This window comes from Chelonoidis abingdonii, chromosome 7, assembly GCF_003597395.2.
Source record: "Chelonoidis abingdonii isolate Lonesome George chromosome 7, CheloAbing_2.0, whole genome shotgun sequence".
NCBI classification, from domain to species: domain Eukaryota; kingdom Metazoa; phylum Chordata; order Testudines; family Testudinidae; genus Chelonoidis; species Chelonoidis abingdonii.
In genome coordinates, this window is record NC_133775.1 from 88,492,312 (window position 1) to 88,564,400 (window position 72,089).

Consider the following 72,089-nt stretch of genomic DNA (forward strand, 5'->3'; position numbering starts at 1 on the left):
ATTTGAATATAAAATACTCAATACACATCTAAGCCTGAGGTTCTCATATTGCTTTTAGGTTTCTGATTATACAGTTTAATTTGATTCTAACCAGTTCAAAATGTAACTTCTTAGCTATTAGGATCTGGGCATGGTGGGTAGCACATTAATAACTCTGGTTAACCACTACTTTTGTTTCATCTAATTTCCTTTGGACAATTCCCTTTTCTTCACTAGCTTTTTATGAGTCTTCTCTGTGATATGTTGCAGCAGTCACCGCTGTTGGAAGATCTTTTAAATAAAGGAGAAGTACGTATTTTGACATAAATAATGTTTTTGACATTTGAATTTCCCCAGAAAACCTCAGATACTACTTCAGGTTTAAAAGTCAGCATGATTTTTACCGTTTGACTGAAGGACGAAGAAATATGCCTGAAACTACACAGCAAGTGAGTGGAGTTGTGTTAATTTAAATGGAAGATATGGGCCAAAGGTGTTAACATAATTCTGTCACTGTCGAACATTAAACAGCGTTAAGCAGGGTTTGGCATACAGATACTTTAGCCTGCTAAGTACTATGGCAAATATATTATTAAAACTATTTTATTTTTTATTAAAGGTACAAGAAAGTAGAAAACAGTTAAAGTATTTGAAATATAAAATATTAAATAGAGCTTTCATTTTATTTTTTGTTCCCTATCCCTTTAGCTGGAGATAGTTTTAGAAGGAAAAAACCTCCGGGTTTGACAGTTTCTTAGAAGGTATAAAAGATGGTAATAACCGTCCTCTTGGGGACAAGAAAAAATTAATAGAGATGTGTTGGAACTGTTGTTGCTGCTGTCTGACCCTGTTTCTTGTCAGGTGGTGTTCAGGATTCAGCTGGAGCTGGAGGAGTGCAGTGGGGGCAATGTCATCTGGATCCCTGTCTCTGCTCTCGAGGATATGAGGCCATTCTTCAGGATTAAGACAAAGAAGGTCTGGCGTTCCAGGAGCAGGGGTGCCATTTCAGATTTAGGGGAGGGGAACTTTAACTGTGATTCCAGGGCACCTGAAAACCCTAAGGTTTTGGTTTTTTTCACCCTCCAGATAATAACTTAGAAAATAGCTGACAGGAGCTATGGGGAGGCCAAGGCAGATTTTGGAGTGGCTATCACCTCCACAACCTCCCTCTAGGAAATGGTGGGGGTGGCAACCACGATAGTGATGCTTGCTCCAGTTGCCTCTGCCTGTTCTTCCCTCTGTTCTTCCATTTTCCCTTCATCTCTTTCTTTAAGGTTCCAAAATGGAGTGGTGGGTGGAAAAGCCCATCCAGTCAATATTTTGTCCACAACCCAGACATAATATTCAGTAAACCAATTTTGGTCACGTAATTTCCAGACTCACTTTTTCTTGATTACCAAGCATGATCTCAACGCAGTTCTTGAGTTAAATCAGTAGGATTTTTTATTTAGAGTAATATTTTTTTTCTGTCTGGTTTCTTCCACCTGTTCCCCATTAATGGTTATTATTTTAGGTTATCGTGATATTTTATGAACTTGCACTCACTTTTTCAGTTGAACTCACAATGAAGATAAATTTGTAGGCTAATTATCACAACAGTAGTACCTAAGTAACTCAATTACCCTACTGGCTGGACCTCTGTTCCAACTAAGAGTACTATCATGTGGGCCATGTGATGATTTCGTAGATTTACTATCGTAGAGCAGTTAACAGTCAAACTTCTTAGAATAGGCTAGGGCTTAGAGAAGCCTGTATGTTGACACAAGACAATATAGGTTGTGTTTAGTTTAGCAAATGATGGAGAATGATAAGTTCTGTCTCTGTCCAGCAGCTTCAGTAAAGAATACTTTTTGTATTCATTATTACCGTGATCTATTACTTGTCAATGGGGATACGCGGACGTATGCCACAGATTTTCAATAGTCCAGACTGGTTTTGTTCTGATCAATAAGAAATGTACTAACAACAACCAAAAAGATGACAAAATGTAGAAAAAAATAATCTTCAGAAAAATATAGATAAGAGACCAGAGAAATAAACTCCACACACAACTTTGTAGATCAAAGCTCTAAAACAAATCAGTTACTGCTGTACTGAGTCCAAAAACTTGTGTTCAAATTAGGGTGACCAGATTTCCCAATATTATTGAGATCGTCCAGATATTAGGGGCTTTGTCTTATATATGCAACTGTACCCCCACCTCCCCCCAAAAAAGTGTCCCAATTTTTAACTCTTGCTATCTGGTGGTAAGACTAGTTAAGAGTTCATCAGACAGTCAGAATCACCAGCTGAGTAGCCCTTCATTTGCATGCATGGTGTATAAAGTATTAATTTATCGGGTGTGAGTAGAAGTGTAGGATTCTAGAACTGCGAGGCTCAAGAACAGAAACATTGGAGAACTGGAATGTTGAAGACACAGACACACTTAGGAGAAACATTATCTATATTATTCCAATACTGTTACAGCGAATAAGCTAATAACCATGTTTGGAGGTACTAAATGTAGGCTAAACAAAATGCTTTCTGTGAAAGTTTTAATGAAGGAAAGTTTAGTGGCTAGATATGTGGTTGTTGTGGTTAAGTATGAACGAGAACAATTTGCTCCAACTGCATGGTAGTTGGTAGATAACAGAAGATGCAACTGTGAACCAGAAAGACAATAAATAAATTAATTAACATTTGTTATGGTTCCTTCTTCTGTTTAATTACTTTGCTTTAACTTTACTGTGCTCTAGAGAGTTTTCATTAGTGGGAAAGAAGATGCCAAAAATACTGACTTGTATTTTTTTAACTAAGTTAGCTGTTAGATTTCGGGTGAGGGATACAAGCTCTGAGCTGGGGAGGAGGGTTGGGGTGTGGGATGGGATAAGAGGCACAGGCTCCAGCCAGGCAGTGCTCTCCTCGGGTGGCTCCGAAAGAGACCGACACATTCCTCTGGCAGTGGATCCTAGGCAAGTGGGTCAGGGGCTCCCCGTGCACTGCTCCCTCCTGCAGGCACCACCCCCACAGCTCTCATTGGCTGCAGTTCCCAGCCAATGGGAGCTGCAGAGTCAGCACTCAGAGCAGGGGTAGCACGCAGAGATCCCCTGCCCCCCCCCCACCAGGGGCCGCAGGGACATGCCAGTTGCCTCCAGGAGTGGCACGGAGCGAGAGCAAGTAGGGAGCCTGCCTTGGCCCTGCTGTGCTGCAGTACTTTTAACACCTAAAATCTGCCAATTTGGTTTCCGTGTCATCTGGGAGATAGAGGGAGGGGGAAGAGTTGAAGGAGGCAGTGGGAGGAGTTGATCTGCGGGTCCTATGGAATGCCTGGAGTACCTTTGGGGACCCTCAGGGGTTTGCGGACCCACTGGCAGCAGGTAGCACAGGCTAGGGGAGGCTTTGCCTACCCAAACAGCTAGGCATGACCCTGCCCCCTGTCATGACCGCTCCCTGTGGCAGCGTGTGGCTCCAGTCCTCCGGCTCCAGACCCCCAGTGCTCTGCTGGTGCTGGAGCCATGTGCCTTCCCGCACTTAGGAGTTGGGTTGCCAGGCCCCCCGGCTGGGGAGGCTGGAGCCGTGTGCTTCCTGCCTTCCTGGTGCTCAAGGGCTGGGGAGGTTGGGGCCAAGCGGTACCCACCCTACCACACTCCAGGGTTGGGGGCCTACCCGGGGGATTGAGTCGGTGGCCATGGTGGGGGGTGGTGGCTCTGGGCTCCGGCGGAGGGCAGGGATGGAAAGCAGGGCTCAGCTCTGGCAGGAGGGGGATGTGGCAGGTCCTTGGGCAGAAGGGGTGGGGCTGGGAGCTAGCTTCCCCCAGCTGATGGTTCACGCACCACCCATGCGTGGACCCCAATTTGAGAAACGTTGATCTAGACCATACCTGACAAGTGTTTGTCTAATCTGCTCATAAAAATCTCCAATGATGGAGATTTCACAACCTCCCTAGGCAATTTATGCCAATACTTAATAATCCTGACAGGAATTATTTCCTAATGTCCCACCTAAACCTCCCTTGCTGCAATTTAAGCCCATTGCTTATTGTCCTATCCTCAGAGGTTAATGAGAACAATTTACTTCAGAGGTTAATGAGAACCTTTTATGTACTTGAAAATAGTTATCATGCCCACTCTCAGTCTTCTCTTCTCCACGCTAAACAAACCCATTTTTTTCAATCTTCCTTCATAAGTCATGTTTTCCGGATCTTTAATCATTTTTGTTGCTCTTCTCTGGACTTTCTCTAATTTGTCCACATCTTTCCTGAAATCTTGCATCCAGAACTGGACACAATATTCCAGTTGAGGCCTAATAAGCACAGAGTAGAGTGGAAGTATTACTTTTCATGTCTTGCTAAAATATCCAAGAATGATGGTTGCTTTTTTTGCAGCTGTGTTACACTGCTGACTCATATTTAGCTTGTGGTCCACTATGACTCCCAGATCCCTTTCTGCAGTATTCCTACCTAGGTCGTCATTTCCCATTTTGTATATGTGCAACTGATTGTTCCTTTGCATTTGTCCTTATTGAATTTCATCCAGTTTGTCCAGATCATTTGGAATTTTAATCCTATCCTCCAAAGCACTTGTGACCCCTCCCAGCTTGGTATCATCTGCAAACTTTATAAATGTACTCTCAGTGCCAATATCATCAATGACAATATTGAACAGAAGCAAACCCAATCCCTGCAAGACCCCATTCAATATGACCTTCCAGCTTGACTGTGAACCGCCGCTCCGGCTGGCTGGGAGGGAAGGACGCGGGCTGCCCTGCTGAGTTTGCTGCAGGGCGCTCCCCTCCTCCACGCCGCCACTTCCTACAGGGCGGCAGGACCAGCAAACCAAAAAAACCCCCAAAACAAAAAAAACCCCATGGCCATGGCGCCGTAGGATTGAGTGGAATGCCACCGTGTAGAATCTGCCGCCCCAAGCACGAGCTTGCTCAGATGGTGGCTAGAGCCAGCCCTAGATATACCACATCTACAGCTTCCCCACTATCCACAAAGCTTGTTACCCTGTGAAAGAAAGTTATTAGGTTGGTTTGACGTGATTTATTCCTGAGAAATCCATGCTAACTGTTATTTATCACCTTATTATCTTCTAGGTGCTTGCAAATTAATTGCTTAATTATTTGCTCCATTATCTTTCTGAGTACTGAAGTTAAACTGACTGGTCTGTAATTCCCTGGGTTGTACTTATTTCTCTTTTTTTAAATGGGCACTCTCTTTGCCCTTTACCAGTCCTCTGGAATCTCGCCGAGCTTCTTTTTGAAGATAATCACTAATGGCTCAGATCTCTCTTCAGTCAGTTCTTTGAGTATTCTAGGATGTATTTCATCAGGCCCTATTGACTTGAAGGCATCTAACTCGTCTAAGTAATTTTTAATTTGTTCTTTCCCTGTTTTAGCCTCTGATCCTACCTCACTTTCACTGACATTTATTGTGTTAGACATTCAATCGCTACTAACCCTTTGGTTGAAAACTGAAACAAAAAAGTCATTTAGCACTTCTGCCATTTCCACACTTTCTGTTAATGTCCCCCCTGCCCCCCGGCCCATAGAGTAATGGGCCTGCCCTGTCCTTGGTCTTCCTCTTGCTCCTAATGTATTTGTATGTTTTCTTGTCACCTTTTATGTCTCTAGCTAGTTTAATCTCATCTTGTGCCTGGGCCTTTTTAATTTTGTCCACACATATGGTGTTATTTCATTTTGTTTATAAATAAATTGTGTTATTTGTTTATATTCATCCTTTGTAATTTGACCTGGGACTTTTTGTAGGACTCTTTTTTGAATTTCAAAAAGCCAGGGTGGTCTCTTGCCATAGTTCCTATCTTTCCTACGAATTGGATAGTTTGCTCTTATACCCTTAATAATATCTCTGAAAAACTGCCAACTTTCTTGAACTGTTTTTTCCCTTACACTTGTTTTCCATGGGATCTTACCTACCAACTTCCTGAGTTTGCTAAATCTGCCTTCTTGAAATCCATTATCTTGATTGTGCTGTTTTCCCTACTACCATTCCTTAGAATCATGAGTTCAACCATTTCATATTCACTTTCACCCAAGCTGTTGTCCACTTTTCTTCCCCTCCCAGGCCAGGCACTGGCTTCAGATATAACAGGGAACAGCTAACTGGGCCCAAAGCCTCTCTTTAACCTCTTCCGTGCTGGCAGGCAGTTTCTCCACTTCATCACAGCTCCAGTAAAGATAAGTGAAATAAAATTGAAAAACCTTATTTTTTTCCAAAATGGCTAATGGCATAAAAATGCACATGTTCAAGAACAGGGGACAAAACAGGAAGGAGGTGTGAAAATCTATCCAAAAACATATGATGAGTAAAGGTATAGATGTATAATTACTGTTCTTTTTCTTAAAGCCCCTGTGACAGTCAGGATCACGACATCCCAGGAGGAGAACAGTGTGACCGAATCCTAAAGAATAAGCAATTGAATCAGTTGATTATATACAATGTTATTGTACTATAAAAGTGTATTGAGTAAGGTCTTATGAAAGCCAGTGACACACTGGTGATTAATATCATTGTGTGCTCTATGAACAGACTGTATATAAAGAGGTATGTATATCTGGTGGTAATATGTATTTAAAAGATGTTGTGGAGGGAGCAAATCAACAGGTTTGCCCTATATAAAGGAACGTTGTTTTGCCTGTATCTCCATTGTGAAATGAGCAAGGTGATGACAGCGACAATGCAAGTTCATTTGCATCTAAGTTCACAGGAGCAACACATTTAGAGAAAGGTGAGGAAGACAGGATGGCATAAGCAGCAAGGGAGAAAAACCTTCATCTGGGGATTCACTTCAAATGAATACACGTCAAATAGGGACAGCAGGTTTGTATAATTTTTGGTGGTACCCAGAATGGGTCCAAGTTCCCTCACGCACACGCACACCTGCCTAACGTTTTGGGAGGGAGTTTGGGTGCAGGCTGTGGCCTGGGGCAGGGGTTTGGGGCATAGGATGGGGGGCAGGCTCTTGTTATGCTTATAAGAAGAACATGGGATCTTTTTCAGGGGAAAAGGCAATATGCCGCATTTAATGAAGATACAACAATTAGCATATGCATTCAGTCACACCACACACACACACACACTGTCCCGTGTGCTTGTCCCTACCTGTCACCGCAAAACCATTTGGCAAAAATACATCATTAAAAACATGTGTGTAAAGCAAACTAAAAAATGTAACACGTTTTGTACAACAAACAATGTGTATATGTTACACCCTAAAAAACAGTATTTTAAAAAATGCAACTATTAGCCAACCCCAGTAAATAAATGTAAATGTAATACCCGTGTATTATATACTAGCAATCACACATACTATTTACCAAAAATAAAAAAAGCACAAAGCACTATAACCACCACCCCGGTTAATTCCTCTGTTACCCTTAGCCTAAGTTGGGACAATCTAACCAATCACTTGTTGTCAAAAACAAAGATAACTCAGTTTTTACAACAAACACAAAGGAATTTAGGGAAGCATGTCATTCAAATATTACATGCAAATAAAAACATATGAAAGATCGCTATCTCTAGAAAAAAAACCTAATGGCCTGTCACTGGTACAACGTTTTTACAGGCTGGTCCCCGACCTCTAAGGGCATATTGTCTATGTTTCACCTATTACTAGTTGTGTTAATATTGTCCTGCGTTTGCTTGCTAAAAATATGTTGTATGTGCTGTTAAACAAAAAAAGTTTGTTAAATTACAACCACAAGCTCAAATTGCCTCTCAGTATATTGCTATAAAACAATTGTATAAAATATGACCCACTCAAGAACTGAAAGGGGAACATGTAACAATAAAATTTTATGTTTGTATTTTAAACAATTTAAAATTAAAAAAATAAAAAATAATAATCTAGCATGTATTAAATGTATTGGTGTATAAATTTATTTATATCCTGCCAGCCACCCTTTTTAAATAGCTAAAAGGAATGGCTTAATAGGCCATTGGTAAAAATATATCAGCCAAAACGTGTGTCTGTGCTAATTTCAAGGCAGTAACAAACCTTTAAGGGTCACCCATTTGTTATAGGTTTAGCATTTTAAAATAAGCAAAAAAATGCCATAATTGTTTTATTTTGCATTACAACTTAATGGTCCTATTCAAAATGTTCTGTGTAAATAAATTTTGTTGTGTGTGCAAATAAAAAATGAGTATGTTAAAAAATAAGTGTACAGGCCATTGCTAAACCAGGTGGTCTAGGGAGGAACTGGAGACAGATGAAAGGGCACCAGGAGGCTGCAAAATGCCCCTGTTGAAATGTCAGAGGAGGGCAGATTAACGACTCTAAAACTGAGACAGGCACCTATCAATGGGGACAAAATAACTGTAATTAAAAGCAGCACGTAATAACTCCCTAAAAAACTTAACTGAAAAAGAAAAGAAAAATGAGAAGAACAATTTTAAAAAACAAGCACTCGTCAAAGAACAATTGATTACAGCATGACAGTGCAAAACTCATTGGTCCCAATGAAGGAAAATCACTATATAAACATGATGCCTTGCCATGAAACTTTGGATTCATCCTGCCAAGACTTCCCCGAGGCATCATGTCACAACTGACAGAACCCATCTCTTCCCTACCTGTGATCAACCTAGCTGGCCACTAGGTTGATCCGGACTCTGGACTGGTAACTATAACATCAACTGGCAGGACAGTGTGTGTGTGTGTGTGTAATGTGATTGAATGCATATGCTAATTGTTGTATCTTCAATAAAAGCGGTGTGCCAGCTGCTTCCGAAAGTGGTGCAGAGTGAGTGTGGGCAGGAAGATGCCTTAGACTCACGGTGCTGCTGGTGGTGGCGGTGGCAGCCAGGGGCCTGGCAGGTAAGGCTGGGAGACACTCTGGAGGAGGTGCACAGAAACAGCAGGTGGGGCCGGGTAGAGATTTGGCCCCAAACATTGGTGGATCCGGGCCCCTGGGCCCTGAATATTCCTGGAGCACAGGCATCATGGGCCCATATAACTAGCTGCCCCTGACTTCAAAGGTTTACTGGCCTATAAAAATACTGGATACTCTTTCTTGCCTGGAAGGCTGGAGATGCTGGGAACTTGATGTAAATAAGTAGGCTGCTTAGACAAAGATTCCAACTTGCTAAAATTAAGTTTCAGTCACTAAGAAGTGTGTTACTTTTGTTTTATTTGTAACTATTTCTCTCTCTGTTACTCTTGCTTAGTATCACTTAAATCTATGTTCATTACTAGTAAACTTATTCTTAGTTTTACTATAAACCATCTCAGTGCTGTTATATTGAAGTAAAACATGAGTCCTCAGCCAAACTAACAGGCTGGTGTGTTCATTGTCTCTCTGGAGACAGCTAACTTAATTTCTGTGAGAGTCCAGTGACAGGGATTGGACACTGTAGAGAGATGGGAACTGGGGTTCACTAAATGTTATCTGCAAGGCAAGGTTAAGACTGACAGTTTTGAGGAATTTCCTGGTGAGGCGAATAGACTGGTGTTGCAAGCCTGACACACAGGTTAAGCTCCAGCAAAACTGTCTCTTGCTGAGACAGAGGGGTAGAACATTGGCTTACAGATCTGGATGCCCTTAGGAGAACATCACAGCTTATCTCCTAGATTCATAGAATTAAGTGTGAGTCTCAGCTTTCATTTTTAAAAAGTAAACTTTTAAGTCCTGATGGTTGCAGAGAAAAGATTAAAAATGTGACCCAAGTGCATCCTAAAGTCTAAAAACAAAACAGAAGACAAACAAAAGTGAGCTACTTTTAAAAAAAAACTTAGGATTTTTGGAGAAATCTCACAATTTTTAGGCCTGCCCCATGGGTTTCGACTACTTGGAGTTGGCAACACTCTGATCCTACTCATGACAACATCTTTAATAAATCAAACATTCAAAGCAATTGCACATGATAAAGTCATATCGTTACAGAAATTATAATCACTGGTATGTGCCAATGGTTTGCATGTAAAACATCTTGGCTTGCAAAATAAACTTTGCATCACCTCTTTCATTGTAATGTATCAAGGGTGTTAACATTTTTATTACACAGTAGAAAATGCCTTTAGCATTTTTAATGCTATTGGAATTTTCTGATTGCTTGTGAATGATGCAAAACAATGCCTAGATAGATCAGTAATATTTTCATGGCAGGAACTGTTGTCACAGTTCAGGGAAACTGCACTTCTATTCCTCCAGCTTCTTCCTTAAGGACACCCACTCTAGGCTCATCTATCATCTCTTTTGGGTAGAGACCCATGTCTCTTTCTCTCCTGACTGGGTGTTTTCCCAGGCTGCATAGTTCCCTGCCTAACACTATAATATCCCTGGCAAACCAGACTGCCTAAACCAGCTAGTGACTACACTTTGCTTTCTCTTCAAAGGTTATGAAAATGTAATAACCAACAGTTATAAATTACCACAAAGCTCTTTCTAAGCAAGCACATTTCTTATTAAGTTGAAAACTTTCCAGAGAAACCACATTAAACATAATAAAAGAACATACATGAATGCTGAAAGATTCACTCATCAATGTTATGGGGCCTCAGTAGGCCAAAGTCCTTCCAATATTCCCCAGGAAGAATTGGGGCCTCCTTGTACAGAAGGTCCTGTCTTTTGCTGGATCAGAAAGAAGACTTTGAGTCAGTTTAAACTCTGGCTATTTATCCAAAAGTCCTTTCTTTGTCTGTTGGTCTCCAGGGAATCCAGTTGAAACCAGTATATGCTAGGCTTTCCAGGTGGTGTTACATCTCTAAGGTGTTAGACCCTGAGTGAATTTCCCTAATCACTGTTCTTAACTTCTGGTGGACCTGTGGTCACCCTCCCCCATGGAATTATATACAGTCCTTGTCGCACAATGATTCTTGATACAATAAGATCTCACGAAGATAACTGCAAGAATTTGCCGAATCTGTCACACTTACTACAGATTTGTACAGCCCCTAGCACACTGAAGCTCTGATCTTGGTTAGGACTCTAGACACTACTGTAATACCAATACTACTACTAATAATAATAAGATTGCATTTCCCTCCCCCCATTCTCTCTCTTTTATCTCTGATTTTCTTATTTCTTATTTAGTTTCAAAATACCAATAAGACACGAAACAGATGTGCATTTCAGAGTGATTTGTGCCTTCCTCAGACTCAGTTTTGCACACCTGCATTATAACAACCCACCAGAAATAATCACTGTGCTTTGCATTGACAGCCATGCCTTACCAATGGGACTACCTGAAATCCATAAGCACCATGCTTGATTATGTTTTCAGGATAGTGCCCTTATTGCTTGGTCATAAGGTGGTATGATGAAATTGGCTTCCATCGAGATGAAATTATTATACAGTCGGTGCAAAACTACTGTACTCAAAGACTAGTTATCAATGTTTGTTGTCAAAACTGAGAGGGCCTGTCTTTGGTCTGGTTATTTTCATGAATGATTTGGATAATGGAGTAGACAGTATGCTTATAGTATTTATGAATGACACCAAACTGGGAGGGGATGCAAGCACTGTGGAGGACAGGATTAGAATTCAAAACAACATTGACTAACTGGACAGTTGGTCTGAAATCAACAAGATGATTTTCAGTAAAGACAAGTGCAAAGTACTGTACAAAGGAAGAAAAAAAATCAAATGCACAACTACAAAATAGGGAAAAAACAGGCAGGATCTGGGGGTTAGTGTGGATCACAAATTGAATGAGAGTCAACAATGTGATGCAGTTGTGAAAATGGCTAATATTCTGGGGTGTATTCATAGGCATTTCATATGTAAAACATGGGAGGTAATTGTCCCACTCTATTTGGCACTGGTGAGGCCTCAGCTGGAATTCTGCATGCAGGTCTGGGCAGCACACGTTAAGAAAGATGTGGGCAAATTGGAGAGGGGTGCAACAAAAATGATAGAAGGTTTAGAAAACCTGACCCATGAGGACAGCTTTAAAAAACTGGACATGTTTAGTCCTGAGAAAAGGTGACTGAGGAGCAGGTCGGTGCTTCCATTAGGCGACCCTCGGCAGTCACTGAGGGCGGCAGGATTTGTGGGGCAGCATTTTGCAGCCCTCGGCGGAACTTTGGCGACGGAGGAGGGCCCTTCATTTGCTCCGGGACCCGCCGCCCTGAAGTGCCCCAAAGATGCAGCGCGGAAGGACTCCTCCGCCGCTGAATGCTCAGAGGAGGAGCGCTGCCCCCTAGGGCGGCAAAAACCCTGGTGCTGCTTCTGCTGAGGGAACTGATAACAGACTTCTAATATGTTAAAGGCTATTACAAAGAAGACTGTGCTCCATGTCCACTGCCGGTAGAGGACAAGCAGTAATGGGGTTAATCTGAAGCAAGAGAGATTTAGGTTAGATATCAGGAAAATCTTTCTAACTATAAGGATAGTTAAGCTCTGGAATAGGTTTCCAAGGGAAGTTGTGGAATCCCCATCATTGGAGGTTTTTAAGGACAGGTTGGACAAACACTTGCCAGGAATCATCTAGCTTTATTTGATCCTTCCTCAGCTCGGAGAACTGGACTAAAAGGACTTCTCAAGGTCCTTTCATGCCCTACATTTTTATGACTCTATGTATTTTATCCTCTCCAACCTCTCTATTTCCTGTTTACAGAAGAGACAATTTTGGAGCAAATGAAGAGCAGTGTCTTTTTGAGCTCCTGCAACTGTACATTACCTGCAGACTATCTTGCTTGTGATAAAGTAGCTAGTGTGTAAAAAGCTACTTGACTGAAAAAGGAGGTTCTTAAAACAAGATTGTAGCTTCAGAAAAAAATGCAACAACCACATAAACAGAAAAAAAAACGAACTACTCTGTGGTGTGAAATGCATACAGCTAAGAATGAGTTAATTTCTCCCCCTTCTGTATTCGCATCGTCTAAAAAAATCCAACTTTTAAAAAAACACTATTTAAATACCATTTTCATAAATGAATGCTCTGCTGCATATAGGTCTAATGTGAACATTATAACTTCGACCTTAGCAACATGTCTAAGGAAGTCTGTGACTGAGCGAAGAACAGAACCCAGTCCAATACCTTAACTACAAAACCACCCTTCCCTTTTGTGCTTTCATAATGACTCCAATCCAAAAAAGCAATCAAACACATGCTTAATTTTTAGCATGCAAATATATCAATGGGACCTACTGTGCTTAAAATTGAGCACCAGTTTTTGTGTTTTCCTGGAGTGGGTTGATATTTCCAAAAGCAGAAACAGGCAAAACAAGAAATCTTGCGAGATTACCAGCTGAATTGTACAGATCCAAGACATCTGGAAAAGCAATGGATTTCTGCATGTTTCTTTGAAACTTTTAACATTTTCCCATCACCAGTTCTATGGCCTTTCTTGTAAATCTCAGGCAGTAACACACACTTGCTTGTGTACTACACTTGAAGAAGAAACTCCTCTTAAAAGTCCAAGGATCCACCTCTGCTTCTCAAGGTGAGGTTTTCCTTGAACCTGTAGACAACCCTGTCACTAAGAAATAAGAGAATTTGAGGCCGCTCATATAAATCATTTGTGGCCTTGGGTACTCCATTCATGGTGACAAATAAGATCCAACATGTGGAATAAATCAGGATTTACTCTGGGGAACTTGATGAAAGAAACCATGGAGGCTGAAGTAGTTGGCTTAACCTGCTTAGTTCTCGCCTACTGTGAGTTAAGGTTCTCTTTTGTCCATGATTAGAGGACAGATTGAATGTTAAGTTTTGCTAACTGTTAAATACTGACAGTGAAACAAACTATTACTCACAAAGCCAGAACTAATCTATTATTTATCGCCAGATAGCTATTGCAGTGATATCTACCCAAAAGTACAGAAATCTTATAAAGACACTTGAAGTTTTAGAAAGTTTGGTATTATGAGCTTAAAATGACTAATGTAGTGTCATCAAGCGAGTGTGATGGCCATTTTAAATTTCTCAAGAACTTTTTATTCTAACAGAAACCTCAGCAAATTGTCACAGCCAATCTGTTTTATTACATTCAAAGCTATTCTGCATTACCCCACTATTCCCATCCTAAAAGTTACCTTCTTTCTGCCAAGATGAGATGAGCTTGTCTTTCTTTACATCCTGCCAATGTAGCTTCTCAACTGGGTGAAGAATCACTGCACACCAATGAAACAGCATTGAAGGAATCCCCAGTCCATACAAATCACCCCATTTGTTTCTAATTAGTCCGTCTGTGAACTGTCTAAATTGAAATAACATCCATATTGAATAGCTCTGTTACATCATGGTCAATCAATAGTCTCATGCAGCAGCTGGTTTCTTGTAAAGATGTGCCTTTTTCAAATGACATTCTTGCATGGATCAAAATATTCTTAACCTTTTTGAATGACTGTATCTAGTAGTTTGCCCTTCCTTTTCTACTCTCATCTTATAGATTCCACATGCAGCAGTGTGGAGGACTGCACTGTCTTTTGTTTTCTACTTCACTCGCTCCCAGGAAGATCTGGAATATCCTTAACCATTTCTTCCAGTCCTCTATCACACGGCATAATTCAGGGCTATAAAAGGTTATGTGATTCCATTACGTATCAGTGGCTAAAACCCACTGATTCCAGGGGCTGCTATTACATATATCAGCTCTTAAATGAGCTTGAATTCCTATGATTCACAGAAAACTGTTTATACAACAAGTATTGCACTTGGTTCCCTGGATATAGGGCCAGCTGTTGAAGTTGTTCACCAAACTATTTGTTCCTGCATACTCCTATTCTACTGGTATCCACTTTTAAAAGAATTTGTACACACTGCTCTCAGGAAGTGAATAGAAATCAGGGGTCAGACAGTCTGATCCTAAAAAGCTTTCTGAGAAACAAGAAATTCCTGCTTGAACCATCAATTAAAAGGGTCAGTTCTGCGTTTTTCCCCGGTACTTTCAGTTTGATAAAGTTTTTCTTTTCTTTTTTGTTGTTTTTCTTCATATCCTGGTTTAAACCATTTTAACTGTTCATTTAGTTGGCTGTCATGTTATACCCTGGAAATTACTGCAGCCCACTGGTTGATGTAATTCCTACAGTAAGCAAGCCACATAAAGGTCTTAGAACTGAGAATCAAGGTAAATAGTGCAACATATCATATTTATCAAATGAAAACAGGGCTGTCCAGAGGATTCAGGGGGCCTGGAGTCTTCGGCAGCGGGGGGCCCCCGCCGCCGAATTGCTGCCAAAGACCCGGCACTTCAGCGGTGGGTCCCAGGGTGGAAGGACCCCCCCACTGCAGGTCTTCAGGGCACTTCGGCGGCGGGTCTCAGAGTAGAACAAGCTCCGGGGGCCTTGGCCCCTCAAGAGTTTTCCGGGCCCCTGGAGCAAATGAAGAACTCCGCTCCAGGGCCCCCGAAAAACTCTCATGGGGGCAAATTGCCCCACTTGACCCCCCCTCTAGGCGGCCCTGAATGAGAATGAAAATCACAGAAAGATATTGTAGAAAAAAATGCATTCCTTGTCCAGGAAGTTACTAACCTATGTTCAGATGAAAAAAAGCATACTATAGATGAGGCATTTTCATGCTTCATTCCAACACAAGAAGATTGGTGTCACTAAAACTCTTCACTTGGTCCCAGCAGATCTGGGTCCAATTCCCATCACTGCCACATATTGCTTGTGGGGCCTTGGACAAGTCACTTAAGGAAAAATTTCCAGAAGTGTTTAATTGACTTAGGAGCCTCAGTCTCATTTACTTTCAAAGAGATTTAGGTTCCCAAGTGCCTAGGTCGCTTTTGAAAATGGGACTTGGCTCCTAAGTCTCTTAAGAGACTTTGAAAATGGAACTCCCTTTTCCTTAGGTCCTATCCATAAAATCTGGCTAAAAATACTTCCTCTTTCCCATTATTGTCTGTTTACATGTAATTTATTTGGGATGGGGATTATTTCTTACTATATATAGACACATCATTTAGTTCAGGGGGGTCTTGGTTGGGCCCTCTGTGTTACCATAAAACTAATCAGCCTTCCTGTTAGAATACCTTAGCTTTTAATTTTGTCTTTATAAAGCACTTTGGGATCTTTTGGCAGGAAAAGGCCAACCTATATGTAGATGTATACTATTTTATTCTTTACTGTAATTAGATGTTTGTTTACTTTAATTAGATGTTTGTTTGAAGATTTGACCTTGGTTAAATAATGACATATTGCACGGAAGTTCAATGATACATTAAGGTAAGTCCTACTTCCTGGTGGAAGGGAGAAATTAGTGTTCAATAAAGTATATAAAAAGTACAAGAGTTCCTTTTTCCTCGTTGTTTTGAGAATAAAAGTGATATTATCTTATCTTTGGCTTATCTTAATCCCTGAGTTCCCTGCAGTGCACATCTAAACCAGGTATCGAAGGGAATTCCAGAAGAGGAACCCTAGTGATTCTACCATTTACACAAGCCTCTCAGCATGTGAATGTAGCAGGAGGAGACTGAGGTGACTAGGTACATGTTTGTATGCCATAACTGTGTGTGTGCATGTGGCATAGGTGTGCACCACAGTTGCCAACTTTCACACAGAAAATAAGCACCACGACTTTCACAATAAGCCCAAAATCAAGCTAATCCCATTTCAAAACAAGGCCAAAACATGCCAATCCCTAAGAACCCCGACACTGTATGTGACTAGATCCCCCCTGCATGCAGTCTGGGACTGCGGTGGGCCCGCTGTGCACCCCTGACTCTCTCCTCCTCGCTTGCACCTGATTGCCCCCCTCTTGCTGAGAGCCGATCAAAAATAAAAAGAAGCAACAAGCTACAACAAGCAACAAGCTACAAGCAACGAACTGCAAACCAAAAACTAGCCAACAAGCAACCCACAAGCCAATTAAGCCAAAAACAAGCCGAATTTCTGCATTTTTTTCACAGGTTTGGCATGTCTGGTGTGCACAGAGCTGCTCAGAAAACAGAATTTTCATCCTGAGGAAAGTTTTACTACACCTTTCTGTTCTGAATTGGATTTGTAAGTCCAAATATTCAAAAATATAGTGGAACAAAAATTCCAAAAAGTTTTTAATCAGAGAAGTTGAAACCAAATAATTGTGACTTTTTGAATAGAATGAAACGAAAATTGTTCTTTCAAAATGACATTACAACATTAACTGTTGCTTTGCTTAGTTCTTTTTAAACCAAAAATCTGGAATGAAATGACATTTTATGGCAAAACGAAAAGAAAACTGTTATTTCATTTCAAAATGCTGATTCAAAACATACATTTTGTTTTGACGTTTCTTGCTGGAAAACTGAAATTCATCAGAATTGAGATTTTCCTGTGAAAAGTTTCTGTTTTGATGAAGCCATATTTTTCAGTGAGTAAATTTTCTGTATGGAACATTTTAGCCAGCTTTATGTATGTGTCTGCGAGCACATACTGTGTGCAGATGATCCTCTTATTATGTAATACTGATGCCCCTGATATCCTACACAGGACTGATGTACCTCTTTTCTACAGGACGGATATCCTCTCTGCTTTATGAGCTATACTCCATTTGTCAATTATTGTTGCCATGTTAGGAGATGGCTAAAAGATTGAACAGATAAATTTGGAGCATTGTTTTGCTGTTTTTTTTTAAATCTATTATTTATTTATGCATCTAACAATTGTGACATCTTTGAAGAATCAGACAATGTGATCTGCTGAACAGTCAGACATTGGTGAACAGGGAAATCACATGTAAAAGAAGAATTTTAAAGCAATCTACTTGCGTCACTGAGGGAAACTTATCAGAAAGTAACCACACAGCACCTGTCTGATGACAACATAAACCCCTGACGAAGTGGGTATTCACCCACGAAAGCTCAAGCTCCAATATGTCTGTTAGTCTATAAGGTGCCACAGGACTCTTTGTTGCTTTTTATAGATCCAGACTAACATGGCTACTCTGAAACATAAACCCCTGTTCCCTTTCACATGGCTCTCTTTTTGGTGGGGTATTTAATCATCTTATTAATGTTAGGTAATTTTTTTTTCCTTTTGAGTCTTAGTAAAATACCTGCTTCACCCCATTAAGGATTAGACAAAGCAAAAGCCCTCCCTTGTAAAGGAAATAATTTTCCAATCAGTTGGTTATTTTTAATAGAAAGAGGTATGTCTGGAATATTCCTAATTGTGGAATGATCATATTTTATCGGGCTTTATTGGAAAGCAAAATAGACTAACTTACAGCTTCTACCTCCCTCTCTCTCTCTCTCTCTCTTTTTCAGTGTCATAGAGGAAGTGAATAAAATGGTGGGATCAAATGCTCTCCTCTAAATTCCCCTTAAGCATATATGAGATCATAATGGAAAAACAGACTGACATCAAGAGATATTTTCACAATAACTATGGTTTGATATTTAAAAATTCCACTCTGATGGATCACAGAAGACTATCTAGGCATGGAAGTTCCACATAGATGTATCTGTGCTTCATGACTGCGATCCAGGATTCTTGACACACTTTGGTCACTATATTTTACTATTTGTTCTGTGTTTGGAATTAACTTAAAGCATGAGTGTATTATACACATTTATGCACACATTGTACATTCTATAAACATGTACGTATTTACTGTTAATATTAATTATTATTATTATTAGGCTGGTGCCCAAAATCCAGAACCAGGCTAGGCTGCATTGTATTAGATGCTATATGTATAATATTTGATCATCTCTGCCCCTCAAAATGCTTACAATCTAAAAGAGAGAAGATATAACAAGTGGATGATACAATTAAGCAGACTGGGATGAGATGAGGTAGACAAGGTAAAAAATCAATATATGATGTGCAAATCTTTAGCGGGTCAGTGGCAGTGATCCCCTGCCCTGACATTATCAAGTTGCTGCATGCATTACAGCAGAAAAGGATGTTGAGGCAAGACCAGAATGAGTACAAAATGGTGCATTTACAGATTTTGATTGAGAGCTTTTTTTACTTGTCAGGGAAGGTCAGGGAGAACATGCTAAAATGCTTGTTGGAGAAGTGGAGAAATGGATGATGGAGGCTGGTGTCACCAGTAAAGTGAAGTTCGGAGTTGACTTTGCTCAAGATATAGGTTAGATAGATAGGGCTACTTTGCCACTTGACAAGCGTTGTTAAAAATTAATCCACAAAGCCAAGACATTATCCTCCTTCAGATCTGTCCTTCAATTCAGCCCTGCCATGATGCTTACAAAGCATGTGATGATGAATTGATAGTTCAAACACAGTTGATGTGCTGTGACTGCTGGTCTTTACGTTAATCATCGCTGTCTCCCAGCGACTTTGTGCTGTTCCTGCCTATTTGCTGTATGCACCTGTTGTTTTATCATGTTTTTTTGGGCCCCAAACCAGCAACCAACTGCACATGGGTGCATTGCTGCCCCTGAATGGAGCCCCACTGATGTGTGCTCATGTCCTGTCAATTGCAGAATCATTTGCAACAATTTGCAGCACCAGGTATCTGTTTTGTTATTATATGTATGTCCACAATATGGCTTCAATCCCTGCTTGGGGCCTGTAGGTATAATAATTAATAAATAATAATAATATTATTAACAAGTCCATGTGAGTATACAGTATATAGATGCATCACTTATTCATTTCTAGATTTTTAAGTTAACTGGAAAACAAAAGGTTTCTTTCCTTAAATGATGTATATATTGGTTCTCATGTTTTTAAATATTACAATCATTCAGGTTTTGAATTTGTTTTGGTAATAGAGCTTTTATTTCATATTGTTATCATCCCTTTAATACTTAACAGCTAATAAAAGACTAAGTGCATTAACTTTCTCTCTCTTTCATAATATAAAAAATTCCAGGTCAAACAACATTGGAAGTTTATTTACTGTGCATTTTCCCCATCGCAAAAAACAGATTGTATATGAAAGACAGACAGAGAATGACAGCAGGAAAGGAAATGCCTCTGGCATGGAATAAAAGGTCATTGAAATAATCCTATTTCCTCTTCAAAGATTACCTGGGACTCCCAAACTTTTTCTTCTTTTCTTGTTATACCTCTATCACTGTGTAAAAAAGGAACTTGCTCCACGTGTTGCAATTCTGTGGTATTGTGGTGAAACAAAGTATCTCTTTACTTTCTGAGTTTACAAATATAAAGGCAACAAGTGCCTAGCTGTTGTCAGATCCACTGAACGACCACTTCCAGCAGCGTCACCGAACAAGCTTCACTAGAAAAGGTAAGAAATCCTTCTTATTGCTCTATGGTGGAGTATCTCTATACTAGGGCATCAGAGAGCCAGTAAGAGATGAAGTCAAAGGATGCTAGTTATATAAAATACACCAATGCAAAAAAAATTAAAAGCTGAAGATCTTTCAGTTTATATTCTTGCTAATGTAAAATACCCAAGAAAGTATGTTTAAATAGAGCCAGTTGTTATTACATTTTTCTGAAGACAGGGTGGTTTAATATACTTATGCATATTGAGGTATGTATATACTGTATAGATTTAAATATTTACAGTTAATACAATTGAAATATGTATATTATCAACATTTATGTTTTTGTGTATGAATTACACAAACATACAAATGACATAGCCAGATCCTTAACTGATATAAATGAAGTCAATGAAGATATGCCAATTTACACCAGCTGGCCCATAAAATATACGTATTGTTCATACATCCCTAATCACAGGGGAGGTGTTCACACCGTGATTAGAGCTGATCAGATAATGGGTTTTCTTTCTGATGAAAATATAGATGAAAATGAACAAAAACAACAAAAACAAAAAAAACAGCAATGGTTTTCCATGGAAATTTTTGACTTTTCATCAAAAACACCCAAACCCAAACACTTCTCTTCTGAAAACAGGGAAAACTTTGCAGTTTGGGTTTTTGTTTGACAAAAATTCAAAATTTTCCACAAAGACTAGACACTTACAATGAAAAATGTGGTTTAGTTCAATACCTGATTACGCAAAACAACAGTTCCAATGGAAAAATTTCAACCAGTTTTAAAAGTGATGGGTACCAATATAAGAACCCAGGGCTTGTCTACACTGCCATCTAGTTCAAACTAGAGGGAGTGTGAATAGCAGTACACACCATAGTGCTGCCTTATAATACCCCTGCATGGATGCTGCAGGTGCAAACATAAAAGTCCAGCGCTCGGGACTACAGTAGTGTATTAGTCTCACCCTGTCTATTAAAAATACAGTACAGGGGAGTGCATACAGTGTGAATCTATGTATTTAAGGTTTCAGAGTGGCAGCCGTGTTAGTCTGTATCCGCAAAAAGAACAGGAGTACTTGTTGCACCTTAGGGACTAACAAATTTACTTCACCATAAGTTTTCGTGGGCTATAGCCACAAGGTGCCACAAGTACTCCTGTTTTATGTATTTAAGGTGTCTCAATGGGCACACATGCTCTGGCTACTTTTGCAAATATAGTTATTAACAATTATGTGTCATTCACTTCAGTAGGATCTTTGCCTAAGGAAATGCCAAATAAAATACTTATCCAGCAACACTCTTAAGCATATGCTTAATTTTAAGCACATAAGTAGTCTAATTGGCTTTAAAAGGAATTACTCACGTGTTTAAAGTTAAGAGTGTGCTTAAATGCTTTCCAATGTCTGGGTTTAAATCCCAAAGGCCAAATCCTACACACTTTATTCTTACCAGGAGCCACATTTCTGTCAGTGGGATTCCTCTCATGAGGAAGGACTCCTGACATGACTAAGTATGCTCAGAATGGGGTCTCTTGACTGTAAACTCCTTGGGGCATGTACTGTGTCTTCCTCATACTGTCTAATGCTGAGCATACTAATAACTCTCAATCAATAATACCAATTACTAGCCTTTTTCCAAGCAGGCATATTAATTGTTCTTTCCACCACCCTCCACAGATGTCTCATCTACTATTGGTCCTACTTTCGTTATTTTCCCTTGCAATCCCTCTGGAAGCAAAGTGGAGACTGAGGGAGAATGGTAAGCAGTCTGCATTTACTGAAAACTATCACTGGTTGAATAATTAAAAACAAATGTACTAACAAATGTGTTTGTGAATAAAAGCAGAGTTGCGTTCGCTACAATCCATGGGCTCATATTCTGAATTTTTCATGAGTATTTGGATAATTGCTGGGTGTTCATGAAAAGATTCAGGAGTCCCAAAAGTTTCATGAAGTTTAGCAACATGATTATTCATCTGAGAATTCACACCAGAAACTGCCTTATTCCCTATTCACTGTTCTCCCGTTTCAAGAGTTTCAGTCATGCAATCAGGAAGCAGAAACTGCATCTTGTGACTTAAGTGACAACCCACAAACAAGTAATGAAGAGCAAATTGTCAATGTGAACACTTCATAAAAAAAACCCAGGCCCGAAAATATTTCATCCAGACTATTCCGAGCAAACAACTCTGAATATGAATTTATTCAAAGAAATGCAGAATCAGTGAACAAATTATTCACTCACAGAAAATGGAGCTAAATTCAGGTGGTCATATTTAATCCCTTTACTCACATTGACCAGCACCTTAGACTACAAGTATCCCCATTGATTTCAGTGGGACTTCACAGGGTGGCAGCTGGTATTCAACATGAGTAAGAGGATCACTGTCTTGCCCATAAAGAATATTATTTGTAATGAATATTTCAACCACTTCTGTTGATAGCCTTAGGTTATAAGACTATGCTGTGGTTTCCCTAAACAACATTAGGGGCACTTGAAACTAGAAGTGTTTTTGCCACAGCATAAAAACTACACCTTTGTGTCTTTGGGTACCTCTCTGGCATTTCCTGGTGCCTATGCTTCTCGATACTCACCGGCAGATTGGCAAGCCCCTAGCTTCATGTATTTGCACATTCATGACTTTAATAAGCAGTTTCCGCTGTCCAATGTGATGAGATTCAGTGTCCTATTATTAGCAATGTTATTTGGCTTAAGCCATCCCTTTGGTAATGAAATCTCCTGCTAAGAAGCTCTCTTGGCTCATTGCTGGAATTGATGCTTTCTTCTAAGTTCAGTTGTGGTGCTTCCTAAACCTTCAGTACAGAGGCAGCTCTAGGTATTTTGCCACACCAAGCATGGCAAGCAGGCTGCCTTCGCATGCTTAGGTGGTCCCTGGTCCTGCAGATTCGGCGGCACGCCTGCAGGAGGTCCGCCAAAGCCACGGGCCCAGCGGACCCTCCACAGGCATGCTGCAGAAGGCAACCTGCCTGCCGCCCTCGCGGCAACTGGCAGTGCACCCCCCGTGGCTTGCCGCCCCAGACACATGCTTGGCGTGCTAGTGCCTATAGCCGCCCCTGCTCCAGTAAATATATTCTGTGTCCACTTGCAATGAAAAACACAAACCCAGAGGACACTAATGACAACAGGGGCTCATGTGTCAGTGGTAGAAGAGAAAGGGTAGATAGGTTACATGGGGTAATGGCTGTATTTGGGGAACTGGTGTCAGTGAAAGTGCAGATGGAGGTTCTTGACCCTGGCAAGAATGAAGTGGATTCTTGAGTTCTACTCCTCATTCTCTTTCTGATTAGCTGTATGAATTTAAGCAATTCATTTACACATATCTTTGGGCTTACCTGCTGCCCCCCACCACCTGGAAAAATCTAGCAAGAGAAGGCTGTAAGGAATTAAAATCCACAAATATTGCTTAATGAAGTTTTCCTAAATTGTTTCATGAAGGGGAGTTTCTCCCAGTCTGGAGCAAAGGGCTCCACAGAGTGACTGAGGAGTATTCAGAGGGTCATGACTATCTGTTGGAAGCCCTGTACCTCTGCTTTGGAACCATCTCTCCCCTAGCAGCGACTTCATTGGTACCATGCTGAAAAGGCAACCAGATTTTCTACAGGAAAAAATAATGCCGCATCAGATTGTGGGGCTTTAGAAGGAATCAATACATACTCCTGGCTTTCCCTTTGCCCACCTGCCCACTCCCCAATCACAGATCCCTCACACTGCAGACAACTCTCCATGGAATCCATGGGAGTACAATGCTACAGAGGTGCTTCACTCCTCATTCTGTGAGCAAAGACTGAGATCCAGTAGTCGTTACTCATCAGAGGAGTCCCACTGAAGTCAGTGGGGCTACTTGCAGGAATAAAGTGAGTAGGATTTGGCCCTTGGGCTTTAAACCTGGATTATGGAAAATATTTAAGCAAGTTCTTAACTTTAAAAACATGTGTAGTCATGTTTAAAGCCAATGAGACTATCTGTGTGCTTAAAGTTAAGCATATGCAGGGAATGACTGGGCCTTCTCTGCCCTGATTTCCCTCTCTGTGAAATGGGAATAATGACATTACCAGCTTTGCAGGGCTGCAACTGTGTCAAATTCTCTGAGACTCTGGAATGAAAATGATTTCTAAAGTGAAAATAACTCTGATTGCTCATGATGGTTTGGATGCATTTTTAGATTTACATTTAAAACCTGGAAATCTTGCCAAAAGACAACTGGGCCTTACTGTTGTTATTCATGCCAGTGGTATTGTGCCAGTAGTTTCAAAGACAGCAGTGCTGGGCCTAAGATGTAGTTTGATTTTATGAGCACTTTAAACTTGACCAACACCCAACATTTATTTCCCTATAGTGTATGTCATAGAGTCAGAATGGACTCAGGAGGCACCAGCTGAAGAAGTGGAGCTCACCTGCAATTTATCTGAAGATCAACCTATGTCAGTCTACTGGATGAAGGATAATGAAAAAATAGGAACTGACAAAACATTAGTCATTTCAGTCAAGGAATTTCCAGATGCTGGCAACTACACCTGTCACAAAAGTGATACCCATGAGATTTTAAGTTATTATTTTTTCCTTATTACTAAAAAGGACTCAAGTAGGGAAATATCTAAGTGGATTCTAAAAAGTTTTAAAGGTAAGTTAATGGGGCAATATGATGTTGTTTTCATGTACAGTATGCGCCCTAACATCGCAAAGGAAAAAGGAACTCATTGGAAAGAACCACTATAAATGACTAATGAGGTGGATTATAATCTTTAGCATGGTACATCTTCTAAGTGTTGTTCAGGCATTAAGGGGCAAATAATGCTCTCTTCTACATGGGTGCAGAGGTCCCCATGTGCAGCAGAACCAGGGAGCAGGATCTGGGGAGTCCAGCTGTGTATGGGGTTCCTATATGCTGTCACAAAGGATGAGTTGGGACCATGACAAGAATCTTCTGATCCTTCCCATATGGAGTGGGGGAGTAGAGGAATGCTAAAGCTACTCTAGCCTCTAGGCTGGAGCAGCAACCATGGAACAACTTCACAACATGTGGGGGAATGACTGTTCTTCCCCTTTGCCCTCGCAGCTCTCATCAGTGCCTAGCAAAGTCGTTCAAATGGCTTGCTGAGGAGAGCATTTGCCCCTAACTAATTCATCTTCATAAAGCAGAGGTTACGTGTCTTAGCCTAAAACCGCTGCTGAGCCAGGATTAAAACCTAGTAGTTTGGGATCCTAGGCTCATGGTTAACACACTGGACAAAGATACATCTCCCAGAGCAAGATATCCATCTTCTTGTCTTCCGCTTGGACCACTAAACATTGTTAGAAGGGTGGAAACACTTCATTTATAGACATTATTCCTATCCTCATCATGATAAAACCATCTTTGAAATGTGTCGCAAATAGCACGGTGAGCAATCAGAGAAATGAAATCATTTATTGAAGATATTGGGTTTATTTAAAACAATTTTTTTAATAGATGGGAAATACCCTATAAAAGAAGTGAACAATCTCCGGGAAACACAATGGCAACATAATCTCTAAGGGTCACTTTTAGACACCAGCAAACTTCCAGCCACTATTCAGCTGACGTGTATATTGTGCATTGTTTTCCTGGGAACAAAATCAATACCTGCCAACAGATTTTGTAGAGTTACTGTTTTATCTTACTGGTCAAACAATTATTTTTATAAAATATAAATTTTTTCTCCCTCTTTCAATCTAGAGCCAAACAACATGACATTTTTAAAATGTGAGGCAAAGAATTACTCAGGAATTTTCATATGCTCATGGAAGACAGAAAATGAGAGTCCAGATGTGAAATTCACAATAAAAAATCTAAAAGGGTAAGAGCTTGTACTTTCCTCAGCCACTTCATTAGGATAATAAGGCCGGAATACCCCTCTTTGTCAGCATGTGGAAGGGATACTACAAAAATAGTTGGCCACCTATCGCATGAACTGGACCGGGGGAAGGCCACTTTCATAATTTGAGGATGTGGACCAGCACATTGGATATCCTCTACAGGACAGTCCCTTCTAGGCCCACCAAATTACTGCATGGAAATCTGGTCAGGAATTAATATAGATTAGAAGTCTAAGAACTCCCATTGGATCTTCTCTGCAGATGCTGTAATGTAGCTGCAGAGTGATTCAGGCAGTAGAACTGCCGGCGAGGAGAGGAATTTCAGCCAGACATAGAAGCAAGTCATCTTGCAAAATCCTTCTCTCCAGATCCACTGGCTGTATGGAGTTGGGAGGTCAAACACTATATGCCCACAGCATTCTGCCGGTCAAGGACCCTGAGGGGAATACTATGAGAGAAACCTCTTGGGGATTTCCGACCTCCCACTCCCCTCCCATGGGTTTCTCCAAGGCAAGGAGTGCTCTGGCCCAGTGTTACTTTTATTTGTTAAAAGGGGAAATAAGCACAAAGCATAATTTGCTGGATGCAAAAATACAGTCAAATTCTGGTAGTATTGTGTGGTGTTATTTCTTATGGAAACATACTCAACTTCACTGTTTCCTTCAGCTGGGTTTGGGAAAGGGGCTGAAGAGTGAAGTTAGATATTAGACCCTCCACACTAGTCAATAAATAGTGGCATTAAAGAAGAGACTGTCTTTAATTTATGCCCAGAACTCCTATTGACATGGGAGTCTCATGTATCGAGACATGCTGTTTATGACACAGCAACATTATCTTGTCCAGTGACATGGTGTCATTGAAGTATCTGTAAGCAGCGCTTTATTCAGAGCTCTCCAGCATTTCCATTATCACTCTCTGCTTTGAATTCAGAACTCAAGAGGATGCGTCTGGAAGTGTAATCTGTGGAAGCCCTGTGCCTCAACGCTATGAACTAGAGACAACGTACACAGTCAGTTGTCAGAAAACCAACCACTGCCCATTTGCTGAGGAACACCAGCCCATTGAGATGTTCCTGGAGGTTATTGATGAGACACAATATGACAACTGCACCAGCAGCTTCTTCATCCGAGATATCAGTGAGTGAATCAGAAATCAGCTTTTATTTTTAAGTGTATAAAGCTTGTAGTGAATTCAGTGATCCTGAGGGACAATAGTGCTGATTAATGAATTTACTGCTCCAACAGTAACGGCTTCCCCACACTACCTCTGTGTCACCAGTGTTTCTCTGACCTCACCTGAGAGCTGAAAGGGATTAATGCTTAGCCCATGATAACTGTATTCTAGGCTGTAGGCTTCCCTCCCCTAACTGGAGTAAAGAACAAAAACTGGCAGAAACCAGGAAGAAGTTGAGGCACAGGTGCCAACTGTTGGTGCTCTGTGGCTCAAGCCCCTACTGAAAAAAAATAGGAGGTTCTCGGCACCGATGAGTCACAGCAAAGGTGGCAAGTATAAGAGGTTTGAAAAGGGGCCAGAAATGCTGGATGGGACACACCTCCCCTTGAATGCCCACAGCATTTGGAGTGCTGCTACTGCTGGAAGCTTCTGTCAAGTCGGGGAGCCACCAGCACCTGGACTGTGGCCCCACCTGTGCTCTACCCTGAGGCCCTGCCCCGACTCAGCCTCTTTCCCCTGTGGCCCCACCCATGCTGCACCTCTCCCCTCCCCCCCCGATGCCCTGCACCTACTCCAAAGACACCCACAGGAGCCCCTCTAGTCCTTTGCATGAATTGGGAATGCCACAGTACTAGAAGAGCCAGGCCGGGGAAGGCAGAGAACAGAGCCAGAAAGCAATCAAATCTGCACTTTCCCCTCCGAAAAGTGCAGATTTCCAAGTGAATATCTGCATGGGTGCTTGGAACATCACATACTGCAGACATCTACTCCTGTATATCACTGCCCCAAAGGGGAGGAGGATCTTGGGTACACAGGGATAGGCAGATCAAGGGTAAAGTTGCTGCTGAGCTCATCATGCTGTCATGGGAGAAAGGGAGGTTGGCCAGCACTTTGTCAAATTAACACTTTCCTTCCCTGTGCATTCTAAAGGTCAGCAGAGTTTGAGGCTGGGTCCCTTCCCTTTGTCTTCTCCAGCCCTCTAAATCCCTTCATCCTTGAGGGGTCTTATAAGGGGAGCTCTGTGAATGTATCCCTCTTTCACAGGAGGGTACAATATAGTTCCTAAACCTCAAGCACACTCTTGGCCCTAATTTACTATGGTTTCCAACAGCCGTTTAACTGAATGATTGGTGCTAATAAAGCACAAAGAGCTGATACTACGTAGCTAATGAATGCTAATGCAGTCTTTATTTTCTCTTGCAGTAAAACCTGACCCACCCGAGTGTGTGCATGTGGTCAAAAATGGCACAGTGACTTGGAAATACCCCAGAACATGGAGCACACCAGAGTCTTATTTCCCTTTGACATTTAAAGTCAACGCCGAAGAGACAAACCCCAGCAAAAATAAGGTATTTTTAATGGGGAGTTCTCATTACTCTTAATGTGTACATGATGCGGCCTTTTAAGAACTTGACCCACTTCCCATTTCATCTACACAGTAGCATCCAAGTAACGTGGATTCAAACACTGTGAAGACAGATCAGTCTCAACATTTCAGTAGCAGGTTCAGTGATTCCTCTATGTATCTGATCTAACCCTGTTGTCCTAACTCAAATTACCTAGTGATTTCAGTAAGGAACTTTGTCAGAGTAGGATTGGAGGGTTTGTAGTTTGAATAATGCTTTGGGACCCACTGCAATGAAAAGTACTCTGTCAATGTAGGATATTATTAGTATTTAGTGATGTTTTTACACTGAAACGCCCCAATGGCCTTTAATTACCCATCTCAGTCATGTGCTTGTAGCCGAGATGTTTTTATGATATAACTCTCCAAGCCATCCTGTTATCTCTATTATCCTTTCCTCTTTTACCCTTCTTGCCCAACCAATTTGTTTGCTTCACCCAGCGGTTAACTTGTAAGATCTCTGGGGCAAGGTCTCTCATAAACTATACGTCCATGCAACGTCTCTGGGGCTCTAACCTAGTTGAGGTCTCTAGATGCTAACCTAATATAAATACATACATCTGCTATTGACATATTTTCCAAAGAGCACCATAGAAGTCATCTACCCCAATATGACCTATCTCTACACATGAAAGATAATCATTTAGTATTATGTCTTTGCTATTTGCCCAAACTTCAGGTCTCCTAGTCAGGGATCTTTCTGACAATGAGACACAGTCAAAGTGAGAGCTCTACTTCAGGATTGTGCCAAGATGACATGACTACTATCCAGCACTGGAGAAAAGAAGATCTTGGTAGTGAGGTGGAGAGAGAAGCGAAAAACAATGTCACACCCAGCATTGGACAGTCATGTTAACATGAGAAAAAGTATCTGTTGATTTAGGATTATTAGGCTTTGTGGATTCTGAGCTGGGGAAAATCCACAATCTTCTCCTACACCAAGGACAAATGCAGCCTAAGTTTTGCCACACTGAGTTGCATGTAGTTTGGTTGCACGTTCACAGTTCAGATTTGCACAGAAGAGCTCTTGCTAACAGAGTGAAAATCCAATGACTCATGCTCTCACACTACCCAAGAGGCCGGAGGATACTTTAGTCTTTGCCAACTGCTTCCTAATTTCCAGCAGCATGTGATTAAGCAATACTAATTTTTAGGGAGACATAAAATAGATTTGTTTGCATTGCTAATGCACCCGTGCAGGTTAAACACAACAACTACTATGTGGCAACTTGCCCACAAGGTAACATCAAAAATCAGTGGCATAGCTAGGAAAAGGACCTGCCATCTTCTGTCTCCCAATCCTGGGCCTTGACCACAGAGATATACACTTGTAGCTATGAATTCACTTAACAATAATTCATCAGGAAATACACACAAAGTTATAATATAGAAGTATTAAATAAAATCCAATTATATAAAATATTAAAAGAAATAGAAATTGAATATTAAAATTAAAGTATATGGTCAATCAATCTAAGGGCCTGTTCCCACATTCCTATTAACTTCACTTACAATAGAACCCTAAGTGCAAAGATTAATAACAAAATAATATCCATGTGGGGCCGTGAGTAGGAGTCTACACTATGGCTTTTATCCCGACATTCTGACTTATAAGACATTCTGACTTATAAGCTTATAAGAGAAAATAAAGCAACCTAAATGATACTCATTCCACTTCATGAACAAACCTAACAGGTTAAAAGATTACTTTGTTAATTAAAAAATGAAGAAAGTGCATACCAGCAGATGGAGCCATCGCCTTAGTTATGGTTCTTGGTATAGAGGAAAGGCCTCATTAAAAATATAAAGGTACATGCTAGCTTTACAAGAGCTCTTTATAGAAGCTGTGTATCCACCAATGGTAATCACACTATGTAAGGACATGCCAGGGTATTTCAGATCAGTTTGATTCTACTTGTAATACGTTCCTTTCTGCAAAAACTTCCTCTTTGCTCTGATACAGCAGCGATAACTAATATGAGCACATTTTCATTTTTGTCACAAGATCAACTAGATAACTTTAACTTAATGTTTAAGTAACTTCTGCTTGACCACTTACAATCCATTGACTGGACTATGTTTTTGTTCACAGTCTTATGATACTGATGAACAGTTCATTCACTTGGCAACAACAAGCAAGCTAGAGAAAATTTACATCCAGGCCAGAGATCGGTATTACAATTCATCTTGGAGTGACTGGAAACTCTGCAGGTAAAACTCACGGCACCATTTATCACAGTAGCAGATGTGACTTTTGACGACATAGAAGTAGTGGAGCTATGCTAGCTTATTTTTCTCAGATATTGGGGGTTTTTTTTACCCCCTTACTACTGCCCTATTAGTAGTCCTGAGTGAAAGAAGTTGTTTCTTGAAATATCTTTGAGGGAAGAACAGTCTATATAAATATGTGACTACAATGTCCAACACAGGCTATCATTCTCTTCCTTCAAAAGCCCTAGAGAAATAATTAGAATTCATTGACACTAGACAGAAAACATGTATCTAGGGTTCACCTGGAACAGTTAATGCTTAAAAGTACTCTCTGCCTAGCTAGGTATTTGTACTGTGTCCTTCAGTGAAGTATATGAGTATATGACTGCTGCTAATGCACTGCCAGAACATTGATCTTTTGTCTCCCTCTACTGACTGGTCTATATAAGAGTGTAAGAGACTGGACTTGTGAACTTAGCAGGATCAAGTTATATTAGTAAAGTGAACTGGTGTGAGATAGATACAAGCTGTCTCAGTCTAGTTCTTTTGGGTTAATCAATGATAGTTTTCCAGTAGTAACAGTCCTAAGGAGACCCTGAAGTAGAGTTTCTTGTCTGTTCTAGTGGGATTCTAATTCTAATTATTTCCCCAGATAGTACCCTTTGTTTTGCTGAAAATGGAAGTCAACACTGTTGTGTTTTCAGAGGCAGGTCAAAGACATGGGAGTGATGGCTCCCTCAATGGACAAATAGAACAGGCTGAGGAAAAAATGGAAAAACTCTTTTCCTGTTTTTAATTGAAAAACACCTGGACTTCAAGGCGTTCAGGCCCAAACTTCTGCATCACATGGAAGCACTTGTGTAACTTTGGTCACATGAGTAATCCCACTTAAATAAATAAAACTACACTGGTCATGTGCTAGATTTTCAAAGATATTTAGGCACCTTAAGATACAGATAGGCACTTCTGAAAATGTCACCAAGCACAGAAGCAAGTTAAGTACCTAACTTAAATTGAAATCAATGAAATTAATGGGAGATAAGTGCCTTGCCTACTTAGGCACATTGAAAAATCCTACTAGGCATCTACCTGCATCTTTAAATACCCTAAATACCTTTGAAAATCAGGCTCTATCTTGCAGAATTGGGGCCTTGGTGTTTCAGCAGCTGAGCCAGACTGGCATAAATTTAATGGGAAGTGGACTGAAAACTTATGCCTGGGGAATGTTAAGATAATTTTTGTCTCAATCTTCTTTGTCTTACTTTGTAGTAACCAGTAAGAGATTTCAGGGAAATGACAGAAGGAAAGCCCCCAGGAAGAAAATGAAACAGACAAAAGATAAGAAGTTAAATATGAATGGGAGGAAAAACTGCATCTGAACATTATTAGGAAGCCGAGACGCATATATATACATATATTGTATTAGATTAATATGATGACAATGATTGACCCAGCTCTTTTATGGCACACACCAAGTCAAATTGAAATGTATATTTATAATTTTTTTTGATATATTGAAATACTGTTAGCTACAATGCTTTTTACATATTATAATATTGCATCTATATATTTATTTATGTATTTATTTATTTATTTGCTCAGTATGAAATGTTATAATTTCAGATGATGGTATTTATTAGCTGAATATATTTGTGTATTAATTTATACAGAAGGTCACTTACTGTGAGGATAATTTTTATTATTTAAGTATTTATTATTTATAAAATCTATTATTTAAATTAAAAATGTTTTAGCATGGAAATCATTGGCTGCATGAAGCAGCTGTGTATTATTATATTTTATGGCCATATCCAGCATCTTAGCTGATGGCACAAATTTTAGCTTACAGTCCTTGAAATATTAGCTGCTGCGTTTAGTCAGTTGTATTACATGTTCCCTTACATCATATTGGTGTTCAGCTGGAGAACATGGTAAATGCTGATGATGCTAATACTATTAAAGTAGTACCCTTAGGGCCTGATCCAACTCTGACTGGAGGCAATGACTTCATTTGGCACTGGATCAGGCCCTGACAGATCTGTGTTCGATTATAAAGAGTACTACTATTGTCTCTCAGAGGGAAATGTGAGTTTTGTAGGCTATACTGCCTGCCCCAATAGTCCAATGTCTGATGAATACAATAATCTTCAATTATGCTTTGCTTATCTTCTGTTTGCAACAACTGAACAGCCAATGCACCATTTTGAATAGTACCTTTTTGATGGCAGCATTCATTCAGATTTACACATGGTAAACAATTAACTCACAGGGCATGTGGCTAAGAATCTGCAATCAAAATGGATGTCAAAATAGAATATTTAAACACTTAATTATGATACATCTGATATTTCAGAAAGTTATTGCTAACAGATTTTATATGCAGCTGTTAAGTGTTTGACTAATATTTGGAGATTTGTAGAATAGTGTTTTACAATATTTTTATTTTTCATCTTACCAGCATCCCAAGGTGTGCTAGGCTTCTTCACAGAACCCAAGGGAAAATCTGGTCCCTAATTACTTACTGTGTAAGGCCTCAAATTCAGGAAATAATATAAGCATGTACTATATTCATCCCATTTAAGGCTTCTTCCAAAGACTGTTGAAGTCCTAGAAAGGACTTCGTTCGTGCACGTGATTAATTTTTGTTTGTGTTTGAAATGAGTGGTGATTTAAAATATTTAAACATTGAAATGTGGGGTATCTGATATTTCAGAAATCAGTTTTTAACAGTTTCAGGTACAATATTTACTGATATTGAGGGTATATGTTTTGCTTTTGTTACTAATATTATTGATTTTAAGGTCTGCTTGTAAATTTTTGTCCTACAAATGAATTAAAATGCATTTGAAAAAAGTCTTGGTTTATTTGTGGTCTTATAGTATAAATGGTTAACACCACACTTACTATCCTAACACAAAATACAATTTGTTTAAAACAAACAAAAGGAAGTACTACTTCCCACAACGCTCAGTCACCCCGTGGAATTTGTTGCCAGAAGATATTGTGAAAGTCAAAACTGTAACATGGCTGAAAAAAAGAACTAGATATGTTCCTGGAGGATAGATTCATCAATGGCTATTAGCCAAAATGTTCAGGGATGCAGCCCCATGCTCTGGGTGTCCTAAACCTCCAACAGCCAGCAGCTGTGAGTGGACAACAGGAGATGGATCATTCAACAATTGTCTTGTTCTGTTCATTCCCTCTGAAGCATCTAGCATTTGTCACTGTTGGAAGATAAGAATACTGAGCTGGATGGACCATTGGGCTGATGGAGTATGGCCGTTCTTACGTTATGTTCGTTCATTACCAGTGCCTCCAAAACTGCTTTTGTTATTTTACTAAATCGAAGACCCCATTCGCAGCCTACAAGATTCCATAAGACTCCACGGCACAGTGACTGCTGGTAGTTAGCAGTCTGCTCCAGGACCTGTTCTGCAGATTGAGAAATTATTTCTGAATCTGAAGTTCATAGGCCTCTCTGGTCAGATTTGTGACTGAAAGCAGGTTGATATAGATTTTGAGGTTTCTCTTGTTACACTACTGTAGTGTTCCAGGTTGACTTAACCTTTGTTCAGCAGACAGCAGGGATAAAACTCTGGCCCCATTGAAGAGAATGGGAGTTTTTCCATTAACTTCACTGCAGCCAGTATTTCATATACGGAGATAAAAGGCTTGATCCCAGGAAGGCCCAGACAAAGGCTATGATACTATACTACTAAGCTGGTGAGCATCTAGAGTTATGATCCAATAGGGTAAATTAAATTGAGGGGTCAGGCAGTCTAGGATGCTGCTGTCCCAGCTTATGCCACAGAAGAGTGAATAGCTGTTTGTGAGGAATATCATTCAAAAGCAGTCATGTCCGTGACTGTTCATCACAAGGCTCTTAAGCACAACTTGAGTATGTCACTGCTTCTGAATGTAACTAAAAAATCTAAAATGGTTGCTGTGAATATAATGGACTTCAGAAATAACTGAGTAACCCTAGCATGCTGATGTCACGTCCGGATATCAGCTCTAGAATTAGTACCATGGTCACTGATGACTCATTGATACAATGACTATACATCCCATTTTGGCCAGGACAGTCACTTTTTTAAGCCTTGTCCTGGCTGTCCTTTTTGGGCAAAACTGTGCATTTGACCCTTTGGTGAGGTGATGACTCACAGACGCAGTGCCTCCTGCTGGCCATATTGAAAATTAGCTCTTTCCAGCCCAGAGCACCCTCTGCAGGCCAGTGTCTCGCCTGCTGCTGGCCCCGTGTCCCACCTGGACCCCTGTTCCCCTTTATCTTTGGGTGCTGCCCTCTGGTAGTGCCCCACACTCTGGGTCTCTCCTCCCAGGGGAACCCCCAACCCTCTGAACCCACCTTGCCTCAGTGGCTACTGTCGGTCATCATCTAGCCCCCACTCCCTGGGGCTGACTGCAGTCTGTAAACCACTCATCAGCAGCAAGGGGGTTAGGGCCTGCTTTTTTTGCCTATGTCTGGGCTGCCCCTCTGCAGCCCCAGTACTTATTTGGCCTTTTTAGCAAGGCCTGCAGCCTGGGGTTTTTCCTGGCTGGAGCTCCCCAGCTCCCTCTGCCCTTCCCCAGCACTGTTCCACCTCAGGTACCCTTCTCAATTCCCAGGCAGCCAGGTCCTTCTTTCTCAGGAAGCTAGAGAGAGAAAGTGTGTTAGCTTCTGGCCCACAGCCCTCTTATAAAGGTCAGCTGGACCCTGATTAAGCTGGCCAGAGTTGTGGCTGCGTTTCCCATTAGCCTACCTTTTCCCAGCTGCAACCCTCTCCAGGGCTGCTTTAACCCCTTCAGGGCCAGAGCAGGGTGACTACCCCGCTACAGGCCCATTTCTTCTTGCCAGCTGATCAGTTTGTTAAAGCAAATGGGAAAAATGCAGAGTTTTGCCAAAAAAGTGGGTTGCGACCCCTAGCAAGGTGCAGAGGAATGTGTGCGGGGAGGGAGAGGCAAGCGGCAACAACAGGCCTGCACGGGAGGGAAGGCTCAGGAGAATGGATCGGACCAGGCCAGCCCCATGTGGGCAGGTGGCAGGGGGTCTTGGGTCAGCCCTGCATGCAGAGAGGGTCCTTGGGCTGGCCTTGTGCAGGCAGGCAGCAAGGGGTGCCTCAGGCCAGCCCTACCTGGATGGCAGGGGGCCTGGGATGGCCCTGTGTGGGCAGGAGGCAGGGAGGGCTCAGGGGAGGGCTTGTGCGGCGGGGGGAGGGGGGAAAGGAATTTGGACTCAGGCCCGAGTGGTGTCCCATTTTCCCTTTGGGAAAATATGATCACCCCTAGTCATTGAAGCTCTTTCCAGTTTAAAGAAGAGCATTATTAAGCAAAAATAACTGAGACTAGAAAGTGTAATATCAATAAGAGGCACACCTTAACTACGTGTAATACCTCTAGTTCTGCTTATAATGCTTGGCACTTACATAGCATCTTTTCTCCCAGGTTCACTGTTAAAATATTAGTATATTTTGGTATCCACCAGGGCACGATTAAATCATACAGAAGCATAAATAATATAATAATAAATAAGTACGTTAAAAGAATTTACAGACCAGCTGCACTATATTGAACTATTTGCCTAGGATTTTATCTTTAAGGGAATCAGAAAATACAAAAATGAAATCAAAACATCAGCTCTTATTTCCACAGGTGGCTTTGCTCATACTGAAGGGCCAGTTAAGTCTGCCATGGATGGAATCCTCTTCTGTCTCTCACAGAGAAATGATCCTTTAATCCTCCCCAGGGTGTGAAGCAGGGAAAACTGATCTTCCTTTAGGCAAAAATCCAAATGATTCAGCACAGGCCAGTTTCTTAGGAAATACATAATCGGATTCTCAAACCACTCTATTCCTAAATCTCTTTGAGGAAGACTTTGCTACTTAAGGCTCCTATCCTGCAATTCACAACACATGGGCGGACTGCTGTATCCACCCACATGCATCAAAGTGAAGGATAAGAGCCTGTGCTCTGGTCTACATAGAAACATGCATGAATATAACTATCTGAGTTTTAACTCACATCATTTGTTATTCCTGAATGTACTGAGTGTACTCTATTAATTGGGTGTACACAGACTTACGTTAAAACAACAAAAGGTATGAAATCAAACTGATTTAGTTATATTGGCACAAGTTGAGGTGCAGACAAGTTGTAAGTTTTTATCTGCAGCATGCCACCAACTCCTTCAAGCAACTTGCTGTCCCCAATTAAAGGCACAGCCACATGAGTGGGAAGCATTTAATACAAATGGACTCTTTCTGGAATGCAGGAAGACAACATCCTCCCATATGGAACAAAAATACATGGAGCTGCTAAATTAATGCTTGTACGCAGCACACATTTGTTATTTTTGACTTGCAGTGTACAAGAACATATATTAACTATTATGCAATGTGCCACTTATATGATGTTCTATCTACCTATGTTGTGTATATAAAATGATGACATGCTTTCTGCCTACGTGGGTTTGTCAGATCATATCAGACCCATTAGAGGTGATAAGCTTTCAGTCACTGAGTAATTCCTCCCCCTCTTCCCCAAGATAACAAGACACAGGGATAAGAAGGTGGGAAAAGGTAATATACGGTAACAAAAGTATAAAATTATGGGACAGGTACACAATTAAAATAGAGCCACATATAGTCAAAAAACTACTTAAGGTAATATCTTGGCCTCATTGAAGTCAATGGCAAAACTCCCACTGACTTCTGTGTGGCCTGGATTCCACCCCTAGAATCTAATACAAATAGTATATTTACCATAAGTTTCAATAATAGAGATGCTAATGAGATCGATTCAGATACTTGAAAGAAACTGTACCAAATAAACATGAACTCTTATTCATCTACAAAAGATATTTTTTCCCCTGGCTAAAATCCCCCAGCCAACCTCAGATCTCTCAGACCTTTCTAGATTTGTAATAGTATTTAATGAGAATGAAGTATTCATTTTTATGCAGCTAGCAAATGATAAATGTAAATGACAAATGTCGGTAGTAAGATCAGGTTCACACGAAGCACACTGCAGCAAACAGGAGGCCTCTGCAAAGCTCACCTGCTGCCTAGATGAAACATTATTTGAGTAACATGAATATACACTAGTTGTTTTTACTGGTATTGATTCTAAGAAGTCTTCTCATGTGCTTAAAAGTACACGTGTTGTACTGAATCAGGGCCCTAATGGATGCTGTTTAGAGTTACCTTGTAGCTGTATTAAATTTTGAGGTTTTGCAGCTTGACATTATCTCACTTCAGAAACTGAAAGAGACACAGACCTGCTTTAGCAACTGTATTTCAAAATTCAGGGAAACTCTAGAACTTAGATGATCCCTCTAGATTCAGTTAGAAATAACTAAGCCTTGCCGGTTTCAGAACTTCTACTGGAGGCATGTACTGCAAAGTGGCATAGAACAGGCATATGGAATTTTTGCTAGGGTAAGATAAATATCCAAACACTAAAAACAAATCTTTAGAGGAAACCCCCACTCCCACCCTCCAAAATGATCCTTTCTTTCCTTCCTCCTTTCCCACAAAGAAATCCCCACCTCACTTCCTGTCCCAGTTCAGACGTTTACAGACAAGTAAGAACATTTATGATTTCCCCCTAGTTTCATTGGATTAATGTTGTCATTGCAGCAGCCAGAACAATCCAGAATTCCATACACGGAGCAATGAGGCAAGAGGACATAATGAAATGGGACTGAAATAGGGAGATTTCCTCATGCCCAAGTGCTGGAGAAGCAGTGCATTCTCTCAAGCTGCAATTTCAAAGTTTCATTGCATTCTTCAATGCCTTAGTCTTGCTTAAAAACTAAGCATAAAATGACCACCTTCCATTTCCCCCAGGCTTTGCTTGTATTGCATAATGTTGCCACATGTCAATATCAGAGAGGAATCAGGGCAGAAAACATTTATTCAGAATTCTGCCCAACTTTGAGAGATTCAGTAAAAAGAAGACCCAAAGAAGGATCCACCCCCATTCCACCTTTTCCAGAACAAAACCTGATTGACAATCCAAACCAGCATGATTTTAGTCAAATCCTATCCTTTGAGAATGTACTTTACAGGGAGGTGCAAAGAGACCAAAACTCAGAATACAGAAAACTTAGGACTTCTGAGAAATTCAGAACATTTAAATGAAGATGAAGCAAAAGGCAGCAGAAGCACAGCAAATTTTGCCTTCCTTTACCTGTTGTTTGCTACATAGCGTTTCTGTCCTTCTCCCCTCTAAGTAGGGAGTTGGGATCTGACAGGGTCTTTTACTTGCTCCACACTTTCCTAAAATAATCAGGAGCAATCATGTCAATTCACCAAACAAAAGGCCTTCAGGCAAAGCAGACAGCTTGCTGATCAATGCTACTATTGATCTCTGTGCTCTGCATATGAGCACAAGTCAGTAGGACCCATAGTCATCTTCCACTTAGGAGTATTTTCAGTTTGGAAATGTATCCTGGGGTTTCTGTGAACTAATGGCAAACTGACTCTTGCAATGGTATAACCCCAAGCCCTACTGTGACATTCAGGGATTGGGAGGATCTTCTTTGGATAATACTGAATTTGTGATTGTGCAGTATCTGTTTTGGGATGATGTGCCCATGTAATGCCAAATGTCAAGTCCTTTTTTTACTGCAGATGGACTCAAACCCAAATATGGGACCTAAACACTCAGTCCTCATTGAGCTGTGCGGAAGTTCAGATCCAGATCTCAACTCTCAAGCTCTGTTCCATCTGGAGTTTATACCAATATCGTAGAGCAAAGGGAAAATGACACCCATTCAGCAGCAAATTGTTACCTTTTGATTTGTTTTAAGAAGCCCAAATGATACACCATTTGTTGCACTGGAAGTACTGAAGATTCAAGGAAGTGTGGGGGGATGCAGGGAGAAAGTTACCCTTAGTCTCTCCCAGAAGAAACACTAGATAAGATAGTGAATACTGAATAATTTGGATAGTTTCCACCAGCTGTCCACTTCATCTATTAGCTCCTCTTTAAGGTAGTGTGTTCCTTCACCTGACTCACATAGTGATGTTTCTGGTCCTTGATTTGACAACTGAAACTTACTAGCATCAGAATAATGAAATATAAGTATAGAATGGCAAGTACTTCTGTGATGCTCGTTTCCATGCAGATGGTGTATTTGTGTGAAAAAACCAAACAATCTTTTCCCAAACACGCACGAAAATATTCCTTAAGAGTGGATAACAAGCAACATGAACAAGGTCAAACCAAACAGCTGTTCAGAATTCAAATGACTGTTTGTAGGCCAAATATTTGCAGCTTTCAGCCAACATACCAGGCTTCCCAAGCTCAAAAAAACTGAACACATGAAATTCCCAAGCCAAGAAAAAGGGCCACCTTCCATCATTTCTATCCACAGCTGTTGAACTGAACTCGTTTCTCAAATTTGGAGACACCAAATAATTTAATCATTAAACTCTCTTGGTGTGAATCATCTGGAACGTGCCCAATGGGAACTAGTTTGTTCCATTGTAAATCCCCCTTCAGGGACTGGTGTACACCCATAGGCGTCAATAAGGCACTAGCAGCCACCAATAATGAGCCACCCTATTGAGTCACTGCTCTAAAGGTGCAACATGCTGGTAATGCAGTGGACAGTTGGGAAATGGAGATTGTCTAATATGCAATATGTCTCCCTTATCTGCAAGATCCAAGCTCTGACTCCTGTGATGTGTACAAGTATAGGGGTAAACACATTCAGACAAAGACGTTGCTTACAAACTGGCACTACCTAACAGGCACCACCTCTCTGCTCATGCCAATTACCATGTCAGGGTGATTTCACAGTCATGGTGACTGCTGCACATATATATGTAAGCTTTGGGTAGGACATTTACTTAGCAAAGCACTGACAGATGTGAAAGAGGCCAGACACCCAGCTCCACCATGAAGATGACAGGAGTCTTTTTACTCTTCACTCTGGCAGTTTTCTGCTTTTCTGGTGAGTACATTTTGTTATTTCCTGATATTCTGGAGTAGCTGGTGGTGGCCTAGTGCATTATGCCCTGGATGATGTAGTCAGCCCAGCCCAGTTTCTAGGCAGAGAGACGAGAGGGAGCCTTAAGGGGCAGATGCACACACTGCTCAGGGGAGTTCTTCTTTCCAGGTATCAGTGCAATGGCTTATTCTCTTTCCATGCATGTGGAAGGAATAGTGGGGCCTGACCAAGTGTCTATGTTTAGATGCTGGAAGAGAGCTGCACTAGCAAGTGAACTCTTGTGCACCACTTAACAAGCAACATCTCAGCATCTTTAACAAATATGAGCAAAGGGAACCTATTTATTGCTGGTGGTGCAAACCAGGGATCTCTCTCATTCTGTGGTTAAGGGGTGAGTCTGGCAGTGAGAGCTTGATTGATAGAATCCTCTAATGGTTGGAGATATATTTGAGAGACCAGAGGGGTCCAGGCTACAGTTGGTAAAATATTGAGCTGGTCCATCCCGCAGGAAATTCCAACATTTCAAAATTAGTTTTTATCCCAAATTGGGACAAAAAGTTGAAATTTCCAATTTTTTTCCCCACACAATTGAAATTCTGAACATTTTTAGTCTGGAAACATCAAACTGGCCTTATTAAAACATTCATTTTGAGACTGTTGAAACATTATACCATGAATATTAAGTACAATATTTTTTATAAAATGTTAACTTTAGTATTACATTATATTTATATATGAAAGTTGAAACAAGCCAAGAAAATCAGAATGAAATACTCCATTTTGATTTTAAATTTATTTGATATTTTTCTGTTGAAACCTTTCAGTTTTGACAAAACACTGTTTTCTGACAGAAAACTGTTCTGTCAATTTTTTTTTTTGATTGGGTCCAGTAGTTTACTACTGGCATTCTAAGGTAAAAATAATGATTCTCTCTTCTGGATTTCACAGTGCATCTTGTCTTAGATTGCAAGATTTTTGTAGCAGGCACTGCCACTCTCTTTGGGTCTTGTTCACAGCCAAGTACACAGTTGGTACTAAACAGTTAATAAAATTAATAACGTCTTGCCTTTTAGGGGAGGTGGCCTGAATCTGATTCAGTTCCATGATGATGCAAACATGGGATTTGGTAGTACACAAGAGACTGTAATTGATGCAAGGACTATGTGTAACTTTTGCTACTATATATTTGATCATTAGTTCTGCTAGACAAGTTTCGACTGAGATCTAAGGGTGTTAATTAATGTTGGGTCACACCCAACAAATGCTATGACATTGTAGTTTGCGAAAACCATGTGTACAGGCCATGTTGACTTCTCTTACCTTTTGGAAGCCATGACGGTTACAGGAGATGCCCAACATATACACATTCCAAGAGAAAGAAAACTGTATTATTCCAAGAACAGCTGATTTCTTCTTTATAGTGTTATTATTTATACTAATGTTTCACTTGAAGGACCCAATTGAGATCAGAGGTGCTGAACATACATATAGTAAGGAACAGACCCTGTCTCCAAGAGCTTGCAGTTCATATAGACAGGACAGATCCAGAGTGAAAGAAAGACTTTATTATTATCCTCACTAGTGACCTTGCTACTAGTCTTCACTAGTGAGGATAATAATGAGGAAATTGAGGCTCAGAAAGATAGTGACTTAAGCAAGGGCACAGAATGAGTTTATAGTAGGACTAGGAATTGAACCTGGGTCTCTTAAACCCCAGTCTGGCATCTTAACCATTAGACCATCCTGAGTTAACTGCGCAGTAAGCACAAAACTGACTCCCTTTAATCTTGCTTTGATGTGTTCATTTGACTGAAAGGGGCTTTGCTCCCTCTGATACGCAAAAACTGTGCTAGATGCTGACACAGAATTAGGGGCAGCTCCAGGCCCCAGCAAGCCAAGTGCGTGCTTGGGGCGGCATGCTTGAGGGGGTGCTCTGCCGGTCGCCGGGAGGGCAGCAGGCAGCTCTGGTGGACCTCCCAGTGGAGCTGCGGGACCAGTGGACCCTCCGAAGGCACGCCTGCAGGAGGTCCACCGAAACCAAGGGACTGGTGACCGGCAGAGCGCCCCCCGAGGCCTGCCGCCGTGCTTGGGGCAGCGAAATGTCTAGAGCCGCCCCTGCACAGAATTCAAATATCCAGAAGTAAATAACATTTGTTAGCAGTTATAATAATTCTTGATAAATGTGTTGTATTCAATACTGAAAAACACTACCATTATTTACCTCAAAGGAGGTAATATTTCATGAATGACCCAGGAATACAGGAAACCTCTCAGTAATATTTACTAGCTACAGTTAATCCAAAGTAACAGTGGCTTTGTGTGGCTAGCATGGCACAAAGCAGCCAATGTGAACTGGTGAATCTGTCCCCAGGTGTTTAACTGAATAGCCTTCAAACATTTTGCTTCATTTGATCTTTTGTGTCTGTGATTTTGTTCCAGGTGCTGCCAGTCAAAATGGGAGCCAGGTGAGTCATTTTCCCTTGATCAAAAATAAATGGTTTGGAAAGATTGCAGAGTCAAGATCTGTGGCAGGAAAAACAGTAAAAATTAAATGGGAAGTATTTGAAAGGGTAAAATACAGGAATGCTACAGGATCCAGAGAATAAATCCCTAGGATTCAGACACGCAGTTTTCATACAGTCAGACTAATAACATTCAGGCCCAGATTTTTTAAGATATCTAGGCATTGCTGCACTCAGTTCCAAATAAATTCAGGTCCTAAATCTCATTATTAAAAGTGACTTAGGCACTTAGGAATATAAATTCCATTGACTGTCAAGTGGGTCCCATATCCCAAACCATGTGCCTGAGAGAACTCCACTTACCTCCAATGATGCTCCAACCCCATTGAGGAGGCAGAAATAAAACTCACAAACAAATGCTGCACTCAACAACAAACATTTTCGTCTGAGCAAAGACAAGCCCTCAGGTTTTACTGGGGATGATTCAAAGATGGGGCAGCTATAGGGAGTCACCTGTACACATCCTCCTCCAGCTAGTAAAATGTACTCAGTCCCCAACCCCTGAATATCCAAAATAATGCTCTCCAAAGTGATTAAGAGGCCAAACAGCCACCCAGTCCCAGTCCCAAACAGAGTACCTTCCAACCCTTGCAGTGGTGCTGGGCCTTTAGTCCAGCGTGAGTTAGGACTGCTGCTGAGCTCTGGTCTCTTGTGCATGGATTGGTGTCTGTCTCCTTTATCCCTGTGTGGCTGGGACTCCTCTGCTGCATCCAGGCTCCTCCATCAGCCTGGCTACAGACTTGGATCCAGATCAGCTCCTCACAGCCATTGCAGCAGTTCCACACCACTCAGTCACAGAGGACACCCTCACCCCCATATGCCTGCCACCTTGCCCAGAACCAATTAGTTGGCCTACAGCCAGTCCCTCATCCTTGTTGTGGAGTGACAGTTCCCCCCTCCAGTGAGATGCAGGCTGGCAGCAGGAGGCCAACAGTTGAATTTCCTCCCAGGCTCTAACTAACCAGAGCTCAAGAAGGTGGAGCATTTCTAGGGAGTGACTTCTTCACAGTTATAAAAAATGTTTGGATGAAATCCTGGCTCCGTGATGGAAGTCAACATAAATCTTGCCACTGACTTCAACGAGGCCAGGATTTCATCCTTTGTCTGCATCTTACCCATTAAGTAGGATCTTGCATTGTCACAGGTAAATCCATGTTAACTGCATTTAAGGCTCTGATCCAGCAAAGCACTTTAGGACATGCCTGAGCTCAGTGGGACTGCTCATATGCTTAAAGTTAAGCATGTCCTTAACTGCTTTACTGGGTTAGCAACATACTGAGACTTTACTTCTTGTGGCTCTCAACTTGTGCCAATAAAGCACAGCTAAGTCACGTGGTGCCAGTCATATAGGAAGGGGTGATGAGGTCCTCCATCACTGCAGCTGTCCTCCAGTTAGCATCAGCAGATGAGTAATCCAGAGAGATAGGAGGAAGAGTTTTCTCCTTAAACAGGGGCAATACAAGGATGAAATACTTAATAATCACGAGTCTTTCCTAGCATCAGACGAAAATCCAGTTTAAATTGCCTAACCTGACAAGTTACAAATTGTGAGTCAATCTTGGCAGACCCAATCTAGACTTGTTTGACAGGTTGTAGGGCCTGCTGTCCTCCTGGGCCTTGCACCGTTGCTCTGAAAACTAATACACATGGATTCCAACCTTCAAGGAAAAGGCACTTCACCATCACAGGAACTCCTTTAAGAATAAACTGCTTCTAATCCCTAAAAATTCATACCTAGGCATTGTCAGCAAAGTACCTCATCTAGGTGTAGCTATCACAGTGGGTTTAAGGATAGAAATGGTTCCAAAGGTAACCAGAGACCAAATCACATGGAGTTTTCAAGATTAAAACCATTACCTTGAATTCCACATGGGAGTAGATGAGAAGCCCATGGAGTTCATGTGTTTGCAGAAGTAAGATCAAGAATGACATTTCGCTTGGTTGGAACCAGTATAGACCTTGAAGCTGGGTCAGGAGCTGTTCTGGCTTGGGAAGGATAGTTCTTTTTCTAGTTCTGCCATCCTCAGTTTTATCCCCTGGTCCATAACTGATGCAACAGTAAGGTAGATTTAAATTGAGATTCTTCTTTCTACAATTTCTTTTTATGTTTAATAGCTGCACAATTGAACGAGTCCTGCCTGCAATTTTGCTCAGCTAGTTCTTCTCACAGTTATAAGATGAGTTGGAAGCTGCTACTTTCAGGGATTCAGGAGACTGATCACCCTTTGAATGAATCTAACATGTTCTCAGGAACCTGACCTTCCCCACAATAAAGAGTGACTCACAACTAGTGTTGGTCAAAAACTTTTATAACTCACATTTTTTCAAAGAAAAACAAGATAATTTTTTTCATGGGAGTTTTCACAAAACATGTTCCCATTTTCCCAGCAGCTCTACTCCCTACAGCCCTCTGTGTGTCCATTCCTTCAACACAGACAGGCTCGAAGGGATAGCAAACCCTAGAAAGATGTTATACACCTGGCTCTGCTGGTGGCAGATACTTCTCAGTGGGAAAAATTGGCTTGTTGTTTCCATTGTTTTAACTACTCCTGATAGATTGAGAGCCAGATCCTCAGCTGGTGTAAATGTGGGTAGCTCCACTGACTATGCTGATTCACACTAATTGAGAATCTGGCACAGGGAGTAGGCAACCCCATTATTATTGTAATTGTAGATGAAAGAAATGAGGAAGGGAATTTTAAATAAAATGGCATTATTTTGTTTATAGGTTGACTGCAGTGAATTTAAGAATGTAGAGAGAGGTAGAGAGACCTACTGTTCAAAGATCTACCAACCTTATTGTGGCTCTGATGGCAAAACCTACACAAACAAGTGTTCCTTTTGTGCAGCAGTCACGTAAGTGCAGAAACAAGGAACTGCTCCTGAGGCATTAAAACTTTGAAAAGAATTGATTTATCTGTCACTTCTATAGATCTTATTATTACATAGGGTTGCCCCCATGTTCAGAATCTGTATCTGTTTGCTTATTTGCTCAGTTTCTATAGAGTTTCTCTCAGTAATGAGACCAAATTGATTGAAATACTGTTCACTAGAAGTCAATGGAGAGCTCCCTATCTCAGCAGAGATTAGAGACTAGACAATCAAAAGGTGAGACCACAGAGCTACATCTCCCAAATGAGGCGTTTGCTAACAAGAAATCTGGGACCCAAACAACTTTGTATAGGATTGAAAAGTATTGAAAGTGTCAGAAGGGTTTACTCATGGAATAAGAATAAAAAGTCTAAACAAAAAAGAAATCCACTGTAGTTAGGAGCCCTCCTGTTTCGATCAGGGTCGATGCCATGGCAGAGTATCATTCATGGATATAGTACGGGTGGTGGCCATCTTGCTGAAAATTAGTGTCAGGCTAAATTCTGTGGTCTTTTATATGTGAAAACATCCCCATTGATTTCTCAACAGTATGGCAACCCAGGCTCATACAGATACTGAACAAATTACCTTCCGGGCTGTTGAAGAACTTGAATAGGAGATAAAAGTATTAAACATCAGATATTTTCCGCCATTTGTGAACCCAAGATGGCAATGTCTTAATTCTAGAGATAGGCAAACCAGATTGTCTGACATATGGAGTGATGCAACCTGTGTGCAAAACTTGAATCCCAGTTTCCATATTTAGTTAAAGTATAGTATATTAATTTAATTTTCTTGCAACTCTGGGCATTGTGGTTTTGTACAGAATCATAAGAGAAAAAATTTTGCAACAAAGGAGGCAGTTTTTGCAATATTTCTGGCTCAACATCTTAAGAGGAGATCCTTCTCTCATGAGATTTCCCATCCAAGTTTGAAGGCCCAAGAAGTTTGATAGTTCACATGAGCCTCTATGCTATAATCTGTGAGGGGAAAATAGCCAAGGAATGGCTCTATCAATCTAGTAGAAAACTACAGATTCTCTGTTCACAAGTGCGTCAGCTGGGGACTTTAGTCTGTAACATCAAGTTTGCTGCCTCTAATTTCTCTGTTTTCATTTTCTCCTAGGAAAAGTAATGGGACACTGCGTCTGAAGAAAACTGGTGTATGTTGAATGAATCCCCATTGTATCTGAGTCTGAAAGTCCTGATTACACTATCTGTATCCATTATTGGTTTGGATCATATCACTGTCTCTTGAGTTTACTTTATTAAACAAGCAAAGCAGGAGAATTTTTGTCCATTGTTTCTTGTCAAGAAGAAGGGATTATGGACCGTAATACTGTATATGAGTTTTTTCCAGTATATAGAAAATAATTACAGAGCAGTAATTCCAGAGAACAAAAGATATAATACTGCTGTGTTCATGATATATACACAGAGAAGTTAGATAAAAACATAAAATAACCTTTCTGGAAGGCTGCAATGTAATACTAACACTACTTGATTTTATTAGAAATCAGAACCCTAGCACACAAGAACCCCAAAACAAAGACAGACAAAGCAGGCTGCTTCCTAAAATAGAAAGGCTCACTCAACCTACCATACTCTAGACTGACTCTCTGCAGACTGACTGCTGCTGGACCCTGATTACATGCTTTCTTGCAGAGCCATCTAGCATGCAAACAGGACCAGAAATTAAAGTGATAGCTTTGTCAAACAATTTCCACTTAAGTTTGATCAGTAGTGGCTCTTTTTCACCTCTGATAAGCTGGCTTTATATATCTCATTTGTAGCCCTGATCAATTGTCTATTTTGCTCTTATACTTTGGACTATTACTGCTTTACTGGGCTCTTGGATAGCTTGTTTTGGCTTTGTTTGTTCCCCTTTTAATTTATCATCTGCAAATATTCCAGGAAATGGGTTCACTAGAAGAAATGTTCATGAAAACTGAGAATGTTTAGCAGATTTTTTGCAGGTGTTAAGGGAAAGCAAATTTTGAGCTTGAAACATATCAGTTTGGTTCAGAATAAAGCACTGATAAAAACTGCCACAAAATGAAAAAGGAGGAAGAGATCTCTCTGCCCTTATTCACTTTTTGAAAGTGAATGAATTTGGAAGACAGACAAACAGACAACACACCAAACTCCTCATTTATCAGTCCAGACCATCATATTGGGGAATCAGCCTTAGCACACTGTACAGTGCAACAGAATGACTGATGGGGAATTTCACAATCAAAGGGAAGAGTTACAACTGGGCTTTGTGAATGGGGTTTCTTCAGATGGCACCTACTGAGCAGAGCACTAATAGATATTGAACACCGATCTGACAATCATCTCCATCGTGAAAATAACAGATGTCTTTGTTGTCTTCACTATGACGATAATTCGGCTTCTTGGGTAAGTTTTGGTCCCCTTTGTTGTGACGAAAAGGCAACTGACAGTGTAATCATCTGTTGCCAACAAGCCTCAATTAACCTCTTCAAGGCCCCAGACAAGGAGAAGGAGGGCACATTAGTGATGGGAGCACATTCTATTCTACTCTAGGGAGTCCTCTCTGCTGGTTGATGCGTCACCACCTATTACCTTCTCTATTCTGTTGTGAAGGCTGGAGCTAATTGGTTCCCAGGTGTGTTAGACTTAGCTAGAAAGTTTGGAGGTTGGCAGGGAGGAGCATCACTAGGACACTAAACTCTGGATACCATATTAAGTCCTTGCAATGATGTATCTGTAAACTAAGAATATGACCAACTTCTTCTTAATCCTTTTTTAAATGATTGGTGCAGAAGGAATGTGTCCCCCTGTTGGTGCTGTGGTTTTAGGGTGAGGGTACTGGGCTCAAGGGGTGAGAAGGAGGTTTATCAGATGGGTTTTGGTAAGTCATGTTTTCTTGTATTGTACCAGTTTCTTTGTTTGGGGGCATATTCCTTGGGTTCTGTTTTAGCATCTCCAAGCTTCCAGCCTCCACTAAGGCAACATCTTGCATTTTAGAAAGTGTGAGCTAGTGCAAGACTGTGCATAGACATAGGTGCCGACTCTGTGGGTGCTCCGGGGCTCAAACTCCCACAGAAAAAAATAGGGGGTGCTCAGCACCCACCAGCCACAGCTGTTTGGCAGGGTGGTTGATTAGCTGTTTGGCAGCTGGTAGGAGGCGCTGTGGGGAGGGAGGAGAGCAACAAGTGGTGGGCTTGCGGAAGGCCTTGGGGGAGGGGGCAGAAAGGGGATAGGAAGAGGAGGAGTGAGGAAGGGGTGGAGCAAGGGTGGGGCCTCAAGAGATGGGGCAGAGAGAAATGGAGCACCCACTGGGAAAAATAAAAGTAAGCACTAGTAATAGAGGAAAGTGGTAGCTCAGTGTAATATTTACCATCATCTATAGGCTTTTTTGCTTCTCTTATGGTTTACAGCTACTATAGCCAGCCACATATGAATAAAAAACGTGCAGCTGAGAATTGAGGGTGTTCATTCATTTTGAGTCATACACAATCTATAATATTGCATGTTGTGGAGATCATAAATAGACAGAGTCCTTTGTCTGACATCTGGAACCTTCTGGAAATCCAGATATTTTAAGGGAGAGTTCAGCCTCATGTGCAGCCGTAGACATTAGTGCTGAAACAAGCTGAATAAGTGGCTAATTCCAAGAAGAACTGATTCATCTCTGGAAGATGTTGCTGAGGTCATTTGAGACCAAGTGTTAATTTCACTCCCTGGAGCATATCTTGCCTATGATTAGCTCACTACTGCAGAGAGGACATCCAGGAGAGTGCTGCTGTAAGGCTGTGGCATTCTGGACACTGCTTTGACATTATTTCAGACATGACTGAAGTAAAAAATAAAACCTAAATCAACATTCTGAATTCTTTGAAAGAAATATGTTTAGGAATCCACAGCTGGCATAAATCAGTGCAACTCCAGTGAGGTCAACAGAACTATGCTGTTTTATACAAGCTCGAGTGTGTCCTCAGAACTAGCTGAGCAAAAACTTCTAGTGGAACAGTAAATCCTGAGGAATGTTCTCTGTACAACAATAAACAGATCCAGTCATTATGTACTAGAGTCATTTACAGCTCCGTTCTCATCCCATTAGGGCAGAAATGTCCATGCCATGTTGTTTGCTGGGATAAGTTTCATTCCATTTTTTGATAGATGAGTGTTTTGAATTTAATTTCTCTCCAACATTGTATTGTCCATGTCTGTGTGTTTGTTCCATGAATTGCCAGTTAGGATGATAAGATGAGTCCACTTATTACTGCTACTCATCTATCACATTTCCCAGATCAGTATAAATGGGTTACACCACACTTTGGTTGAGATCTCTATGTATGAGAAACACTAAAACCAATAAGAGAAACTGGAAGGAATCAAGCAGGAAAACTACCCCAGTGCCATCAAACCAAGGGAGTAAACCACTGTGGTCCAGCTATCCATGTAGTCAATACAATCTGTACTTAGACTGTCTGAGGTACAAAGCCAGATCCTCATCTGTCATAAATAGAAGTAACTCCATTAAAGTCCCCAAAGCTACATTGATTTTCACTAGCCAAGAATTTTGGCCACAGAGAGCAACAGAGAAGGGCAATGGGTACTGTTTGTCTTGGATTTTCTCTTCATCTTACACAAACTCTTCTGGAGCTTTTATTCAATAGCTCTGCATTTCAGGGCCAATTTCTTCGATGTGTCAGCTCTGCTAGCTAGTTCGTACCAATAGAGTTGTGCCATATCAGATATTACATGTAACAGAAAAGGCTGTAGGGTCATCCCCTCCTCCCCACCCTAGATAGTACTGAAACTCTTGTCCCACGTGACCATCAACGGGCGAGTTAGACAGGCAGGAGGCCTTGCTTTCTCCTCATAGGCAGAGAGGAAATACGGGAAATCCTGAACCTGAGTGTATAAAACTGGACCAGAATGAGAACCATTTATCCACTTCTCTGAACTGTGCAGCCATAGAAGAAACAGGTGGCAAAAATCATCTAAAATGTTTTAATATTCTCTAGCCAGGAGGTGAGCGGGGGTACCTGCAAGCCACCACTAGATGTCACTAATTGCCCAATGGTCTACCAGTCTGTTTGTGGCACTGATGGTAAAACATACAGCAACAACTGTATGCTTGGTGGATCAATCAGGCAAGAGCAGAAATAAATGACTAATTCTGAATGAAAAAAAAATACTCTCAGAGCTGATCCACCCTGAAGCATTTATTTCCCCACCATGTGGCCACAAACCAGATGGTATATTTATTGGTAGCTTTTTGTGGATGGGTAGGTATGTGCTGGAGGGTGCAGGATTCAGCAATTTCTGTGAAGTTGAAGCGATTCCACTAGAACAAAATAAGGCTGTTTCAAATTCATTATAGATCATTCCCAACCCAGTTTATGAAGCCTCTGCAATGAGCTGTATATCAGTTTTGAGCAGGGAGACAAGGAGACTTGGTTTTCTATCTCCTACACCTTGTAGAGTCACTTACACCAGTAAAAAGTAGGGCTGGAATGCTGCAATTTTGACTTGGTAGCATTTTGTACCCACTTTGCACTGGCTACATGACTATACAAGGTGCAAGGCAATGGAGAATCAGGCCAGGAAGAGGTGGCCATAGGCAAATGAACCTTTTAAAAATGAGTGTACAGGCCATTAAATGCAGAGACTCATAGGCCAGCCATTTTCAGATATATTATAGAAAAGTGTTAATAGAGCTTGGGCAAAACTTTGAAAAACATCTTAGAGATGTAGGAGCCTAAGTCCCACTGACTTTCAAGGAAACGTAAGCACCCAAATAACTTTTGAAAATAGGGGCGAGGCTACTATGACGGATAGGTGCTTTTGAAAATATTACCCCTTGACTAATTGTATTTTGGAATAAGACCTTGAAAAGCCTATTGTAACATATTTCCCCAAGAAACTATTGCTGCTGCTCTTTTCTTAAAACTCTTTTTAATCTCTGCTAGCACTATTGTGTTGATGACTGCTGGTGGTTACCATCTTGCTGAGAAATGATAGCTGTAGTGACCTTGGTTTGGGTTTTTGTCAGGCAGATTGTAGCTGGCTTTAGCTGAAATTGACTAGTAGAACAAAAGATTTAGGGGGAGACTTCCAGAGGAACAGAGGGGAGTCAGGTGCCCAGCTCCCACTGAAAATCAACATTAGCTAGGTGTCTAACTCCCATTTGTGCCTTTGGAAATCTCCCCTCTAAATATTAAGCCATAATATCCTAAGGCTTATGATACCAGAAAAACTAGATAGGCCTAGTGGCAGGAGACCAAAGGAAGACCACCATCAAACCTCTATGTTGAGATTATTCAGTTGAACAGTATATAAATATTTGGGGGTGGAGGGAGAGTGGGGGATGAGAAGAGTGAACTGTTTTAATCTGAAATAAATTTTTCCTTTATGAAAAAGTCCAGTAGAACAGTAGTAGAGAATTTTTAAAACCAGTCTGTAAGCTTCTGTACCAGAGATATTAGCTATCTGATTGTATGGACTGGTTTAAGATTCTCTAGAAAGGTTCTCATTCTAATTTTGTGGGTTTTTAGTTCAATTTCTACAGCACTCTATTAATTTTATCCCTATTAAATTGTATAGGACTCATCTATAAGGGTTCTACCCTCAAATACATCTGCACAACTCTCATCAAAGTCCAGTTGCATATCTGAGGGCAAAATTTGGCCCATCATGTATGAATAACTAGCATCTATTGGATTAGTTCACTGGAAAACTTGTAATGTTTAACTTACAGGTTATACATTTAGATCACTCTCTCTCTTTCTGTGTTTCTTCTGCAGGGTAAATTGTGCAAAAATTAACATGAAGAACCCTGCTGCAGGTCTGAGGATGAATGAAAGTGCTTTCACTTTCCACAAGCAGATCACAGCACAGAGACACATCTCTGCTCTTTTCAGGCTGATGGTGTCACTGTCTCTTAATTTGCTTGTTCAATAAAGTATACTAAGCAAAACCATTTGTCCGTTTTCATTCAGAAAGAGGGAATGTGGTCTTTGATGTCTCATACAAACTTTTTCCAGATTATTGGAAAATTATTAATTAGCATGGCTGGTCAAGAAATTATTTTCTTTTTACAGTGAAAAATTTCAGGTTTGTGTCAAAAAGCTGAAAACCCAAAGACTCTCATGTACATTTCTGTGTGTGTTGCAGATGCTGCTTATTCTCAGTCTGGTTTCCCTACAGTGGAAGGGTCTCTCCTGATGAAGCTGTGGAGCCAAAGACCGCAGTTGTCTTTTCCAGTTCTCCTGATGTTTGCTGCCTCTGTCACAGTCCTAGCTACAAGGCATCTTCTAAAGCAGGCTAGTTACCCTTATCCCTTGCCAACACTCAGTATGAACCTGGTGGACCTTACTGTTCACAGACACAACTCTGGCACTTTTTGTCGCTTATGAGGTTCCCCCCTCTCGCCCCAGCCTAAAGTAGCTTTGTTATTACCTTGTCTCTAGTCAGATTACACGCTTGCCTTAAAGTGGTTCTGGCCAACAGACCACTCTGCCCTGCATCTGTGGGCAGTTATATGGACTCTGGCCCCTAGGCTGCCCTGAACGCAAGGGCACTGTAATTGATTCTGGCCAGTGGGCCACACTGCCCTGACTGTAAGGGCAGCCATATTGTCTGCGGCCTCTGGATTGTACAGCTTTCAGCCTAAAGACAGTCAGGTAGACTGTAACCATGGTGATATCACAACTCCGCCATGCCCCAAAGGAGGACAGGGTGTGCATACCGTGTGACATGCTTCCTCACTTCCCTAGCCCCTCATCAGATATAACTTGGTACTAAGGAAAATCTGGCCCTGTATGTGTAAAAACAACTCCATGGAGTTCTATGGATTTAAGACTGGTAAGGTAGAGAATAAGGCCCTTTAGAGATTTTTTAATTCTCCCACTATCCCCTCTAACCTTTTAAAAATACTAAAAGGCTTTTCTCTTCAGCAGGGCCAACTACACAAATCAAATGCAGAGTTTCCAGGCCAGCCCACTTTGGAGATGTTATGAATCAAATGAAAGTTAGGAACATTTTCAAAAAGGAAATGGACAGGTCAGTTTTCAAAATACCATAACTTTGATTCACCTTTTTTATTTTAACCAAAATTACAAGGAAAATGTTATCCCAGGATGTGCTCTACGTGCAATATTTCGAGATCAGATTCCTGTTTTGAGAAGGGACAGTAAATGAATCTAGCCTCAACCTAATGCTGCTTCATAGCAAACAGGAAGGGTTTCATGGAAGGCTGCAAATCCCCCTTTAAAGAAAAAAGAAAAATAAAGAACATTACAGAATTTACTTTACTGAACAAAGAAACAGAGATGGTGATGCAAACTGCAACCGCTATATAGAAGAACAAATAAAGAATGTGCTTCTACATAGGGACTTTCTTATGGAAATTCAAAACAAGAAATCCATTTTTATGCCTTCTTTTTCTCATGACAAGGTCCAGGGTGTTTTAAGCCAAGTTTTCCACATGTTGCCCTAAAAGAGAGACACACAGACAAAGAGATAGGACAAGATACAAAGATTTCAGTGGCATAGTCTTGGAGGGAAACCCTCTAACCTTTCCCACTAAATTTATGCAGATAACAGTAGTTATTCACATGGGCTAGATCAGATTCTGCCCTCACGTGTGCCCACTGGCATTAAGGGGAGTTGTGAATGCATATTGACTAGAAGAAGTTACATTCATTCAAAAATGCACTCTTTCCTCAACACTACCACATTCCCAAAGCAAGTGCACACCATATAGGAAACAATCATGCCAGCATAGCTAAGCCATGGACGGTTTTTGTGTTTATTGTACAGCTCCAAGCATAGTATAGCGGCTAAGCCAATAATAATAACTTATTTACAATTTGCACTTTTAGAGAGCAATGCTAAAGGAACCCATCTTGCTTAATATTGATGCTTTATAAGAAAGCACTACCATAGCTGAATAGCCCCAGGCACTACAGCTAACACTACTGATACTTCACTGTTCGGGTGGGACTATTTCTGTAGGATTTGATGAAGTGGTGCCTTATAAGGGCTCAGTTTTAAGCATGATGACTGCCTCCAGTGTTACTTTCTAAAATGCAAATTGTAAGTAAAACTTACTTTGGAACTATTAAGGAGATGCCATTTGCTTTCCTTGCGATACTGGACTCCATTTTAAGAAATGGCGATTTCAAGGTATAGAAATAATTACTGAACTATGAAAACCTCTTGGGGCTGCAATAACGGGCTGGAAATGTCATGAGAAGAGGCCATCTTTAGCTCCCAGGGGAGCTGAACAATATCAGCCTCTGTCAGGCTCCTTCAAAAGTTTTGCTTTCAAGTAGACTGGGAAGGGCAGAGATCGTAAAAACAAAATTTTTTTATGAATTAAAAACAAACTTTCTCAGTAAGCTGATTGAAAGTCATGGGAAAAACATTTTCCAGTGAGAACAACTTTTTGTGTTTTCATAGAAAGTGGTCTCTATACACTTGTCGATATTCATTGAAAACCCCACATTTTTCGGTGAAAATAGATTTTTTTCTGTGAAAATGTTCCAAAAAGTCATGTAAAAAAAGTTTCAGTGGAAAATTTCCTATCAGCTATTACTCTGACCTTCAAAAAGTTTGATTCAGTTTTTGTGGAGGTTTGGAACATTGCTTATTGTCTGATGAAGAATCAAAGAAAGAGCTGATATCTTCTACCACTGAATAAGAAATAGAATTTATGAGAATCGAAAAACATTTTTACCCCTGAAATTACTCTGCCCTGTCAACTTCACTGTACAGCTTCTGTTTAGAACCTCTTCCAGTCCCCCTATCTGGCTTCCTTCTTCATTTTTAAAGAAACTGTGCTGATACTCTCAGTCTTGAGCTGGCCAAAACTTCCTGCCGACACACATTTTCAATAGAAGGTTTTCAATTTCTTTGACAACCCCTCCCCCCACGCCCCCCAAAAATCAAAATAAATTCTTGACAAAAATTGTTTTCACCAAGAACTTTTTCCAGGGGCGGGGGGGAACTATTTTCCAACCCGCTCTGTCTCATTTTATTCAGTTAAGTTTGCTCATTCCCAGTGCAAAGATATTTCCATCCTGAGCGAAGAAGAAAATGAAAACATTTAATATTTTCATATGAACCATTTTGTTCAATTACTTTAGTTCTTTTAAAGCCAGATGGCAACTGGTTACAGTACACCACTCCCTCGATATAATGCCACCCAATATAACACGAATTTGGATATAATGTGGTAAAGCAGTGCTTTGGAGGGGCGGGGCTGTGCACTCCGATGGATCAAAGCAAGTTCAGTATAACATGGTTTCACCTATAATACGGTAAGATTTTTTGGCTCCCAAGGACAGCGTTATATCAAGGCAGAGGTGTATCTGGTACTGAGCTCCCACCAGGGCCGGATTTCCAATTAGGCATAGTAAGCATGTGCTTACGTGCCAGTGTTAACTACCGTATATACTCATTCATAAGCCAAAATTATTTATTAAAAAAGGGAAGCATCAAAGAAGGGGGTCGATTTATGAACGGGTATAGAGAGGGGGAGAGGTGGGACACAGCCCCCACCAACAGAGAGGTCAAGGAGAGGCAGCACAGCCAGCAGAGCCAGAAGGGAAGAGGCGGGGCCTGAGTCTCTCCTCTTCTGGCCACGCTGCTCTCCGCCTGGCCTCCGAAGCAGCTGCAGCTCTGGGGCTGGCAGGCTGCAGCTGTGCTGCCCAGCCTGCTGGAGCAGCTCTGGCCGGGCCAAAGACATCCTTCCCTGGCCTGCCTCAGATAAGGTGGGAAGGGATCGGATGGGATGACGAGAGTATGGGGGTCTCGGGCTAGGGGGTGGGGCGTGGATGGGTTACACGGGGAGGCGTCATGTGGAGATGTCCCAGGTTAGGGGTGGGGTCATTTGGGGAATGGTCACAGGGGTTACTCCCCTGACCCTCAGCTTCTCCTCCCCTAAAAAATTTCCCCACCAGTTGCTGTCCTGGCCTATCAGGGTAAGCTGTTGGTGGGCTGGGACATGTTGTTTTCTTAGATTTACCTCCGTGCCTGCGGACGTGCAAGGTAAACCAATCATCTCGGCCCACCAGAGGCTTATCCAGATGGGCCAGGAGCGAAAGTTTGCTGACCCCTGAATTAAAGGGTCGGCTTATGAATGGGTCATAAAAAATTGCCATTTTTACTTATCCATCTTGGGAGGGTTGGCTTATAAACAAACTGGCTTATGATCGAGTATATATAGTATCTGATTTTCTAGCCCAGTTGAGCTATTTTTAGCTGTTGATTACCAGAGTTATTTAGCAGTTGTGATATTTTGGGCTGTTTTGCTGCCACTGTCCACACTGCCACTGGCTGCACTGCCCGGGAGTTCTTGGGAAGGAGAGAGCCTGGCAGGTGCATTTTTTCCTTAAGCGAAAAGCCACAGCATTCTTCTTGGAGCCAGGTTAGGAGGCAGAGTGGGTCACATGGAACTGCTGGGGGCTCCAGGCAGGGCCACATGGGGAGGCAGAGGGGACTCTGAAGATGCTTTGCCTCGGAGCACAAAAAGTATAAATCTGGCTCCCACACAGCTGAGTGCTAATAACACTGCTTTTCAGCCAGATGACTGCCAGCTGTACATTTTAAGAAAGCAGCTGGCCAGATTCTGACCTGTTTATACCATTGTAAGTTCAAAGGAGCTCTATATGCACTGGTATAACTAAGATCAGAGTCTGACTCAGTGAACTTGAAGAGAGAAGTGGAAAACTCAGGATTATAGCAGGTTTTCCTTTATTATTCCTAATCAAAGAAGAATCTGTTCTGGTCATCAGTGGGCAGGATTGAACCTCAGACCTCTGGAGCTAAATGCATGAGCCTCTACTCCATGAGCTAAAACACAGCAAGCTGTTAGCTAAGGCTGTTGATCAGCTGGCTAGAGCTCACTCTCTCTCTTTCTCTCTCATGAATTTGAATCAATTTGGCTTTGTTACAGGACAGCTTTTCCATGTCAAAGCAATTGCAGATAAACTTTAAAAACCTGGAAGCAGATGAGTAAATTGAGGAGTGCTGCTCCTATGGGAGGAAAACCCTTCTGGAAAAGGCAAATAGATTAGCTCTGAGTGTTGTTTTTATTACTCTGCATAAGTGGTTTATTTCAGTACTCACCTCATGGCTCTGCCAAAGTAACAGTAGTTTCTATAAGTTCTGCCATCAGCGGCACAGACACATTCCTGGACTGTGGGGCACAGGATAGGATCATTCTTTGGGTCATAATCACATTTTGTCTGCAAATTTAATAATATATCATTTTAATTTCCTTTGCCATCTTTTCCTCCTATGGCTCTATACTGACTTGCCAGTTCTCCTCTTTCTGCCTCCAACACTAATCTTACCAGGTTCCGTGGCCATAGTGTCAGCCTAACTTGGGATGCTAGCTCTTTGAGACATGGGCTCTTGTCTTCCTCTTGATTGTACAATGCCAAGTACATTGACAGTGCTCAGTAAATAATAGTAATGTCGAGTGGGGGGGGGGTAGATCCAACATCAGAAGTAAGACCTGTTTCCCCAATCACCACCAGCAGAGCCAGGCCTGTGAACAGGGGAACGACTCATGAACCCAGTCCATGCTAAGGGTATATTTGGAGGAGTGAGGTAGTGTTATTTTTGTGAAGTAGTTCAGGTTCCCAAAGATGCATTTAACTGGATTTCAAAGGGGTTAAATACGAAGACTCTTCCCACATCTCTCAAATTGGCAGCTCTCTGTTGGACCAGCAACTGAGGTGGCAAAATTGAAGGGATTTTTCAGTTACAAAGGTTAAAAATCTGAAAGAGCATAAAGGCAGGAGAAGCCCAATTCATCCTTTTCTCCTAGTGCACCAGCTGCAGACAGCTTCTGTAACTAGGAATGGAGAGTTTGTTCAACCAGAATAAGAACCAGGCCAGACCTCAATCTAATCCCTTATCGAGACTGACCCAATCCTTTAGTAAGATGTGTAGTGCTTCCAATTAGTGACGGGCTCTTCTTAGCCCCATAGTGTCACTATGAGTTAGTCTGGAAAGATCTTCTGCAAAATTTTCTGGGATCCTACTGGGAAGGCAGTTGTAGGAAACATTGCCTGGTTGCAGGGTGAGGGTTTGGGGGATCAGGAGTCTGATGGGGAATTTGGGTTGCAAAGAGGAATACTCTGGGTCTTTGGGGGGAATTGTGTCAAATGGACAGTGGGGATGCTGTCAAGGGAAGGAAGGAACTCCACGCAAGCCTCTGGGAGTATGTATGAGGTGACACAGGGAGCAAAGAGTGAGATGGGGCTATCAGGGAAGTTGCTGAGGAGGAGGACAGCATTTTTGAATCAGGGACATCCTGAATTTTTGATGTGTATTGACAGTGTACTGAAGTGCGGGCACAAGAAATAGTCTTGTCCATTGCTTCTAAGGTCCAGTGGATAGGGCACTGGGCTCGGAGCTCGGAGATGGGTTTGAGTCCCAGTTCTACCACTGACTGCAAATCACTTCCCCTCTCTGCGTTTCATTCAAAACCCCTACTCTGTAGGGCAGGGGGATATTAATGGTCCCCAATATGCCCCACCTTCACAGATTAGGGTTAAAGATTTTACCTTTTCTTTCCTTACATAGATACAGAAAGGGAAAAGTCATTATTCTGGCTGTTCGGATTTATCTGCTGCTGATGGAGATGTAGGAGAGAAAGACTCTCATAGCCTTCTGTCTGATTTGTAACATGAACTGGCTGCACCGTACTGGCAGTAACTGGTCATTTGACTCAATGAACAGAAGAAGTCAGTCCCCAGTATCCAGAATCATCTGTAATGGGAAAAGATTCTTCCTAATAAGGTATATAGACAAACAATGGTTTGAAATTTCAAACTCTCTCCTTGATATTTTCCCCATCACTTCCCTTCCCGGTAGCTCTTTGATTCTCAAACAATCCAGCCAGGTATTGTATCACATCGAATTATGCATGGGAAACAATTATCTGACCACGTACACCCTGTGTAACTGAATCCCATGGATTTACTCTCTCAGTTTATGGGCAACAAGGTAGTCCCTTTTTGATGATTCCAGCCTCTTCATTAGCTATTTTGGAGGGGGGAGATGATTCCAACACAGAGTTCATGATCACATAGTGCTTACAAGGGTCTCTTGAGACAAGGGAATGTGAGGGTTCAAAACAATAAGAGCTGGACTCACCTTGCCCTCATGACTGGCAACATCAGGAACAAAATCACAGACATATCAGATAAAAATGAGGGAAAACATTGGGAAGAAATTAAATGCAAAACATGCATCTGTCTGGAGCAAAACTGAATGCAGCTTCTAACCCAGCAAACACCAGAGAAAGCAAGTTCCCTGCACTAATGAACCACGCATAAAGCTGTATGTCTTGTTAATAAATAATGGCTGCATTTAACGGAGTCCATTCTTCTGGCTTTGGTGCTCCATAAAACATTGCATTCCTAGCAAAATGCTCAGAAAACAATAACAGTTGCTAAATGTTGTGTATTTCTTGGCTACTTGGATCATCTATTGAGTCTGAATATTTACAATGAATGCTGTCACTGGTATAGTCTGTGACATCACAGCAAGTGGAGCAGGAACCCCAATGATGTCCTTTTTCAGGAGAATGGGATCATTACACGCCACTAATAAGAGGAACCTGCAAAATAGTAATAGTCACACTAAATCTGTGTTACTCTCTGCTTTACAGGCATCTAATGCCCACTGAGGTCAATGAGAGGCTTTCCATTGACTTTAGTGGAGCTTGGCTCTGGTCCATATATTTTAAAAATGACATAAGGAGAAGATGGAGATAGTCTATGCTAAGACACATAAATTCAGGATCTCACTTTGGTGCCCAGGAGCCCGTGTCCTGTTGAGGTTCCAAAACCTGGACATACTGTCAAACACCAGCAGCCTTCTCAACAAAGTGAAGGAGAAGCCTTAGACTGAAGAACTAATATATCTGAATGAAGAACTTCAGAGTGAAGTGCACTCCCACAACCTCCTTCTCTTTGCTTTTTGAGGCCAGGACAAGATTAATTAATGCTGGCAGGTGGCAGTGAATTGGGCCACCCCTCTCACTACAGGGGTTAGTAAAAGTTACTTACCAGAGCAGCAGAAAACTGCCAGAATAAGAAGCACAATGACACCAGCTATCTTCATGGTGGAGACAGTTGCTGTCTCTCTGTTGAGTCTCTGTTAGTGGATTTCTCTTAATAAATTCCATGAGTTGAGCTCACATACGTGTGTGTGTGTGTGTGTGTGTGTGTGTGTGTGTGTGTGTGTAGAACTCCAGATTCTTCTGTTTGTTTATGAAATCACCCTCGTGGTTTGGTACTGCTAATGGAAACCAGAAGATTTTTGAGGAGCAGTTCCCAACTCTCAGGAATCCTTCCTTATCAATATGATTTCCAGAATCAGGATGAGCATAAGTTACATTCTTGATCTTTTCACCATGGAGCTTGTTAACAAGATTTATTGTACAATCAGTAATCCTCACTTCAACTCCACCTGAATATTTTCATGGAGGTACATTTCAAAAGGAGCAACTCTACAGAGAGGACAGCAATTTCTCACCATATTTACATCTTTATTGAGTCCCAGGCCTGGTCTACACGACTCGTTTAAATTGATTTAAACAGCGTTAAATCGATTTAACGCTGTACTCGTCCACACTACAACGCTCTTTATATCGATATAAAGAGCACTTTATATCGATTTCTGTACTCCTCCCAGACGAGAGGAGTAGCGCTAAAATCGATATAAACATATCGGATTAGGGTTAGTGTGGACGGAAATCGACGTTATTGGCCTCCGGGCGGTATCCCACAGTGCACCACTGACCGCTCTGGACAGCAATCTGAACTCGGATGCAGCGGGCAGGTAAACAGGAAAAGCCCCGCGAACTTTTGAATTACATTTCCTGTTTGCCCAGCGTGGAGCTCTGATCAGCACGGGTGGCGATGCAGTCTCAAATCCAAAAAGAGCTCCAGCATGGACCGTACGGGAGATACTAGATCTGATCGCTGTATGGGGAGACAAATCTGTTGTATCAGAGCTCCGTTACAGAACACGAAATGCCAAAGCGTTTGAAAAAAAATCTCCAGGATACACAGCGCTGCGTGACAAGCGTAACGGGAAGCCAGAGACTCAAATGGACGCTCATGGATGGAGGGGGTACTGAGGACTCCAGCTATCCCACAGTCCACAGCAGTCTCTGAAAAGTATTTGCATTCTTGGCTGAGCTCCCAATGTCTGTAGGTTCAAACACAGTGTCTGGCGTCGTTCAGGGAACAGCTCCTCAGTTTCTTTCCCCCCACCACCACGTGAAAAAAAAGGGAAAGAAATCATTCCTTGACTACTTTCTATGTCACCCTATGTGTACTGAATGCTGCTGGTAGACGGGATGCTACAGCAGTGAAGAGCAGTATCCGCTCCTCTCCCTCTCCCCCTCCCCGGTGGTAGACGGTGCAATAGGACTAGTAACCGTCCTCATGAATATCTAACATGTTGACATCGAGGCCAACATTGCTGGTTACTCCCAGTAGATAGGACAGAACGGCTAATAACCAGCTTCATCATAGCAACTGGGGGCTTCAGCCCCCTCCCTTTCCTGTGTAAAGAAAAGATTCTGTACTGCCTGGACTGTCATAGCAGCAGCATCCTGGGCTCCTCTCCCCAACACCGCTTAATGTCCTGCCTGGACTATCATAGCAGCTGGAGGCTGCCTCCCCCTCATTTTATCTCACTAACAAGTCACTGTTTCTTATTCCTGCATTCTTTATAACTTCATGACACAAATGGGGGGGGCACTGCCATGGTAGCCCAGGAAGGTTGGGGGAGGAGGGAAGCAACGGGTGGGGTTGTTGCAGGGGCACCCCCTGTGAATACTGACACGGAGCAGCTGTGCTCTGATACACTGGTCCTCTAATACACTTGCCCCTTATTCTAGGCAGGACTGACTCTATTTTTAGAAACCATAAGGGAGGGATTGACTCAGTCCCAATTTTGCTTTTGCATTGCGCCCCTGGCCGATTTCAGCCAGGGGCACTCATGATAGCAGCGGACAGTACAGAGGGGGAGAGATAACCGTCATCTCATTGCCAGTTTTCTCCGGCAGTAGACGGTACAGAACGACCGGTAACCATCTCTGCTATCATTGCAAAAGCAAGTGAATGCTGCTGTGTAGCGCTGGAGTATCGCCTCTCTCTCCGCGGCATCCAGTACACATACGGTGCCAGAAAAAAAAAAAGCTGAACGGGCTCCATGGTTGCCGTGCTATGGCGTCTGCCAGGGCAATCCAGGGAAAAACGGCGCGAAAGGATTGTCAGCTGATGTTTTCCCGGAGGAAGGAATGACTGACGACATTTACCCAGAACCACCCGCGACAATTATGATTCAACCCAGAATTCCAAGGGGCGGGGGAGACTGCGGGAACTATGGGATAGCTACAGAAAAGCTACCCACAATGCAACGCTTCAGAAATCGACGCTAGCCTCAGACCATGGATGCACAACGCCGAATTACTGTGCCTAGTGTGGCCGCGTGAAATCGAATTTATAATATCAGTTTTATTATACCGATTTTAGCTAATTCGATATTATCGCATAGTGTAGACGTGGTCCCAGTCTCATGCACATTTCCTTGCAGTGTGGGGTTTACACTGGATTGAGTTATGTTCTGATGGATTTATTCAAAATAATTTCACCATGAGAAATGTTTACCAAAGCAATTTGTTGGTATGACACTTATTTTCAAGTAAAATTAGGATTTGGGTCAGCACTGGTGTACGGATGAAGTATAAAGCAGCAATTCTCTTGTATCAGTGAATGATGTATTCTACAAAGACATTTATACAACAGTTTGTGGTGTATTAGGATTTTTCAGATCATGTCAGTGAATGGATAAGAATGTGTTTACGCTGCATGAGTGAACGTGTTGAAGAATACAGATGAACAATGATTGTTTAACATCCCATAAGCATCTAATGGAGACTGGAGATCAACAAAGGCCCTTCAAGTACAGTGTAATGTCACATAATGTCTAATTAATTTTTTTCAGCTCTTCTGCCTTGTAAAAAGACATAATGGAAGTGCAGGTGAAGAATGTGTTAACAGGTGGCTGAGCCTATCATGGGGGACTGAATCCCTCTCACTCTTAGAAGCAGAAATGTGCAGACAAGGGAACATTACTTTCTGTAGGAAGCAGAAATACATCAAAAAGACATGGGAAGTTTGAGGTGTAAAATAAATATAGTAAATCCCAGGAGCATAAAAGCAATGAATGGGGAACTCCTAGAGGAACAGGGGTAAGAAAGAAGAGTGCAAGGCAGGGAGCTGGAGGAGCCTATCACAGCTCCCTGCTTCCCTGCCTTAGCCCTCGTCTGGGTATAAATTAGAGCAGTCTTGAAGATGTTTCAACTTGTGGCAGCCGGAAACAGAGCTTAAGGGGCCATCTGTCAGTTGAGCAAAGCTGGAGTGTAATGCACGTTGCCTCCCCTCTTATCCCTCCCAACCTCCCATTGTGAGAAGTGTGGCATAATGGATCCAGACACACCAGTCCTCCTGACACTGGAGATTCCCTCACGCTGACAGAATCACCAGGAGAGGAGTTAGGGCCAGATTCCATCCCCTTTGTCCAGCAATGGCATTCTGACATTGGCAAAGAGATCCGAAAGATATCTGCAATTCCCATAGTCATCTTCGTGCCAGGATCCAACCCAGAGTGAATTTTTATGGCTGAATAATAAACTATTTGAACAGTGGCATGTAGAATGAAAATACCAACCCAACTTTAACTGCTGGTATTGCTGTAGAGGAAAGTATGCCTTTTGTCCAGAAACAGAGGGGTTAAAATTTATAGCACTGAGGTCTTTACTGAAATTCTTTGAAATCCAGTAAAGTTACTACCATCTCCCCAACCTGAGGGTGAGATACTGTAGATAAGGCATCTGTCCAGGGGAGAATTACAATGAAAAGTCCCTCCAAGTGCACCTCTTGGCCAATAACTCAATACTATTTGCCCTTTTTGAAATTCTTCTTTAGTTATCTTGATCCGGTTACAGCAAGTGACACTAGCTGGATATACACTTAAGGGGAAACCTCCCCAGTCACTAAACACTAAAATAATCTGTATAAAGATAGAGAGAGAGTGTCAGTCAGAACCAATAATGTCAACAAACCCAGCCAGGCACAGGAGAAAGACTCTAACAACCTGATATCAAGAACTAGTCCTACATTTGTGTATGCATTTAGTGCTCATGAAAGATTGTCCTTTGGGCCATACCAGAGCAGGATCCCTCTCTATCTGCCTTAGCCTTGTCCTAGAGGTATGACCTCTAGGAGTGACAGATTAATTCAATTCCTTGCCACAGTCTGCTGTGCTGAGATTGCCAACCACGGTGTCCAGTGGTTTTAGTTGTGCTGGCATGCTGGTAGTTTCTGTGACGAGAACACCTGTCCTTGAGGACGTGGTCTGAGACTCACCTAACGTATTTCATAATGGTCACAGAACAGCCAGCACATGGTAAGAACTTTGGGTCACTACTGACCTACTCTGGATTTAAACTGGGAACTAGGATGTAAATAGTTCAATAAGAGACCAGGCACTGAAGGAATAAACTGGACTGTGACACAGAGAAGGGTTACAGAGCACCTGTAGGCACAATGTAAAAATCCATGCTAAACTTAAAGAAGTGACTTTGCAGAAATCCCCAAGCAGCACACTAAACAGATGTAGAAACGGGGAACATGCAAATATTGGCAGGAAGGGATGTTCCTTCAGCATTCTCCCAAAGAACTGAGCTGTATTGCAATATGCAACCATGAACTCTATACTCAGAGCTGAGCTTGATTTTCCAAAGTATTGAGCACCCAAAACTCACACTGACTTCAGCAGGAGCAGTGGATGCTCAGCGCTTCTGAAAAGTGGGGCAGTGTGATGTGGCACTGTTCTTTCAACCAACTTAAAGAGTTCTAGTGACACTTCATGCCTTGGTAGAATCTTAGAATCACCTAAAAGCAACTAGAGACAATGGGAGCTAAATGTAGAGGCAAGTTCAGAAGTGCATGTAATGGAGACCTTTAGTGTAGCTTCAATACTGAGATGATTGGAAGGAAGAGTACATTATATTTTCTTAGATGAACCTGTGTATTTGTCCCAATAATATTAAGCAGATTTGTTTCCATTTTAGGTTTCTAGACATCGTTTACATTGTCTGACATGACCCTGGCTCAGAATCCTTCACTGTCCAATCATTTCCCTCTTCAATTAGTGCCATTCTGTTATATTTATCATATAAAATCCTCCTTTTCTGAATCTTCTTTATCCCCATTCTCCTCATCCCATTGTTCTGTCTCTCCCTCCAACCAATCCTGATACATCCCTTCCCACATCTTTCCTTTCCTCTGAACTCCTTTTTTTCTTATTATTGAGCCCAATGCCAGACCCTTCTTCATGCCCTCAGATCACAATCAAGTTCTCAGATGATCTCCTCCACCCTGAATTTGGAGACTCCTTCTGTTCTACCAGTTGTTCGTTATCATACTAATTCTCCTACCAGTCTCTATTCCTTGTTCTCCAGTCCAATTTCCTTACCACTTGAACAGTCAAATCTTCCACTGCTGGCATTTCCAATGCATATTAGGATGTCAGCAAAATCCAGCAGCCTCTGCAAGGTCATTTGTGGTCTTCCAGCCTGGTAAGCTAGCATGAGAGTTTCCCTGGGTCAAAGGACTCAATTGCATTTTAAATCATATGATATGTGAGAGTTGCAGACAGCAGCAGACCTGTGCCAAATCCAGAATTCAGGACCCAAACTTTGTTTTTTGTGGATAAGGTACAAACTCACAAAAGGTGCCAAATTAAAACTCCTAAGTAACATAGGTGTAACCCGCACACCTCCTGAACGTGGTGCTCTGTCCCTTCTAGTGGCACTGAGACCACTTAGAAATTAATGAGTCTGCTACAGGCTTAGCTAACAGCCATGTGACTTTTAGCTCATGCAGTAAAGGCTTATGCATTTAGCTTCAGAAATCACAGGTTCAATCCCTCCCGCCGACGACTGGGGTCTGTCAGTGTTATATAGGCAACAAATACAGACCAGGAAGACTGATTGGCATTACGAAGGCAATCCATAAGTATAGATCAGGAGATTGTTTGAAAAATTCTAGCTCTGATAGGTCCTGAATGGGAAAAGTTAGATCCTGTGAGATACATTTAAAATTTCAGCAAAGGTACAAGGGATAAAGAATTAGGAAGTGTGGGGGGAACTTTGTGATCAGTGGGTAAGCTGATTATGCAAGAAGGGGAGTGTGGATAAGAGGGTTGATGCAGATAAGAATAACTGGGTTCCGGGTGGATGTTCAGTGCAACTTTTAAGTACTTTATAAAAGAATCCAGTTTATTCAGTGCTAGAGCAGATGGTCAGTCCTCTTCCTACTTTATCTAAACCAGTCCCTCATCCCTACATTTAGATAGATCAACCAAGCCAAGAATCTCCTTTAAAACAATAAGAGGACTATTTGTTCAGCCACTTTCCTGTTCCATCACCTGTGGCCCTGCATTGTCCTGCCGCTCACCTGTGTAATTAAAGCCTACACAGTCTTCATTCACTAATGACCAACATTTCCAATATTCAGTGGCTGAAGCGGGTCTTACCCTGTATTTAAACACCTGAATCAGAGTGGGCTGATTTTCAAAGGTGCTGAGCACCTTCAACTTGCGCTGACTTCAAATGGAGTTGCAGGTGCTCTGCCCCTCTGCAAACACTAACAGATTTAAGATCCTAACAAGCCCAGGTTTCAAAATGTTGGCCTAAGGTTTGGAAGGCACTTTAAGTTTCCCAGCTTTTAATTTGAGGAAGTCAAAATGCCAAAAGCAAAAGGTAAATCTGATCATGCAAAACAGCTCTCTCATTTCCCACAAAGCCTGTTGATGCTATCATATCACCAGTTGCCAGCAGCAAGAGGAAGCTTGAGACTTCATGGAGAAATATACCTGTGGTTGTCACATACCATAGAAAAGATGATAACCTGCAAACCCCTATAAGCGTCTGCTAAAAAAAATGTTGAAGCAGCAAGATAATCTGGACAATCAAGTCTATGGAATGGAGCAATCCCTTAGAAACAAAGGATGGTGGGAAATGGAAAAACTATAAGTGACATGGCCGAGCTAATGAAACAATCTGTCAACGGATGGAGCCCAATGGTTCCTGTTCCAGGGTTCAGACACTGCAAAATTAACAGATATAGACAGAAATGGGCCTATAATAGAAGACAAAGGAAATCCCATTGGACTCAGAGGGCCTGATCCTAAAGTTTTAATACTGTATATTGAAAAAGATCCCATATATCAGTGGAGTATTAAATTATTGCTTCTCACAATAATAATTTTCTCTTTTACAGCTATCCTAGATCTATAAGATAATACAAACACATAGTAAGAGACAGTCCCTGCCCCAACGAGATTAGAGACGGACAAGAAAGATAAAGTGTGGCAGGCGAAAAAGAAGACTGGTAAAGTGACTCACCCAGATTCACCCTGAGGGCAAGAAGCTGACTCAGAACCAGAACCCCCAAGTCTCCTGACTCCCAGTACACTGATAAGCTCCTGAAAGACAGCAAAGGCAACAAAAGAAGTTACCTACTTCACCACAGAACTGCTGCTCTGTAAAGTATTCAGACCTCAGTCCCATATCTCAAGCTACAAGCTAACGAAAGGAGTTAGAATGGAGTTAGAATGGTGAAGCATAATAGTGTGGTAGATATATTCATTGCTGAGTTTGTAAAAATAGTATTTCGGGGTTCCTTAGCTCTCAGTGACCCCAGCTCAAAGGCCTGATTCTGCTTTCATTGTCATTAATAACAAACCTTCCTGTAGATTTAAAGTTCTGGGATACAAAGTCCCTCCGTTTACAACAAAATTTGTTTTTAACTAATTGCCAGTGCTGCAAATTTACTGTGGGATCTGAAAATTGAGCTGTGTTCTTTCTAGCTCATGCACTGTGGCCTGCAATAAAGACTTGATAGTTGCTCTCAGTTACACCCATTGTCTTCATCTTCACTCAACTACAGTTTTGCAACCCCATTAACTGTAATAGGTTGACACAGCTGCTACGGAGAGTGAATATTACTCCAGCAATTGGAACTTGATGAATATTTCTCCTAATGGTGTTAAAGCCAGCATAGAATCTAGCTGTGTCTCCTATAGCTGTACTAGCTCTGCTGTGCTAATAGGAGTAATATGTAACAAAAACTATTATTTTGTCGATAAAGACAACATACATTATTATTTATTATTAATAATTACTATTACTGCAGTAGTGTCAAAAATGTGCTAGGTGCTGTACAAATATATAGGCAGATAAATCCCCTAAGAGTTTATAATCTAAAAAGATTAAGCAACAAACAAAGAGAGAAGCAAAGGAGTCAGAGTAATATAGGCATAGGTCTTGTCGGACTGCTTATAAACATGCATACTCACATGAGTGTGACATCAAGTGACTTCAGTGTCCTTTGGATCAGCCTGAAAAGGAGCTAATTTAACATAAGAATTGTCATACTGAGTCAGACCAATGGTCCGTCTAGCCCAATATCCTGTCTTCCAACAGGGGCCAGTGCCAGATGATTTAGAAGGAGTGAACAGAACAGAGCAATATTGAGTGATCCATCTCATCCAGTCCCAGCTTCTGACAGTTGGAGACTTAGGGACACCCAGAGCCAGAGCATGGGGTTGTGTCCCTGACCATCTTGGCTAATAGCCATTGATTGACCTATCCTTCAGGAACTTACCTAATTCTTTTTTGAATCCAGCTATAATTTGACTGTGTGTTGTGTGAAGATGTACTACTTGAATAAAAGTTTGCCATTTTTACCTAGTCATTTTTTTCAAGCAGAACAGCTTAAACCTGCTGTTCAAATGCTGAGAGTGCCCTGATGCAGCCATAGCAACTGGAAAACACTTCTGATGAGGAAACATTAGGTCAGCACCTGTCATTGGTATAGGCAGAACATTATAAGATCCTGTTTTCAGTTGTTCATAACTTTATCAAACTTTAATCACTTGTGCTGAAATTAACTATCCTAGATGTCTGCCTCAGGGTGAAATTATCTGGAAAGTTTCAGATAAAACACATTTGCCATTTACAACAATACAGTTAGAAGAAAAAATGTGTAGTTTTGTCCATCTTAAAAAAATTCATCAATTTCATTAAGAAGCCCCAGCTCCTCCATACTTTGGAGGAAGGCCTTGAAATTTGGTCGGGGAGGGGAGTGGGGAGGTTGCCCTGGTGTCAAGGCTGTGCCTTTTGCTGTTTCTGTGAAAATCTGCACAAATTTGACCAAGTTAAGAGTGTCTGAAAATCTAAATTTCCACATGCTCAGAAGAGGCTTGTTAGATTTGGCAGCTAAATTCACCAAAGATTCCACCTGCACTGAGTATGCTCTGTCCTCTCACTACTCCTACACCCTGAATGCACAGCACATGTGCCATCCCCACTGAGTGACTGAGCTTGATATTCCATTCAAAGGCTATGGAGCTGAGCAAGACTTTCTCTGCAGTTGCTGCTCCTCTCCGTTCCAGTGCTGGTCACAGGAACTGAGGTAAGGAATATTGTCTCTCCTGTGTTGTCAGTGCCCCACTTGCTGGCACTCAGCATGTGGAGGAGAAACAGCCATACTTCAATGCAGAAGGGTAACGAATGTAGGGAGCCAGCAGGGTGAAGCAAATGGATAAGAGCAGCAGGCGAGAGGAAACTTTGGGGACACAGAGAAAGAATGGGCTATAACCACTAGAAAACCTATTCTTCCAGAACCTGGAATTGAATCCAAGAGTCCTGAGTTTCACCTTTCCTTTGCTTTTAGCAAATAGCTGTGAAACCCACTGGCAAAGCATCCCATTCCGCACTACTTCTAGTCCACATCAAGGATAACAGCCTACTATTTCTACCAGTGACTACTCTAACTCAAAAGGTAGAGGTCTATGCTGTAGATTTAACGGTCCTAATCCTGCAGATGACCCACATTGGGAGTTGCTATGGTTTCATATGATAGAATTTTTTTTTCAGTTTGTATTTTTAAAATTAGTTCATTACACTGAAAGAACAACATTAATAGAATGTTCAGGTCGCTAAGTCAAGCCCTTAGAAGCTAAGAAATGCCAGAATTAAGGTTCCCTGTGCAACCTTAGTTCGTCTCCCTCGTGTGCATGCCTTATGATGCAGTCTCTAATTACATGATCAGATAATATTTTTTCCACAGTACCCTGCCTGATTTAGTGTACGGCATGGATAGTATTCTGGGAATGAATCAAGGTTGTATAGTGAATGAGGCAGTTGTCTGGAGGATCTCAAGCTTGTTTGTCCAAGAAGTTGGAAGGTGTGGGGTGATTGATGGAGGGAACTTCAGGAAGAGAAAAGATGGTCTCATGGTTTACGTAGTTGAATGTCACCCTGGAGAATTGAATTGGATCCCTGTCTCTGTCACAGAGTTCCTATGTAGTGCTAGTCAAACTGCTTAAACCAGTCTCTACACAGAAAGTTACTAATTTGTGTGTTCCTCATTCTCTGGGTGCCCAATATGGGATGCCTATGATCCGATTTGCAGATGTGTTCAGTGTTCACAACTGCAATGGACACTGACTGGAGCTGCACTTTGAACATATAAAGTACCATAAAAATGCTAAGTACTCTGAAAAATCAGGTCCTAGGGCACCCCAATTAATGGGCACTTGTGGCAATATGGCCTGAATTTCTCAGTTCCTCATCACATGGGGATAAAGATACTTCCTAAACTCACAGTGATGTTGTGAAGATAAATTTATTAACATTTGTGAAGCGTTATACTGATAGTCTCTGTGAAGCCGATGGCCTATATCCCTTGCTTCATAGAAACACCCATCAGGAGACTAAATTTTTTTTATGCAGAGCAAGATTTGGATTGTGTGCTTTAAATAAGGCTACACACTTCTGTGGAGGATAAAAAAAATATTGCGCTTTCATTGAATAAGGAAGGGCCCTTTGGAAAATGTAGTATGTGATCATGTAATTAAAGATTGCAAAGGCAATCTTAATTCTG

General features: G+C 41.5%; 2 protein-coding genes across 3 annotated transcripts; both read left to right on the plus strand.

Annotated features, from left to right (window-relative positions):
• Window positions 1-21,743: 21,743 nt before the first annotated feature.
• On the plus strand, window positions 21,744-30,716 carry IL12B (interleukin 12B). Its single transcript, XM_032794440.1, has 6 exons — window positions 21,744-21,825; window positions 24,425-24,709; window positions 25,784-25,904; window positions 26,854-27,059; window positions 28,300-28,445; window positions 30,594-30,716. The coding sequence occupies exons 1-6, from the start codon at window positions 21,744-21,746 to the stop codon at window positions 30,714-30,716; spliced, it is 963 nt and encodes a 320-aa protein (XP_032650331.1).
• A 9,867-nt stretch (window positions 30,717-40,583) lies between these two features.
• On the plus strand, window positions 40,584-52,939 carry LOC116833114 (serine protease inhibitor Kazal-type 6-like). Of its 2 annotated transcripts, XM_032794379.1 has the most exons (5): window positions 40,584-40,670; window positions 43,107-43,132; window positions 45,918-46,045; window positions 47,186-47,220; window positions 52,839-52,939. In XM_032794379.1, exons 1-5 carry the CDS (start codon window positions 40,616-40,618, stop codon window positions 52,841-52,843), a joined length of 249 nt encoding a protein of 82 aa, XP_032650270.1. In that variant the 5' UTR covers window positions 40,584-40,615; the 3' UTR covers window positions 52,844-52,939. The 2 variants fall into 2 exon arrangements, with proteins under 2 accessions (XP_032650270.1, XP_032650269.1); XM_032794378.1 differs by lacking the exon at window positions 52,839-52,939 and having other exon boundaries at window positions 47,186-47,286.
• The last annotated feature ends 19,150 nt before the right edge of the window (window positions 52,940-72,089 follow it).

Bases quoted from the DNA above. Each gene is read 5' to 3' on its own strand.
- IL12B (XM_032794440.1), top strand. From the start codon at position 21,744: ATGTCTCATCTACTATTGGTCCTACTTTCGTTATTTTCCCTTGCAATC. The intron at 21,826-24,424 runs GTAAGCAGTCTG...ATTTCCCTATAG, and splicing joins GTGGAGACTGAGGGAGAATG to TGTATGTCATAGAGTCAGAA. The intron at 24,710-25,783 runs GTAAGTTAATGG...CTTTCAATCTAG, and splicing joins GATTCTAAAAAGTTTTAAAG to AGCCAAACAACATGACATTT.
- LOC116833114 (XM_032794378.1), top strand. From the start codon at position 40,616: ATGAAGATGACAGGAGTCTTTTTACTCTTCACTCTGGCAGTTTTCTGC. The intron at 43,133-45,917 runs GTGAGTCATTTT...TTTTGTTTATAG, and splicing joins CCAGTCAAAATGGGAGCCAG to GTTGACTGCAGTGAATTTAA. The intron at 46,046-47,185 runs GTAAGTGCAGAA...ATTTTCTCCTAG, and splicing joins TCCTTTTGTGCAGCAGTCAC to GAAAAGTAATGGGACACTGC.